The 52210-nt window shown below is 56.9% G+C and overlaps 3 protein-coding genes across 7 annotated transcripts; 2 read left to right on the top strand and 1 right to left on the bottom strand.

Moving 5' to 3' along the window:
- Positions 1 to 10459: 10459 nt before the first annotated feature.
- On the top strand, positions 10460 to 30951 carry CAMSAP3 (calmodulin regulated spectrin associated protein family member 3). Of its 4 annotated transcripts, XM_038740453.1 has the most exons (19): positions 10460 to 10631; positions 20179 to 20432; positions 20678 to 20800; positions 20914 to 21000; positions 21314 to 21346; positions 22522 to 22569; positions 23226 to 23364; positions 23746 to 23885; positions 24165 to 24258; positions 24427 to 24478; positions 24688 to 24761; positions 25043 to 25112; positions 25222 to 26836; positions 26945 to 27084; positions 27289 to 27518; positions 27626 to 27722; positions 28254 to 28366; positions 28465 to 28583; positions 30461 to 30951. In XM_038740453.1, the coding sequence occupies exons 1-19, from the start codon at positions 10487 to 10489 to the stop codon at positions 30761 to 30763; spliced, it is 3876 nt and encodes a 1291-aa protein (XP_038596381.1). In that variant the 5' UTR covers positions 10460 to 10486; the 3' UTR covers positions 30764 to 30951. The 4 variants fall into 4 exon arrangements, with proteins under 4 accessions (XP_038596381.1, XP_038596382.1, XP_038596383.1 ...); XM_038740454.1 differs by lacking the exon at positions 21314 to 21346; XM_038740455.1 differs by lacking the exon at positions 22522 to 22569.
- A 916-nt stretch (positions 30952 to 31867) lies between these two features.
- XAB2 (XPA binding protein 2) lies at positions 31868 to 44551 on the bottom strand. The gene is made up of 19 exons (XM_038740457.1): positions 44361 to 44551; positions 39410 to 39558; positions 38832 to 38955; positions 38478 to 38675; positions 38072 to 38206; positions 35791 to 35955; positions 35525 to 35669; positions 35271 to 35422; positions 35019 to 35138; positions 34803 to 34934; positions 34585 to 34716; positions 34204 to 34317; positions 33711 to 33873; positions 33438 to 33628; positions 33115 to 33237; positions 32848 to 33019; positions 32569 to 32698; positions 32083 to 32198; positions 31868 to 31983 (listed from the first exon to the last, which is right to left on the bottom strand). The coding sequence occupies exons 1-19, from the start codon at positions 44454 to 44456 to the stop codon at positions 31922 to 31924; spliced, it is 2619 nt and encodes an 872-aa protein (XP_038596385.1). The 5' UTR covers positions 44457 to 44551; the 3' UTR covers positions 31868 to 31921.
- Positions 44552 to 44643: 92 nt separating this feature from the next.
- Positions 44644 to 51357, top strand: LOC119919798 (protein PET100 homolog, mitochondrial). 2 transcript variants are annotated; one of them, XM_038740499.1, is made up of 5 exons: positions 44693 to 44739; positions 47850 to 48066; positions 48348 to 48434; positions 49656 to 49688; positions 50854 to 51357. In XM_038740499.1, exons 2-5 carry the CDS (start codon positions 47989 to 47991, stop codon positions 50929 to 50931), a joined length of 276 nt encoding a protein of 91 aa, XP_038596427.1. In that variant the 5' UTR covers positions 44693 to 44739; positions 47850 to 47988; the 3' UTR covers positions 50932 to 51357. The 2 variants fall into 2 exon arrangements, with proteins under 2 accessions (XP_038596428.1, XP_038596427.1); XM_038740500.1 differs by lacking the exon at positions 47850 to 48066 and having other exon boundaries at positions 44644 to 44739.
- The last annotated feature ends 853 nt before the right edge of the window (positions 51358 to 52210 follow it).

Genomic DNA, 52210 nt, shown 5'->3' with positions numbered 1-52210 from the left:
AAGACCACCTAAAGCATTCCACGGTGGGGGGGACAGGCCCAGCAGGAATCCTGAAAAATAGCTAGCCAGAGTTGGCCGCAAAGACCGTGAGAACTACCAAGGCGTTTACGCCGGCAACCGCCCGCTGGTCCGTGGCACTATGGCACAGCACGGGCGCTATGCTGCAGTCGCTTTAGTCGTAAATGGGTTGCGGATATTATGTTCTCCCAAGCATCTTGGGACCTTGTTGCACCACCGCCAGCCCAATTGCTTGTTGCACCCACCATCCCAGCGGGAACCCGGCTGGCCGGGACCAGAGAGAGCAAGTGGCCCTGGGCAAACGACTAGCTCTATCCCTTCCTCCGGCCTGCAACTCCCACCCTGCTCCTATTCAACACGACACCGCTCTCCCCATCGTCAGAGCCCTACTCAAATCATAATCTCCTTCAAGAAACCTCTACCTAACCTCTTGTGATCCCATCCGATCCGCCCTCCTTTCTGCATCGTCTAGGCACTTGGCTCTGTACCTTTTAAGCACCTAACCCCACAGCACTTATATCCATATATCCCTATATCTTGCCGCTTCCCCTAACCGTAATTTATTTTAATGTCTGTCACTCCCACTAGCCTGTAAGCTCCTTGTGGGCGGGAATCAGGTCGCTGACTCTGTGTAGTCTACTCTCCTAAGCATTTATTACTGTGCTCTGCACACAGCAAACACTCCATCAATACCCTGGATTTGTTCTACAGTAATTGATTGCCCCTGCACAGGTTCTCAGTCCAAGAACCTCATGACTGGCCCGAGGCTTGCCTTTTTTCCAGCTTCAGATCCTCTCACGTCCCTTGCCATAGGCCCAAGGCTGCCCCTTTCCCATTCCCCCCCTCCTCCCGGCCCCTTCCCCGGCAGTCTTCCTCATCCTCAGCCCTTTTTTCCCCCTCCAACCCTGCCCCCAGGCTAGGCCCCATGAGGATGACGTCCTTCCCAGGGGCCGGGTCGGTTGGATAGCACCAGGTTGTGGAGTTGGCAGTGGGTGGTGCTGAGGCAGAGCTGGGGAGCTGGGCTGGGCTTCTGGGCAACAAGGTGGCACAGTCGGAATCCCAGACCCTGCCTGAGGCGGCCTGGCTCTCATTGGGAACAATGAACAAGGAGGAAGATGTGTGTGTGTGTGTGTGTGTGTGTGTGTGTGTACGCACAAGCGTGCAGAAATGTGTGTCTGCACATGGGTGTGAATGTGAGGGTAAACGTGTGCGTAAACATATGGGAAGCAGCATGACATAGTGGATAGAGCACGGGTTTGGGAGTCAGAAGGTCATGGGCTCTAATCCCGGTTCTGCCACTTGCTGCTCTGTGGCCCTGGGCAAGTCATTTCATTTCTCTGTGCCTCAGTTCCCTCATCTGTAAAATGGGGATTAAGACTGTGAGCTCTGGGCAGGACAGGGACTGCGTCCAACATGATTTGCATGTATCCACCCCAGAGCTTAGTGCATTCATTCACTCAGTTTCAGTTTCCCTTTGGGCCGAGGTGCCCCTGTCCCAAGGTGACCCGGGGGTACCGGCCATCTCAAGGTGCAAAGCTATCTCGTGACCACCTGAGCCATTCATTCATTCATTCAATCGTATTTATTGAGCGCTTACTGTGTGCAGAGCACTGTACTAAGCGCTTGGGAAGTACAAGTTGGCAACATATAGAGACGGTGCCTGGCACACAGTAAGTGCTTAACAAAAACCACAATTATTATTATTATTATTATATGTCTGGTGTGGAGTACTTGAAACGTTTGGAATACTTAGACTGTGTGAGCCCCATCTGGGGCAGGGACCATATCCGACCTGATCATCCTGTTTCTACCCCAGTGCTTGGCACACAGTAAGCACTTAACCGATACCACAGTTATTATTATTGGTATTACCATTTTTATTATCATTATTTGAATGAATGCGCCTTATGTGACTTTTGCAAGTGAATACGGGTACATGAACATGGATGTGAATGTAGGTCTGTACATCATGTGACCAAAAGGCTGAAAAACTGTGTTTGTGGGCAAGTGAGAGTGCGTGTTCTTGATTACATATGCATCTCCCATGGTTATGCCTATCTATGGAAATGTGTGCGAACGTGCAGGGACCCACATTTTGAACTTCACCGCCAGTGGTGCCTTCAAATACAAGGGCTAATTCACAGCTTGGCGCTTCTGAATATATTTGTATTTGCTATTGTAGTGTGTACGCATCCTCACCTATTTAGCTGTGGTCCTGGATGCGTCTGTGTGTCCTTTCCACGTTTGCATGTGACTATATGAGTGGTCACCACTTTATCCCATATCCGTGTTTAGGGTTTTGTCCTTTGTTGTTGAAAAAGATCATGGGAACTGTCAGCAGGCACTGCATGAAAATACACGTGTATCTGCAGGCAGCCACATGCCAACACCTACAGACTCCCATTCCTATCCTCCCCCCACCCCCTACACACTACATACACTGTGAGCCCACTGTTGGGTCGGGACCGTCTCTATATGTTGCCAACTTGTACTTCCCAAGCGCTTAGTACAGTGCTCTGCACACAGTAAGCGCTCAATAAATACGATTGAATGAATGAATATACGGAGAGCCCCGACCCAGCGGTGATATCCACCCTCCCCCGAGCATCTATGCAGCCCCAAAGACACAAACACACACCCTCATTCATCCACACCTAACAACAACACTACTACTAATCGTGGTATTTAATAAGGGCTTATTCTGTGCCAAGCACTGGACTAAGCACTGGGGTAGATACAAGAAAATCAGATCATTCATTCATTCCTTCAATCGCATTTATTGAGCGCTTACTGTGTGCAGAGCACTGTACTAAGCGCTTGGGAAGTACAAGTTGGATCAGACAGTCCTTGTCTCCCACGAGGCTCCCAGTCTAAAGAAGAGGGAGAACAGATATTTCCTTCACATTTTCCGGGTGGCCTGAGACGTGAAGTGACTTGTCCAGGGTCACACGGCAGACAAGTGGCGGGGCCAGGATTAGAACCCTGGTCCTCCGACTCCTAGGCCTACGCTCTTTCCACACCACATGAATACAGCCACTTCTTCCCTAGGACTTCCCGCGCACACATCCATTTCTAGCAAAATATAATCTGAATAAAGCCATGGGAGCACCGCGTGGCTGGAGAAGCAGCGTGGCTCAGTGGAAAGAGCCCGGGCTTTGGAGTCAGAGGTCACGGGTTCAAATCCCGGCTCCGCCAACTGTCAGCTGTGTGACTTTGGGCAAGTCACTTCACTTCTCTGGGCCTCAGTTACCTCATCTGGAAAATGGGGATTAAAACTGTGAGCCCCTGTGGGACAGCCTAATCACCTTGTAACCTCCCCAGCGCTTAGAACAGTGCTTTGCACATAGTAAGCGCTTAACAAATACCATCATTATTATTATTTTGCGCACACACGTGCAGAGCTTCCACGCCCAGCTGCCTTGGGGCCCCCACCGTTACAAAACCATAAGATCAATCAATCAATCAATTGTATTTATTGAGCGCTTACTGTGTGCAGAGCACTGTACTAAGCGCTTGGGAAGTACAAGTTGGCAACATCTAGAGACAGTCCCTACCCAACAGTGGGCTCACAGTCTAGAAGGGGGAGACAGAGAACAAAACAAAACATATTAACAAAATAAAATAAATAGAATAGATATGTACAAGTAGAATAAATAAATAGAGTAATAGTAATAGAGTAAGATCCAACTGGAGCCAGACCCAGAAGCCCAAGGCTACAGACATTTCCCTCTAGATCAATTAATCAAGCAATCGTATTTATTGAGCGCTTACTGTGTGCAGAGTACTGTACTAAGCGCTTGGGAAGTCCAAGTTGGCAACATCTAGAGACGGTCCCTACCCAACAGTGGGCTCACAGTCTAGAAGGGGGAGACAGAGAACAAAACAAAACATATTAACAAAATAAAATAAATAGAATAGATATGTACAAGTAAAATAAATAAATAAATAGAGTAATAGAGTAATAGTAATAGAGTAAGATCCAACTGGAGCCAGACCCAGAAGCCCAAGGCTACAGACATTTCCCTCTAGATCAATCAATCAATGGTATTTATTGAGCGCTTACTGTGTGCAGAGCACTGTACTAAGCACTTGGGAATTACAAGTTGGCAACATATAGAGACGGTCCCTACCCAACAGTGGGCTCACAGTCTAGAAGGGGGAGACAGAGAACAAAACAAAACATATTAACAAAATAAAATAAATAGAATAGATATGTACAAGTAGAATAAATAAATAGAGTAATAGTAATAGAGTAAGATCCAACTGGAGCCAGACCCAAAAGCCCAAGGCTACAGACATTTCCCTCTAGATCAATTAATCAATCAATCGTATTTATTGAGCGCTTACTGTGTGCAGAGTACTGTACTAAGCGCTTGGGAAGTCCAAGTTGGCAACATCTAGAGACGGTCCCTACCCAACAGTGGGCTCACAGTCTAGAAGGGGGAGACAGAGAACAAAACAAAACATATTAACAAAATAAAATAAATAGAATAGATATGTACAAGTAAAATAAATAAATAAATAGAGTAATAGAGTAATAGTAATAGAGTAAGATCCAACTGGAGCCAGACCCAGAAGCCCAAGGCTACAGACATTTCCCTCTAGATCAATCAATCAATCGTATTTATTGAGCGCTTACTGTGTGCAGAGCACTGTACTAAGCACTTGGGAATTACAAGTTGGCAACATATAGAGACGGTCCCTACCCAACAGTGGGCTCACAGTCTAGAAGGGGGAGACAGAGAACAAAACAAAACATATTAACAAAATAAAATAAATAGAATAGATATGTACAAGTAAAATAAATAAATAAATAATAGAGTAATAGAGTAATAGTAATAGAGCGTGGCTCAGTGTAAAGAGCCCGGGCTTTGGAGTCAGAGGTCATGGGTTCAAATCCCGGCTCCGCCACTTGTCAGCTGTGTGAGCTTGGGCAAGTCACTTAACTTCTCTGTGCCTCAGTGACCTCATCTGTAAAATGAGGATTAAGACTGTAAGCCCCCCGTGGGACAACCTGATCACCTTGTAACCTCCCCAGCGCTTAGAACAGTGCTTTGCACATAGTAAGTGCTTAATAAATGCCATTATTATTATTATTATTATTATTATTATTATTATTATTATTGTTATTATTATCCAACTGGAGCCAGACCCAGAAGCCCAAGGCTACAGACATTTCCCTCTAGATCAATCAATATCAATCAATCGCTGTGTGCACAGCACTGTACTAAGCGCTTGGGAAGTCCAAGTTGGCAACATCTAGAGACGGTCCCTACCCAACAGTGGGCTCACAGTCTAGAAGGGGGAGACAGAGAACAAAACAAAACATATTAACAAAATAAAATAAATAGAATAGATATGTACAAGTAAAATAAATAAAGTAATAGAGTAAGATCCAACTGGAGCCAGACCCAGAAGCCCAAGGCTACAGACATTTCCCTCTAGATCAATCAATCATATTTATTGAGCGCTTACTGTGTGCAGAGCACTGTACTAATCAATCAATCGTATTTATTCAGCGCTTACTGTGTGCAGAGCACTGTACTAAGCACTTGGGAAGTACAAGTTGGCAACATATAGAGACATTCCCTACCCAACCAACAGTGGGCTTACAGTCTAAAAGGGGGAGACAGAGAACAAAACCAAACATACTAACAAAATAAAATAAATAGAATAGATATGTACAAGTAAAATAGAGTAATAAATATGTACAAACATATATACATATATACAGGTGCTGTGGGGAAGGGAAGGAGGTAAGATGGGGGGGATGGAGGAGAGGGGGATGAGGGGGAGAGGAAGGAAGGGGCTCAGTCTGGGAAGGCCTCTTGGAGGAGGTGAGCTCTCAGTAGGGCCTTGAAGGGAGGAAGAGAGCTAGCTTGACGGATGGGCAGAGGCAGGGCATTCCAGGCCCAGGGGATGATGTGGGCCGGGGGTCGATGGCGGGACAGGCGAGAACGAGGTACGGTGAGGAGATTAGCGGCAGAGGAGCGGAGGGTGCGGGCTGGGCTGGAGAAGGAGAGAAGGGAGGTGAGGTAGGAGGGGGCGAGGGGATGGACAGCCTTGAAGCCCAGGGTGAGGAGCTTCTGCCTGATGCGCAGGTTGATTGGTAGCCACTAGAGATTTTTGAGGAGGGGAGTAACATGCCCAGAGCGTTTCTGGACAAAGACAATCCGGGCAGCGGCGTGAAGTATGGATTGAAGTGGGGAGAGACAGGAGGATGGGAGATCGGAGAGGAGGCTGATACAGTAGTCCAGACGGGATAGGATGAGAGCTTGAACGAGCAGGGTAGCGGTTTGGATGGAGAGGAAAGGGTGGATCTTGGCAATGTTGCGGAGCTGAGAGTGGCAGGTTTTGGTGACGGCTTGGATGTGAGGGGTGAAAGAGAGCGGAGTCGAGGATGACACCAAGGTTGTGGGCTTGTGAGACGGGAAGGATGGTAGTGCCGTCAACAGTGATGGGAAAGTCAGGGAGAGGGCAGGGTTTGGGAGGGAAGACAAGGAGTTCTTGGACATGTTGAGTTTTAAGTAGCGGGCAGACATCCAGATGGAGATGCCCTGAAGGCAGGAGGAGATGCGAGCCTGGAGGGAGGGGGAGAGAGCAGGGGCAGAGATGTAGATTTGGGTGTCATCAGCGTAGAGATGATAGCTGAAGCCGTGGGAGCGAATTAGGTCACGAAGGGAGTGAGTGTAGATCGAGAACAGAAGGGGACCAACAACTGAACCTTGAGGAACCCCCACAGTAAGGGGATGGGAGGGGGAGGAGGAGCCTGCAAAAGCGACTGAGAATGAATGACCGGAGAGATAAGAGGAGAACCAAGAGAGGACGGAGTCTGCGAAGCCAAGGTCGGATAGCGTGTTGAGGAGAAGGGGGTGGTCCACAGTGTCCAAGGCAGCTGAGAGGTCGAGGAGGATTAGGATAGAAGGATTAGGCTACTAAGCGCTTGGGAAGTCCATGTTGGCAACATCTAGAGATGGTCCCTACCCAACAGTGGGCTCACAGTCTAGAAGGGGGAGACAGAGAACAAAACCAAACATATTAACAAAATAAAATAAATAGAATAGATATGTACAAGTAAAATAAATAGAGTAATAGAGTAAGATTCAACTGGAGCCAGACCCAGAAGCCCAAGGCTACAGACATTTCCCTCTAGATCAATCAATCGTATTTATTGAGCGCTTACTGTGTGCAGAGCACTGTACTAAGCACCTGGGAATTACAAGTTGGCAACATATAGAGATGGTCCCTACCCAACAGTGGGCTCACAGTCTAGAAGGGGGAGACAGAGAACAAAACATATTAACAAAATAAAATAAATAGAATAGATATGGACAAGTAAAATAAATAAATAGAGTAATAGAGTAAATAGTAATAGAGTAAGATCCAACTGGAGCCAGACCCAGAAGCCCAAGGCTACAGACATTTCCCTCTAGATCAATCAATCAATCGTATTTATTGAGTGCTTACTGTGTGCAGAGCACTGTACTAAGCGCTTGGGAAGTCCAAGTTGGCAACATCTAGAGACGGTCCCTACCCAACAGTGGGCTCACAGGAGTCAGAGGTCATGGGTTCAAATCCCGGCTCTGCCAATTGTCAGCAGTGTGACTTTGGGCAAGTCACTTCACTTCTCTGGGCCTCGGTTCCCTCATCTGTAAAATGGGGGTGAAGACTGTGAGCCCCCCGTGGGACAACCTGATCACCATGTAACCTCCCCAGTGCTTAGAACAGTGCTTTGCGCATAGTAAGCGCTTAATAAATGCTATCATTATTATTATTATAGAAGGGGGGACAGAGAACAAAACACATGAACAAAATAAAATAAATAGAATAGATATGTACAAGTAGAATAAACAAATAGAGTAATAGAGTAAGATCCAACTGGAGCCAGACCCAGAAGCCCAAGGCTACAAACATTTCCCTCTAGATCAATCAATCAATCGTATTTATTGAGCACTTACTGTGTGCAGAGCACTGTACTAAGCGCTTGGAAAGTCCATGTTGGCAACATCTGGAGACGGTCCCCACCCAACAGTGGGCTCACAGGAGTCAGAGGTCATGGGTTCAAATCCCAGCTCTGCCAATTTTCAGCGGTGTGACTTTGGGCAACTCACTTCACTTCTCTGGGCCTCGGTTCCCTCATCTGTAAAATGGGGGTTAAGACTGTGAGCCCCCCGTGGGACAACCTGGTCACCATGTAACCTCCCAGTGCTTAGAACAGTGCTTTGCACATAGTAAGACTTCACTTCTCTGGGCCTCGGTTCCCTCATCTGTAAAATGGGGGTGAAGACTGTGAGCCCCCCGTGGGACAACCTGGTCACCATGTAACCTCCCCAGTGCTTAGAACAGTGCTTTGCACATAGTAAGACTTCACTTCTCTGGGCCTCGGTTCCCTCATCTGTAAAATGGGGGTGAAGACTGTGAGCCCCCCGTGGGACAACCTGATCACCATGTAACCTCCCCAGTACTTAGAACACTGCTTTGCACATAGTAAGCGCTTAATAAATGCCATCATTATTATTATTATAGAAGGGGGGGGAAGAGAACAAAACAAAACACATGAGCAAAATAAATAGAATAGATATGTACAAGTAGAATAAACAAATAGAGTAATATCCAACTGGAGCCAGACCCAGAAGCCCAAGGCTACAGACATTTCCCTCTACTCATTCATTCATTCAATCGTATTTATTGAGCACTTACTGTGTGCAGAGCACTGTACTAAGCGCTTGGGAAGTATAAGTTGGCAACATATAGACAGTCCCTACCCAACAGCGGGCTCACAGTCTAGAAGGGGGAGACAGACAACAAAACAAAACATGTTAGCAAAATGAAATGTGCGGAGGGAGGGCATTCCAGGCGGGGGGGGAGGACATGAGACTTCCTGACTCCCAGTTCTGTGTCATCTGCTCTTCATTTTTCATCTTTGCTTTACTTGTAACCTGTTTCAACTGCTCAAATATCTATTAGCAGCAATAAAGCAAGAACGTTTTCAATCCAGAAAACGAAGCAATATCTGCATCCGCTGAAAGACCCGTCAACGGATAGCCTGGGACTTGGATAACCTTCTCAGTACCCGATCTCCACACCAGGCCCCGACAAACACACCGGGCAATGTGGTCCCGAATGCGGAAGCATCCACCTCCTCCAAGAATCAGATCAGCATCTCACCGCAAACCGTCCACCTGAAGCACACGCAGGGCAGGCCGTGTACACACTGATCAATCCAGCATCAATCCCGCTGTTGGGTAGGGACTGTCTCTATGTGTTGCCGACACACTGATCAATCCATCATCAATCCCGCTGTTGGGTAGGGACTGTCTCTATGTGTTGCCGACTTGTATTTCCCAAGCGCTTAGTCCAGTGCTCTGCACGCAGTAAGTGCTCAATCAATACGATTGATTGATTGATTGATCCTTTTAGACTGTGAGCCCACTGTTGGGTAGGTACTGTCTCTATATGTTGCCAATTTGTACTTCCCAAGCGCTTAGTCCAGTGTTCTGCACACAGTAAGTGCTCAATCAATACGATTGATTGATGGATTGATTGATTGATCCTTTTAGACTGTGAGCCCACTGTTGGGTAGGGACTGTCTCTATATGTTGCCAATTTGTACTTCCCAAGCGCTTAGTCCAGTGCTCTGCACGCAGTAAGCGCTCAATCAATACAATTGATTGATCCTTTTAGACTGTGAGCCCACTGTTGGGTAGGGACTGTCTCTGTATGTTGCCAATCTGTACTTCCCAAGCGCTTAGTCCAGTGTTCTGCACGCAGTAAGCGCTCAATCAATACGATTGATTGATTGATTGATCCTTTTAGACTGTGAGCCCCCTGTTGGGTAGGGACTGTCTCTATATGTTGCCAATCTGTACTTCCCAAGCGCTTAGTCCAGTGCTCTGCACGCAGTAAGCGCTCAATCAATACGATTGATTGATTGATTGATCCTTTTAGACTGTGAGCCCACTGTTGGGTAGGGACTGTCTCTATATGTTGCCAATCTGTACTTCCCAAGCGCTTAGTCCAGTGCTCTGCACGCAGTAAGCGCTCAATAAATACGATTGATGATGATTGATTATTGAGAGTTTAGGGTGTGCAGTGCACTGGACTAAGCGCTGCGGAAGTACATGCTCAATCCAGCGCGTTCTCCCAGACGCTCGGGCGGATCCACGACCTCGGCCGGAGGAAGGGGCGGCGGGTGCCCAGGCGCCTGGGTTCCTGGGTCAGGAAGGAAGGGGAATCAGGAGGGAAAGGAGCGGGGGGCCGAGGATTCCCGGGGCAGGGAGGAAAAGGAATCAGGAGGAGGGAAGGGAGTCCTGCTGGAGCTGGGCAGCGCCGGGGGCCGGCTCCGCCCCGGGGCGGGGCGGGGCCGGGCGGGCGGCGGAGGGAGGCGGCTGCACCTGGATCCCCGGCTCCCCGCTCCTTCCTTTTCCTTCCTTCTTCCTTCCTTCCTTCCTTCCCTCCCGGCCCCGGGATGGTGGAGGCGGCTCCCGGCCGCGGGCCGCTGCGGAAAACCTTCCTGGTGCCGGAGATCAAACCCCTGGACCAGTATGACTTCCCGCGGGCCAAGACGGCCGCCAGTCTGGCCTGGCTGCTCCGAGCCGCCTTCGGAGGCGCAGGTACCGGGCGGCTGGGGCGGGACTGCGGGCTGGGGAGCGGGGGGCGGGGAGCGGGGGGTCCCCCCGGGTTGGGCGGCTGGCGGGGCCGGGGGAGCCGCAGGTGCGGGGGCCGAGCCCCCTTGGCGCGGGGATGAAGGCAGAACGGGCCGCAGGTGTGTGTGTGTATGTGTGTGCGTGTGTGTGTGTGCGCGCGGTGGGGGGGGGGCAGAAAGAGCAAGGAGGGGGCTGCGGGCGACATGATCGGAACCGGGGGCTGCGGCTGCGAGAACGGGGGCCGAGGCCCGGGCCCCGCCGGGAACAATAGAAGCGGCGGCGGCGGCGGCGGGGAGGGGGTGATGGGGGTGACGGGGGCGGGGGGGCCCCCGCTTTGTGCCGCCTCCCTGCCCGGCCGACAGAGGCTGCCGGGCCGCCTGGGTGTCCAGAGGGCCGGGGTTGGGGGGCGCGGGGGGGCGGGCAGCGGAGGCCCAGCCTGGGTCCTCCTCTGCAGTCCCTCTCCCGGCTCTATGGGGCTGGACTTTGGCTCCCCCGAGGCCGACAGCGGGGGCTGGCAGGGCAGCTCGGTGGGGGAAACCTCGCCCTCCTCCCCCCCCCCCCGCCCCCTTGCCGGGGTTCGGCTGCCCTGACCCAGATACCTGCCGCCCCCCTCCCCCCCCCCCCCCCCCGGTCTTCATCCGCCCCTCCCCTCGGCCTCCTAGCCTTCCCAGCGGCCGCCCGCCCGCCCGCCCCTTGATCTTTCCCAGAGCGAGGACTTCCCCGGCTCCAGAACTGCCACTTGGCAAAGGCCGAGCACTCGGCCGAGGTGGAAGGGGCTGGAAGGCGGGGGTAGCCGGCTGCCCCTACCTACCCCCCCCCCCCCCCGCAGCTCACTCCTCCTCCTGTGCGAAGGGAGGTGCTGCGCAAACAGGACCACGCCTCGCTTCCTTCAACTCCCTCCTCTCCCACCCTCATTTATCTCATCCCTCCGTGGCTCTCTCCTCTTCCCCTTTCTACTCCCCTCTCTTCCAGTCAATCCCTCAGAGGTATTTACGGAGCGCCCACTGCGTGAAGAGCACTGTACTAAGCTCTGGAAAGAGTACGGTAGTCAGTGGATGCAATCCCAGCCCTCGAGTTTTTCCTTTTTCTTCCTAACCCTCCTCTCCCCTCCCTTTCCATCAGTGGTATTTATTCAGTGTTTGCTAGAGCGCTGTACATGCCCTCTCCCTTATTTTTCGTTTTTCCTCCTAACCCTCCTCTCCCCTCCCTTTCCATCAGTGGTATTCATTCAGCGTTTACTAGAGCGCTGTACTGAGTGCTTGAGAGAGTACAGTGAGTTAATAGACGTGATCCCTGCCCTCAAAGAGTTGACAATCTACTTTCCCCCATCTTACCTCCTCCCGCCTCCTTCCCTTCGCCATAAGGGCGGTCTCTGTATGTTGCCAACTTGGACTTCCCAAGCGCTTAGTACAGTGCTCTGCACACGTGATTGAATGAATGAATCCTCTCCTCTACCCCCACATCCTTAGGCTGTAGGAGGGGAAAGCTAGAGGCCATGACACTTAGGTCCGAGGAGCCCGGTGCTGCTTATGTGGGGGCCCAGAAGTTCGGGGTTTTATTACGGTGTTTGATATTATCACCCGTCTACATGTTTTGTTTTGTTGTCCGTCTCCCCCTTCTAGACTGTGAGCCCGTTGTTGGGCTGAGACCATCTCTGTGTGGTGCCGACTTGTACTTCCCAAGGGCTTAGTACGGTGCTCCGCACACAGCGAGCACTCAATAAATGTGATTGAATGAATGATAAGGACTTACTCTGTGCCAAGCCCTGTTCTAAGCCCTGGGGTAGAAACAAGTTAATCAGATCAGACCCAGCCCCTGTTCCGCATAGGGCTCACAAGCCAAATAGGGGGGAGAACAGGCTAATTGAATCCCCATTTTACAGATGAGGAGACTGAGGCATAGAGAAGTTTTTGTCTCTAGCTCCTCTTTAGCTTCAGCTGCCCTCCTGCTCTGGCCCCAGGGAACAGGGTGCCCCAGGTCCCGCCTCCCCACGTGGGTGTGCGGGGTTGGGCCGGTTTTGCGGGGGGGCAAGCCGTACCTGTGAGGCCGAATGGTATCTCAAGCCGGGCTGGGGAGTTGGCCAGAGAGAGAGATCTCGTTTGCGCAGAGAGGGGTGGAAAAGGGGCCCACCCTCTGCTCTCCACCTTGATCTCTGCACTTGGATTCTCTCCTCTCTCTGGTGGTTCCTCCTCTCAGAACCCAGGCGTCCTGCCTCCCAGTCCGCAGCTCAACAGCTGCTCCACCTGGTTGCTGGCTGGAGAGGGAGGGGAAGTTCTGAGTTAATTAAGCACCTCCACTTTAATGAGCTCTCTGGGGTGGGGATGGGGGAGGCCCTGGCCCTAACCTCTTCCCATTTCCCATTACGATAGAGGGACCTTGTTGACCTCCTTCCTTCTCTGAGCTCTGGTTGCTGTCCCCCTGATCCCCCTCCTTTCCTGAGGAGGGGGTCTAAAACCACCGAGTGGGGAATCTGGGGAATCTGACCTGTGGGATCTGCCCACGCCTCCCCGCCCCTCCCGACCGCCCAACCACAAACACACGAGTGTGCGCACACACACATACACACCCCTCTCGCTTCCCCCCCCCCCCCCCCCATCACCACCACCTCAGGGATCCGGTTCTCACCCAGATCAACCTGTTCCCTTGGGAGCCACAGAGTTACGTGGTGGCTGTCAGTTACTCGGTTCCGCCTTTCCGCCCAGGACCCAGGCGTCCTGTCCTCCAACTTTCCCCATCAGAACCTGGCTCCCCTCCCAGAGGCCGGGTGTCCTGTTTCCCAGCTCTTCCCACTGGACTGTCTTCCCCTCTCAGGACCCAGGTGTCCTGCCCCCGCACCCTCAGCCCCTGCTCCTGCGCTCTGGGGCCCTGGGAACTTCTGTCAGCCCTCCCCCCTCCCCCCAGGAGGGAGAGATCAAAGTTGACTGGGCAGCTGGCCAGCAGCTCCTGGACAAACTGGTTTCCCTGCCCACGTGAGGGCTGAAATCCCGGGCCCAGGACTTGTCACGGGCCAAAGGCTTCTGCCCTTCAACCACCCCTCACCCCCACCCTCTCCTCCCTTGAAGCAGGGTGGTTTGGGGTGGGCTGGGGAACAGGAAGAGAAGCAGAGGCTGGATGGGGAGTAGCTGGGAGTGGGCAAGATGGCTTGCATTTTCTTTGGGGAGATTCAGGACCTGCTCAGGAGCTGGTTTTCCAAAGTTGTTCCAGAGGTCATCATGTCCAGTCCCCTGCTTCCATATCACCCTGTTTGGGGGAACCCTTCCTCCTCAGCCCAACCTTTCCCTCCTCGTCCCCCCTCAGCTTCTCTGGGCTCTTCCCCAGAAGAGGAAACTGGAGCCAAGCTGGGCCAGGAACCGGGAATCACCTCGCTCCCCCCCGCCCCGAACTCCCATCGGGGTCACTAGGGTCCCTGCCCCAGGGCCGTGGAAGCTAGAGGAGCCCCTTTCGTTGGCAGTCCTTTGGAGACTCTGTTCCCCGAATCATGGGGTCCTGGGTCTGGCGAGGAGCTCCTGGCTTCCTGGGTCGGGACTCGGAGCCAGCTAAGCAGTGGGAGCTTAGGGCTCAACTGCGTCTGATGTCGGTGTTTTGGACCTACCCCAGCGCTTTGCGTAGTGCTTGGGATGTGATAAACGCTTAACAAATACTATTATTTTATTATTATTATTATTATTATTATTATTCTGTGCATAGTCTACTCTTGGGACTTTAAGCTCTCCTTCCTTCCCCTGCCACAACTCTCGGTTCAGTGATGTCAGCAAATGCGATTGGGGGTGGTGGGAGAGGGCAATGTGGAATCTTGCCCCCGGGCCTGTGTGATGCAAGACCTGCCCTGGCTGGAACCCAGGAATCCCGGCCCCCAGGCCAAAGCCCTGCCAATTTGACCCCAGCTGCTGACGGAGGGGCTGGTGGGGCCCTGCAGAGGGGCTTTTTGCCCCCAGGTTTCTTCCCCTCCAGGCAGACCCCACCCTCCTTCCCCAAGCTGGTGAGGGGGTTCATGCTGGGACTCCTGCCCAGGGGTTGGAAGCCAAGGGGGTTGAGGGCTGGGGATGGGAGGGAGAGCTGGGGGTGGGGGGGGAGGCAGGGTGAATAGGTCACCTGGGATCCAAAGCAAGCAAAACACTCTGGTCCCCCTTGACTTTCAGCTCTCTGACTTCCATTTCCCCTCCTCCACTGGAATCAACCAATCAGTCACATTTATTGAGCACCTGCTGTGTGTGAAGCACTGGACTGAGCAGTTGGGAGGGTACTGTAGTTAGTAGACGTGACCCTGCCCTCCAGGAGCTCACAATCTAATGGGGGGTGGGGGGGAGACAGCCACTTAAAGAAATCCAAAGAGGAAGAAGTAATAGCGTATATAAGATATGGTTCAGAAGGACTCAAGTGGCTCTTGGGGGGTGTCCTGTGGCCAGATGAGAGATCATTCAGGGAAGGCCTCCTAGACGAGATGTGATTTCAGAAGGGTTTTGAAGATGGGGAGAACGGTGGTCTGCTGGATGGGGAGAGGGGGGAGTAGTGGTCGGCAGCAGGAGAGACGAGAACGAGGCGAGGCACCGTGAGCAGGTTGGCCTGAGAGGAGCCAAGGGTGCGAGCTGGGGTGTCGGGGGAGAGAAGAGTGGCTAAGTAGGAGGGAGAGAGTGGATTGAGTGCCTCGAAGCCAGTTGTCAGGAGTAACAACCCTCCCTTTCTCAGGTCCCCAGGACGACCTCCTGGGTGAATCCAATAGCCTCTCCTCCGTCTTTGTCCTTCTGGATGCTGCCGTTGACCCCCACCTCCGAGACCTACCCTCCAACCCCAGCTTTAAGGATCCTTATCCTTCTGGTTTTCCCACCTCATCTGTCTTCTCCTCCTAGGCCTCCCCTTCCTCCCTTGACTGATTTGCTACGGGCTTCCGCCCAGGCCCCGGGGTGGGTCTCTGCAGTCCTCTCCCTTACTACCTTCATTCCCTCAGGGAGCTTTTGCTGTCCTGGGTGACTCTTGGAAGTCTTCCAAAGCCCCATCTTTCCAGCTCCCCTCCTATCTCCTCCTGCCTCTAGGGCATCTCCATTCAGATCTCCTGCCTTCTGTGAGAGAGCTCAGTTCATTCGTTCGTTCATTCTTATTTATTGAGCGCTTACTGTGTGCAGAGCACTGTACTAAGTGCTTGGAAAGTACAATTCGGCAACAGATAGAGACAATCCCTACCCAACAATGGGCTCACAGTCTAGAAGGGAACTAGAACTACACTACAGCTACAACTGTGCTTATCCCTTCCCCCATCCTCTGCATGCTCACAAGCACGCTCCTGCCCAGGTCTTCCCCTCTCTCCCCCGCTGTTCCTGTTCTCTCTGACCCTCACATTCACAGCCTTGGAGTCATCTTTGACTCCCCTCTCTCTTCCCCAGCTCCCCCAACTATTCAATGTGTTGCCAAATTCTGCTTCTTTTGTCCAGAACAAAATCTCCCGGGTCCATCCCTTCCTTTCTATCTCCGCAGCTACTCCCCCTAGTCTAAGGCCTGACTTCCTCGTGTCAGCATTACTGCAGGAGCCCCAGAGTGAAGTCCAGGCTGGGCAGCGGAGGATAGTTGAATGGCCCACAGCCATTTTCGGGTCAGCCCTGACTTTCCCTCTAGTGACCGACCCACTGTGGACCCCTCATTCATGAACCTCGCCAATACTCTCTTGAATCTCATGGTATTTTGGCTCAGTGACTTCCTGGGGTAACAGGTTCCATACGCTCCCGACCTGCTGGATGAAGAAGCTGCCTTTGGTTTCTTTGGAACCTTCCACCCTCAAGATCCGTTGGCTGCTCTTTCGTCCTGGGGGTGTGAGATTTGGGGAACAGCAATATTCTGTGTCCGCCCCGTCCACGCACCTCGTGATTCTGCCGGCTTCAGTTGCGTCCCTCTCTTGGCCTGTGTCTTTCCAAGATGAAGAATCCTAGTCTTTTCTGTCTGTTCTGAAATGGAATCAGTCAGTCGAGTGTATTTATTGGGGGCTTACTGTGTGCAGGGCAATGTACTAAGCTCTTAGCAGTGTATTGAAGCTGCCCTCAAAGAGTTGACGATCTACTTTCCTCCATCTTACCTCCTCCCCCCTCCTTCCCTTTGCCATAGGGACGGTCTCTGTATGTTGCCAACTTGTACTTCCCAAGCGCTTAGTACAGTGCTCTGCACACAGTAAGCGCTCAATAAATACGATTGAATGAATGAATGCTCCATCCCCTTGATCATCTGGGTCCGCCTCGTTCATTCATCCAATCGTATTTATTGAGCGATTACTGTGTGCAGAGCACTGTACCAAGTGCTCGGGAGAGTAGAATACAACAATAAGCAGGCACATTCCCTGCCCACAGCGAGCTGCTTCTCCAGCTCAGGCACATCTGGCACATGGACCCGGGCCACAGTTCCTAGTGACACTTGCGCATTGTAAAACGGGATGGGTGCTGTGGAAGTGGAGCCCTCCCCATCCCTTGGAGCCAACGTGGTGGCTCCGTTTCTTGCCTCTTCCAGGCTGGCCAGGGCCCTGGCTCCCCGCCACGCCCCTGACATTTCTAAGACCCAACCCTGGAGTCCAGTGAGGACGAGCTGGACACCTGCCTCACTCCCCAAGCCCCTTGGATCAGGCCTCCTGAGGCGCTAAGCAAGCTCAATAAGTGTGGTGCTGAGTGCCCGCGGGGGAGAGCGGGGCCTCCCGGGGTGGGGGTGGGAGAGTGCACTAGGGGTACCCAAGGTGGTGATGAAGACTATGAACCCCATGTGGGCCAGGGACTGCGTCCATCCTGATTTTCTTGTATCTGACCCAGCGCTTAGTACAGCGCCTGGCGCATTGTAAGCGCTTAACAAGTCCCAGTTAGCGATACAAGCTAATCAGACTGGACACCATCCAGGTCCCACGTGGGGTTCACAGTCTTAACCCCCATTTTACAGATGAGGCCCAGAGAAGTTGTCACTTGCCCAAGGTCACACAACAGACAAGTGGTGGAGCCAGGATTAGAACCCAGGTCCTCTGACTCCGAGGCCCAATATCTAGCCACTAGGCCACGCTGCTTCTCTGGCTGGGGCTGGGTGGGGTCTGAGCACCTGCTGACTGGAGTCCTGTCACAGATACAGCTTCCCGACCGACCCCAGTCCTATCGTGAGGTGCAGAGCGGGCCAGCTGTGGCTTCATCCCACCAGCCCCGATCCCTGTAGGGGCAGTGGCCCTCATTCATTCATTCAGTCGTATTTATTGAGCACTTACTGTGTGCAGAGCACTGTCCTAGGTGCTTGGAAAGTACAATTCGGTAACAGAGACAATCCCTATCTAACGATGGGCTCACAGTCCGGAAGGGAGAGATAGACAACAAAACAAAACAAGTAGACAGGCGTCAATACCGTCAAAATAGATAAATAGAATTATTGATCTATGTACATCATTAATAAAATAGAGTAATAAATATGTACAAGTATACACAAGTGCTGTGGGAGGGGAATGGTGTAGGGCAGAGGGAGGGAGTGGGGACGATGGGGAGGGTTGGAGGAGCAGAGGAAAAGGGGGGCTCAGTCTGGGAAGGTCTCCTGGAGGAGTTGAGCTCTCAGTAGGGCTTTGAAGGGGGGAAGAGAGCTAGTTTGGTGGATGTGAGGAGGGAGGGCATTCCAGGCCAGAGGTAGGACGTGGGCCAGGGGGTCGACGGCGGGACAGGCGAGAATGAGGTGCAGTGAGGAGGTTAGCGCCAGAGGAGCGGAGTGTGCGGGCCAGGATGGAGAAGGAGAGAAGGGAGGTGAGGTAGGAGGGGGCACGGTGATGGAGAGCTTTGAAGCCAATAGTGAGGAGATTTTGCTTCCTGTGAAGGTTGATAGGCAACCACTGGAGATTCCTGAGGAGGGAAATGACGTGCCCAGAGCGTTTCTGTAGAAAGATAATCCGGGCAGCGGAGTGAAGTATAGACTGAAGGGGGGAGAGGCAGCGCCAGTGTGGGAGTCGGCACTCGCGCAGCCAAACGACAGATCTCAGAGGTGCCCAAGGATGACCGTGAACGCACGACTCCTTCCCTCCGGGAGTGCAGAGAGGGCCTGGCCTGGCCTACCTCAGTTGGAGGTACCTCTGTTCCTGCAGCTTGGGGTGGGTTAGACTCTGTCGTTTTGTCCCAGGCAAGTCATGATGATAATGATGGCGATAACAGTGGCGTGTGTTAAGTGCTTGTTCTGGGCCGAGCACTGTCCTGAGGGCTGGGGTCGAGCCCGGACCGTCATGGAGAAGCTGTGTGGCTTAGTGAAAAGAGCAGAGGCCCTGGGCTGTAATCCCAGCTCCGCCATGTGCCTGCTGTGACCTTGAGCAAGTCACTTCACTTCCCTGTGCCTCAGTTACCTCATCTACAAAACAATAATAATAATGGCATTTGTTAAGCGCTTACTATGTGCCAAGCACTGTTCTAAGCCCTGGGGGGATACAAGGTCATCGGGTTGTCCCACGTGGGGCTCACAGTCTTCATCCCCATTTTACAGACGAGGGAACTGAGGCACAGAGAAGTTAAGTGACTTACCCGAAGTCACACAGCTGACAAGTGAGATTCAATACGCGTTCTCCCTCCTACTCCGATTGTGAGCCCTGTGAGGGACAGGGACCGTGTCTGACCTGATCATCCTGTATCTTTCCCGACGCTTAGTACAGTGCTTGACACATGTACTTAACAAATGCCACGGTTGTCATCATCAGGTGGCATGCAGTCCGTCGGACCAACTCCCACTGTGAATCCTGGGTCCCAGGTCAGGTCAAGTCAGGCTCAGACAAAAGGAAGATGGGTGTTGGGCTGGGATTGTGCCCCAGAACGTCACTCCCTTCTCCCTTGCTTCCAGCCGCTCCTCCCTACACCAAGCAGGGCGGAGGTCTTTTCTCCAGCACCAATGTGCTTACATCAATCCTGCTGCTCTGAAGCCTGCAGTGACTCCCAGTTGCCTCTTGATTTGATTAAAGCTCCCGACCAAGCCCTCTTTCTCCATCTCTATTCTGCTCTGACTCATGCCCTCCGCTCCAGCCACATTCAAGCGCTAGGCTGCGAAGTGGAGACCCGGGTTCTAGCTTGGGACCTTGTCCGAGGCCCCCATCTCCTCCCCGGCCCTTCGTTTTCACCTCGACAGATGGGGCTACTAGTACCCGCCTCTCCCTACCAACCGGGGGATGTCTTGAAGAGAAAATGAGATGATTGATAAGGAAAGCGCTTAGGCCGATGAAATGTTAGACAAATTATTATGCCCCCTCCACCCCCCAGCCAATTCTTCCGGTGCTGCCATTGAACAGATCGTTCCCCGCCCTGCTTCTCTCCGCCAATCTGTGTCATTCCCGTCTCAGCAAATTCTGCTCAAGTATTGCCTTTACCCCACCTCACCCTCACTACTCCTCTCCCCTACCCACGACTCGACTCCTGCCTTCTCAGTGACCGAGCCCCGATGTGTGTCCGCCTGGCCCGGGTAGCCGATCTATTCGTCCTGAGGTCCGTCCCCCCCCCCGGGCCCCGGGTGCTGACCACCTCTCTCCCCCTCGCCCCCATCCTCCCTCCAGAGCACGTGCCCACAGAACTGTGGGAGCCCTTCTACACGGACCAGTACGCCCAGGAGCACATGAAGCCACCGGTGACCCGGCTGCTGCTGTCAGCCGAGCTGTACTGTCGGGCCTGGCGCCACGCGCTGCCCAAGATGGAAGCCCCACCTGATCCCCCCGCCCTGCTGGCCCTGTTGGCGCGCCGGGGGCTAACGCCTGCCCTGCCCGAGCGGCCGGTCCGCGAGGCCGACCTGCGCCACCAGCCCATCCGCATGGTGAGAGAAGGAGAGGCGCCACACAAACACACACTCACACCCACCCCTCGCCCAAGTGCGTTCCCCTCTCCTCTCCCGTAGAGCCCGGCCCCACCCACAGCCTCCCTGGGTTCCCTCCCGGCCCCACCTCCCGAAGTCCTGCCCCTGTCCCCACCCCCGCCTCCCGCCCCGGATCCCGGCAGCTGCGCCGTGGCCTCCCCGGAGCCAGCAGCCTGAGCCCTTCCGCCCCGTCCCGCTCCTTTCAGGGTGCCCACCTAGCAGTGATCGATGCGCTGATGACAGCCTTCGCCATCGAGTGGACCCGGCCCCTCGCGGAGCCCGCAGCCCCCGGGGGCTGGGAGAACAAAATCCTCCTTTGGGTGGACACGGTAGGTGTGTTGGGGGGGCGGGTGAGCAGGGCCCTGACCCTGGGGTAGCAGGAGGAGTGACCCCCGCTCTCTCTGCCGCTCCTGTTGATCCCCCTCTCCGATTCCCGCTGCAGACCGTGCGGCGGCTCCAGGAGACCTCAGAGCGTGAGGCGGCGCAAAGGCCCTCAGGCCCCGTGCCCGATGGCCCGGCCCAACCCTCGGTGAGCCCGGGGTTGGGGTGGGGGGCCCTGCCTGCAGACTCCGGGGGTGGGAGTGGGGCTGGAACAAATAGGAAACACCCCCCAACACCACCACCTCTCACCTCCCAGGGTGCGGCCGGGAGCCTCCCATCCTTTCCCCCAGCGTCGGCGTTAGGACCTCCATTCCCACTATCCTTGAGGAGCCCCCCTGGGGTTCCCCCTCGCAGACATGGCTATGACTGCTGCTCTCTCTCTCCCTCTCTGTTTTTCCCCTCTCCCCCTCTCCTTTCCTCATCTCCTCTCCTCCCTTCCACCTCCTCTCTTCTGCCTTCAGTGTCCCACCCGGTGGTACTGGAAACTGGTTCCTGTAAGTGGGGGCTCGTCTACTCTTTTGTGCTTATCTGCACCCCAAAATCTCACTGCACCCCATTCCTTCTCACCCTTCCTGCATCGGTATTGGCTGCCTGCAGACCCCCGCCCTCCTCTCCCCTCCTTGAGCCAATGATGTGAAATTCTGGGGACACGCCTCGGATTTGGAGTCTGGAGGAAAACGGGGGTAGCTGGCTTGGGGGGGATAACTCTGTCCCGTGGTGAGAAGTCAGGGTGTCTCATCCTTTGCTCACCCACTCCTCCACTCTGTCCCTCCAGGGTTCCTCCTCCACCACCACTGTGGTCCCGCGGGGCCCCCGAGGGAGAAAGGTGAAGGTCCGGGGTGTCCTGATCCACTGAGGGGTGTCTCCTTCTGCATGCTCACGCCCTGCTTGCTTCTTCTTCTTCCACGCTCCCCCGCACCCCACTCCTCAGGTGGCCAGAGTGGGCCAGGTAGCTCCATTCCAGTTTGGGGGAATCAATCTGGGGTAGGCGTCCAGAGGCCCAGCAGAGGCCCACAGATGTGTTGTCCCTGTAGTAGGCTACCTTTGAGGGTTTGGAGTCAATCAGAGCCCAAACCCAGCCCCTCCTCCCTCCCCACTCTCTGGATATGAGGCCTGGGGAAGGAAGACGCTGGGGAGGCAGAGGCCCCGAGCTGGGTGTTGAGGGGAGATAGGTTTGAGAGCCAGAGCCTCTGGTGAGATCTCTGGGGTGCCTGGCCGGGTGGGAGTGGGGAGCAGAATCCCAAGGCTAACCCAGGAACAAGGAAAACGCCTCACGGCCTGGGCTGGTCCAGTGGCTGGGGGATGGATGAAGTGACCTCTAGAGGGGCTCCAAATGGAGGATGGAAGCTTTGTCCCCTCCAGCACCCACCCCCCAACCCCAAATCAGGTATTTGGGATTTGTTAGAGGATCGCCCTTCCAAGAGACTCTAGGGAGGGATGGGGTTACTTAGAGCACAGAAGAGGGGGACCCCCTCCAAAGAGTGGGGAGGGGCGCTTAGGATTGGAGAAGCAATAAAGTGAGCTCAGGATAAATCCCCTAAACCTGGACATGGGGTTGCCCCGCCCCCTTACTCTGGCCCCGTTGACCCCCTCTCCCTTTTCTGCCCGTCCCCCGGGCTGAGACTGATGTCCACTCTCCTCTCTCCTTTCCTCTCTCCTTTCACCCCAGCACGCCATCGCATTCTGTTTAAAGGAATCTGGGAGCAAACCCCCAGTGGTAAAGTATCCTTGTCCCTGGGCCCCCCTCCGTCCACCCCCAGGGCCCCCCCCCTCCCAGTTCTGTCTCCCACTCCTGCTGCTGCCGCTGCTGCTGCTGCTGCCGCTGCCACCCCCTCTCCCCCTCTCAGGGCCTGTGGCTTCTGCTTTCATCAGTGACCAGTGTGAGGGTCTCAGCCAGGACTGGGGGGTTCTGAGGTTAACTTGGGGAGGGCAGCAGGGGACTCTGAGCAGTAGCGACTCTGGGAGGGAATGGGACCGGGACTGTGGTGTTCTCCATCCCCCCCCGTCCTGTCGGGCTCATGGCTGCCAGGTCTTCCCGTGTCCCCTCCGCATGGCCCATCACCCCTCTTCCCCTTCAACTCTGCATCTCACTCTTGGGGCGGTTGCCTTGGAAACCTGAGTGGCAGGGTGAGGGAGGCCTCCCTCCCTCCCCTTTGCCCCCAGCCCCCCACCGAGAGAGATGGAGTAAGGGACCCAGGCACCCGGCCCTCCCCCCCGCCCCCCTTCCCTCCATCGCCTCCCCCTTCTGCGTGTACCCGGACGTCTGGTCCGTCCAGCCCTCCGACGGTGACTGTGGAACTGGTGGGTCCGGGAGAAAGTGTGACTCCGGGGTGGGGGGGGCCCGATCCCTGAGCTCTGCCCCCTCTCCCACAGATCCGTTACCGGAAAGACCGTGCCGTGGCCCGTCGGGCCCCCTGCTTCCCCGCTGTGTCTGGGCTGCAGGATCTGGCCAGTGGGGCGGCACTGGCAGCCACCATCCATTACTACTGCCCCCAGCTGCTGCGCCTCGAGGGTGAGCGAGAGCCCGGGTTGGGTGGGGGGAGCGGGGAAGGGAGGGCCCTTGGGACCCAGACTCTCGAGTCCTGCCGGAGCCCTGTCGGGTCAGGACTTTTAGACTGTGAGCCCACTGTTGGGTAGGGACTGTCTCTATACGTTGCCCATTTGTACTTCCCAAGCGCTTAGTCCAGTGCTCTGCACACAGTAAGCGCTCAATAAATACGATTGATGATGATGAGGATGATGACTTCCGCCCCCGCCGGCTCCTCCCACGAGGCCCTCTGGCCTAGGGTCAGTGCCGTCCCTGCCCCTTACGCCCTCGGCTCCCATAGGAGCCCTCCCTCCCGGCCCACAAGTGACAGGGTGTGGGGAACCCAGGCGTCTGGTCTCCCCGCAGATGTCTGCCTGAAGGACACCATGTCGGTGGCCGACAGTCTCTACAACCTGCAACTGCTCCAAGATTTCTGTGCCGCTCGCCTCGCCGGGGGCTGCCCGCTGGCCCTGGAGGACCTGCTTTATGTCCCCCCCATCCTCAAGGTGACCTTTCACCCCTCCCTTGGCCCCCAGCCTCCTTAGCCGGGGCAGGGGGAGGTGGTTCCGGGCCTTCTAGAGACCAGATATCCTGGCCTTAGGCCCCGCCCCAGAGCCTCTGCGGATCAGGCTGGTCCTCGATATGTCATTCCTGAGAGGGAGGGGACGGGAGAGTGGCTGGGAGAAGGACTCTGGCTGCCGGGAGACCCCTCTTTGCCCGGGAACGGGGAGGCCTCGAAGGGGCAGCTTGCTCCTCGGGTTCACTCTCCTCTTGACCTCCCCCAGATCAATATCGGGGTGCTCCTGGCAGAGCTGTTTTTCTGCTTCGAGGTCCTGAAGCCGGACTTCGTCCGCCCCAAGGAGTTACCTGATGGGCAAGGTGAGGAGCCAGGTGTCCGGGCTCCCAGACCCATCCGGCCTCCTGGGGGAGAGGGGAGGCTGGAGGACCGAGTGGGAGAGGGGAGGAGAGGGTAGAGTCCTCCCTGGGGCTCCCCGCTTGGGAGTAGCGGGGGAGTGTTGACTGGCTGCGTGTGTGTGTGTGTTGTAGGCTCCCCCCGCCTCAGCGACACGTCCACCCCACCGAGCGGCAATGGGAGCAGGTAGCGTTGTCTCTCCTTCCTCCCCCCGGCCCCCTTTGCCTTCCCTTCCCCAGATGGGTGACCCAGAACCCAGGCAGCCCATCCCCAGCCCTCCGCCAGGCCATGCCCTTCTGGAGCTGGGGCTAGAATCCAGGAGTGGCCACTCCCGTGCCAAAGGGAGTGGGGTCTGGGGATCATGGAGTCTCTCTCTCCCTCCCTCTCTCCCTCAGTTCTCCGGTCTTCAACTTCCGGCACCCACTCTTGTCCCCCGGGGGCCCTCAGTCCCCACTCCGGGGCTCTGCAGGTGAGAAGGATTCCTTCCTTGGGGAGGGGTGGGAGGGTCTCGACACCGCCACCAGATCTACCACTCCACCCCCAGCGCCCCTCGAGACCGCCACCGGCTCTCTAGCAGTCCCCACGATCGCCACTTCCTGCCCCGGCGATACTTGTGCCCTCCGATGCCCCAGCCCCTCTCCCACCGGCGGGACTGGGGTGGTGGTGGCGGGGGGGGGGGGGGGGACCCTGCGCGTTGCGGGGTGCCCGGAGCCCGTAGAGGCCATGCTCACCGGCTGGGGGTCCCCGCAGGCTCCCTGCACCACTCTCCTTCGCTGTCCCACGTGGAGGGATTTGGGAAGACCTGGAACCGCCAGCTTAGGTGAGCGTCGGCCGGGGTTGGCGGGGGGCTGGGGTGGAATCCCGCAGTGGGGATCCCTCCCCCCTCCCCGGCTCTCACCGCCCCCACCGCCTGCCCCTCCTTCCTCCAGCCGCCCCCTGTCGCAGGCCATCTCCTTCAGCATCCCCTTTGGGCTGGATAGTGACGTGGACATCGTGATGGGGAACCCGGTGCTCCTGCGCTCGGCCAGCTCGGACAGCCTGGGCCCCCCGAGCCGGGCCCCAGCCTTCGCCCCGCCGGCTCCCCGGCCCCCGCCGCACCCCGTGGAGCCGGCCCCGGAGCCCGGGGACCTGCCCACCATCGAAGAGGCCTTGCAGATCATCCACAGCGCCGAGCCCCGCCTGCTACCCGACGGAGCGGCCGACGGCGCCTTCTATCTCCACTCTCCCGAGGGGCCCCCGAAACTGCCGCCCGAGGGGCCTTCCAAAAGCGGCGGCCTGCCTGCCTACCACCCCCACCCGGAGGGCTCGCCGAAACCGGCCCCGGCGGCCCCGTGCCCGCCCGAGGCGTCCCCGAAAGCTCCCCCGGCCACGGCCCCCGAGGGCCCGGTGCGCATGACCAGTTTCGCCGAGCGCAAGAAGCACCTGCTGAAGCCGGAAGGGCGGGCCGAGGAGGAGGCGGCGGCGGCGGCGGCGACGACGGCGGCGGCGGGCGTGGGGGCGGCGGGGCCCGAGACCCTGACGTCGGAGATGAGTTCGGAGATGAGCCAGCTGGGGGCCCGGCTGGAGGAAAAGCGGCGGGCCATCGAGGCCCAGAAGCGGCGCATCGAGGCCATCTTCGCCAAGCACCGCCAGCGGCTGGGCAAGAGCGCCTTCCTGCAAGTGCAGCGGCGCGAGGCGGGCGAGGACGGTCCGGAGGAAGGCCTGGAGGAAGGCCCGGACGGCGGGGAAGGCGAGCAGCCAGCCGGGGAGGACCGGGGAGAGGCCCTCGAGCGGCCCCCCGAGCGGGCCAAGACGGTGACCTTCGGTCCGGAGGTGGGGCGCCCGGCGGAGGAGAACCTCGGGGACTACAACCGGGCGGTGAGCAAGCTGAGCGCGGCCCTCAGCTCCCTGCAGCGGGACATGCAGCGACTGACGGCCCAGCAGCAGCGGCTCCTGGGGGACAAACAGCCGCCGCCACCCCCGCTCCCGGGCCCGGCGGCCTGGGTCATCCCCGCCCCGGCCTCCCCCGCCCGGCCTCTGTCGCCGTCCCCCGCCCGCCGGGTGGCGCCCCCGCCTCGCTCGCCCCAGCCGGGCCCCCGCCGGGCAACCCCGCCGGCCGCGGCCCCCGCGGCCCCCAAGAGCCCCAAGCACGCGCGGCCGGCGGAGCTGAAGCTGCTGCCGCCGCTCACCCGAGTGCTGACCCCGCCGAACAACGTGGACACCCTCCCCCACCTGCGCAAGTTCTCGCCCTCCCAGGTGCCCGTCCAGACCCGCTCGTCCATCCTCTTTGACGAGGGCGGCGGGGCCCCCGGGGCCCGGTCCGAGCCTGGGGGCGACCCCCCCGGGAACCCCGTGGAGGCGGCGGGCGGCGGGGCCCGGCCGGGGCCGGACGGCGGGGCCCAGGCGGCCACGTCCTCAGCGGAGCGGCGCTCCACCCTCATCGAGATCCCCCTGGGCAGCCTGCGGCCCGAAGGCGGGGACGAGGACGCGAGCCCCCCCGGGGACGACTCGCTCGAGGAGGCCGCGGAGGCCGAGCAGAGAGCCGGGCTGGGCTTCTTTTATAAGGTGAGGGCCGGGGGCCGGGAGAACGGCAAAGAGGGGAAGGGCGCCGAGGGCCGGCGGCGGGGGCCGGCAACGGGGGCCGGCCCGCCAGCTCCGAGCTTCCTCCGGCAGGGCGAGGAAAAGCCGGAGGACGAGATGGCACAGAAGCGGGCCAGCCTTCTGGAGAGGCAGCAGCGCCGGGCCGATGAGGCCAAGCGGCGGAAGCAGTGGCTGGAGGCCGAGAAGGAGCAGAAGAAGGAGGCGGCGGCCCGGTGAGAGAACCGGCGGCCTGGCCCCCCGCCAGGCCCCAGCTCCCCTTCGTCCCTTCGGGGCGCTTGGCCCCGGCGGCCGTCCCGTCCCCCGCCCCTCTCCAGATGGCTCCTCGGCCTCTGAGTCGGGCCAGTGCTCCCCACTTCTTCCCAGCTGTGGGGCCCCCCCCCTCCCGTGACACCGCCTCTACCCCCCCCGGTGGGCAGGCTGGCGCAGGAGGAGAGGGGCCGGGTGGAGGAGGAAGGCGGGGCCCGGCGGGGCGACTTCACGCGCCAGGAGTATGAGCGGCGGGCGCAGCTGAAGCTGATGGAGGACCTGGACAAGGTGTTGAGGCCGCGAGCCGCCGGGCCCGGCCGGGGAAGGCGGGCGGCTCGGCCCCGCTCCGGCTGCTGTGATGACTCGGCCCTGGGGCGCAGCCCGGCCCGTGGCCTTCTGGGTAAGGGGAGCCGACCGCCCGTCGGGCAGGGAAGATGGGGGCGTTGGGGCGAACGGGAACGAGGCGGCGCCTTGACTCGTCCCCCACGCCCGTCGCCCTCCCCTCAGGCTCCCGGCTCAGCAAGGTCTACTCTCAGTCCACCCTGTCGCTCTCCACTGTCGCCAACGAGCCGGCCAACAGCCTTGGGGTCAAGAGATCGTCCCGGTGAGTCCCCGAGATCCAGAGGAGAAGTCGGGGCCGAGTCCCAGCCGAGGCCCGGGCCCGGCCCTCGGGGAGCGCCCAGTCTAGCAGCAGGGGCAGGCCTGCCGGTCCACATCTAACAGGTCGCAGGCGTGGGACTGTGAGCCCGCTCTTCCAGACTGTGAGCCCGCTGTTGGGTAGGGACCGTCTCTATCTGTTGCCAACTTGGACTTCCCAAGCGCTCAGTACAGCGCTCTGCACGCAGTAAGTGCTCAATAAATACGATTGAATGTGGGAGGAGGGGGCGGGAGGCGAGTTGGGTCACGGATGGTGCTGGTGGAGTGGGTGGGGTTCATCAGGGGCGGCCTCGTGGAGACGCTTGGGCCCCGGAACTCCGGTCCCCGTGAGCTGCAGCAGCAGCGGCTCTGCCCGACTGGTGATTTCTACTCCCGAACTGAGGCGGGGTGAACTGAGGCTGGAAGCAGCCTGCCTGGGCTTCGTCCCTGGGCTCCCCTTCGCGCCCTCGACTGGCAATGCTGCCCTTTTCCCCCTCAGGGCCCCATCTCCCTCTGGCCTCATGTCCCCCAGCCGTTTACTGGGCAGCCGAGAGAAAGACTGGGAGAATGGGAGCACGGCCTCGTCCCCGGCTTCGGTGCCGGAGTACACAGGTGAGGAGGGGGCGAGGGGGCTTGGAGAGAGGGTAGGTGGGCAGTTTCGGGGTGGGGGGTCAGCTGACTGCTCCGTTTCTCTCCGGCCCCCCGCCCAGGTCCCAAGCTGTACAAGGAGCCCAGTGCTAAATCTAACAAATATATCATCCACAACGCCCTCTCTCACTGCTGTCTGGCCGGCAAGGTCAATGAGCCTCACAAAAACCGCATCCTGGAGGTGAGTGGGGACTGGGGAGGACTCGGGTAAGAAAGGGTCTCGATCAGCCACGTCAGTCGTATTGATTGAGTGCTTATTACTGCGTGCAGGGCGCTGTACTGAGCGCTTGGGAGAGAACAGTATAACAGCCACGTTCCCTGCCCAGAACGAGCTTACAGTCTAGGGGGGAGGACGGACACCAATATAAATAAATAAAATTAGATACGTACAGAAGTCCTGTGGGGCTGGGAGCGGGGATGAATAAAGGGAGCGAGTCAAGGCGACGCAGAAGGGAGTGGGAGAAGAGGAAATCAATCAGTCGTATTTATTGAGCCCTTACTGTGTGCGGAGCACTGTGTGAAGCACTTGAAAGGAGGGCTTAGTCAGGGAAGGCCTCTTGGAGATGTGCTTTCAGTAAGGCTGTGAAGGAGGGGAGAGTAAATGTCTGTCGGGCACGAAGAGGGAGGGCATTCCAGGCCAGAGGCAGGACGTGGACGAGAGGCCGGCGGCGAGATAGACGGGATCGAGGCACAGTGAGAAGGCTGGCGTTAGAGGAGCCAGGTGTGCTGGCTGGGCTGTAGTAGGAGAGCAGTGAGCGCTTATAAGACTTGGTAGACACCTTACCTGCCCACAAGGACCTTCCAGATAGCGAAAGAAGTTTCAGACCTGTACGTGAGTGTTGTGGGGCTGAGGATAGGGTGAATAAAGGGTGCAAGCGCAAGGGTGATGCAGAAGGGAGAGGGAGGAGGGGAAATGAGGGCTTTGTCTGGGAAGGCCTCTTGGAGATGTGATTTTAAAAGGGCTTTGAAGGTGGGGAGGGTGGTGGTCTGTTGGCTGTCAAGGCGGGAGGGAGGTCCAGGCCAGAAGCAGGATGTGGGCAAGGAGCTGGCGGCGAGATAGATAACAATAATAACGATGGCATTTATTAAGCGCTTACTATGTGCAAAGCACTGTTCTGATGAGATTGAGGGGCAGCAGGTAGGATGGCGTTAGAGAAGTGAAGTGAGCATGCTGGGTTGTAGCAGGAAATCAGCGAGGTGAGATAGGAGGGGGCAAGGTGATTGAGGGCTTTAAAGCCGACACTAAGGAGTTTCTGTCTGATTTGGAGGTGGCTGGGCAACCACTGGAGACTCTTGAGGAGTCGGGTGATGGGGACTGAATGGTTTTGTAGTCATAATAATAATGATGGTATTTGTTAAGCGCTTACTATGTGCTGAGCACTGTCCTAAGCACTGAGGTAGATACAGGGTTATCAGGTTGTCCCACTTGGGGCTCACAGTAGAAAAATGATCTGAGCAGCAGAGCGAGGTATGGACTGGAGAGGCTGGAGGCAGGGAGGTCAATGAGGAGGCTCAGGGCGGGATGGGATAAGTGCTTGGATCAACATGGTAGCAGTTTGGATGGACAAGAAAGGCTAGATGACGTGCCTGGCATGTGTCGCTCTCCCCCGCTGGACTGGAAGCTCCTTAAGGGCCGGGATCGTGTCTGCCACCACCTGTTGTGTGCTCCCAAGCGCCGAGGACAGTGCTCGGTCCACAGCTGGTCTTCCGGTGACTGGCCTCCTTGCTCCCCTGGAAGCCAAGTTTGGTTCTGGCCCAGTCCCGGGGGCCTCCAGAGCTGGGTGGGATTGGCTCCCTGTGGTCGGGGGGCAGCGCCTGCTCATAGCCGGCCCTTCTGGGAACAGAGGGAAGAGGAAGCCGCGGCCCCCGAGAGCCACACCCGCTCCCCGAAAGCCCCAGCCAGGTGCCCAGCCTTCCTCCCGGGACTTTACGCAGAGGTGGGATGGTCCCGGCATCAGGCCAGCCCTGCCCCAGTCTGAGGAGCGGCCCGCAACCCACTGGGGGCGGGTCTCCCCTCTCCTCTCCTCCCACTCCGCCTTTCCTCCCCTCCTCCCGCAGGAGATCGAGAAGAGCAAATCCAACCACTTCCTGATCCTGTTCCGGGACTCGAGTTGCCAATTCCGAGCCCTGTACACGTTCTCCGGGGAGACGGAGGAGATGTCCCGCCTGGCCGGCTACGGGCCCCGCACCATCACCAAGTCCATGGTTGACGGCATCTACAAGTACAACTCGGACCGCAAGCGCTTCACCCAGATCCCGGCCAAGACCATGTCCATGAGCGTGGACGCCATCACCATCCAAGGTCACCTCTGGCAGTCCAAGAAGCCCAGCACCCCCAAGAAGCCCAGCACCCCTAAATAGAAGGGGCCGCTCTCCTTCCCTCTCCCATCCTTCATTTCTAGGCCCGGGGTCTCCCTTGGGGCTGTTGGAGGAGGGGGGAAACGTCCACCGCAGGGCTGCGGTTGGCAGAGGGAGCTGCCGGCCCCTGTTGCTCTCGCTCTCTCTGCCTCCCTCCCTGGCTTTTTCACAGGGGGTAGAGAACCACCAACGCCCCCCCCCCCCACCCCCACCCTGCCCACTTTCTCCCTGCTCCGGCCCAGGGAGCCGCTCCACAGAGGAGGGAGGAGTCTGGCCGCTCCCCTCCTGCATGTCCCCTTCTCCTGGGTACCCCTAGGAATCGGGGGGGAGGTTGGGTGGGGCCTCCCCCTTTCCCAGCCACCTCTTGCCTGGACGGATGTCTCGTGTACATGTTTTGGGTTTTTTTTTTTCTGGGGGGAGGGGGGCCGGGGGGGGGAGGCCCTTCCCTACCCCGGCTCTGTATTTATATTATATAGTGATATACATAGTGACATTATTTAAAATGATTTTGAAGCTGATTTGTATATAAAGATGCTGGAGTCATTCGGGGGTGGGGGTGGGATGGGGAAGAGGGTCTTCTGCCCTCCACTGCTTGGTGTGTCTCTCCTGGAATGGGGCCGGTGGGCCCCACCCACCACTTTGTGTTTTGTCCTGCTGTGGGGAGGGGGAAGCTGGGAGCTTCAGGGACTCAGGGCTCAGCTCGGCCCCCTTCCCTGCCCTCAAGTCTGTCTGTACCCCCCGCCTGGAATAAAGTCACTGAAAGAGCCGCGTGTGCCGCCCTCTGTTGTGGCCCGGGACGGGGAAGTGAGCGCAGAGGCCTGCTGCTTCCGCACTACGGTCAGCCCCACGGGGGAAGGGGAGGGCCAAGCCGGCTCTTGGGTGCTTTGGTCCCCTGCCTGCTTTTCTCGCCCACACCCCCACTTGGCGTGTCCCGGCTCTCATCCTGGCTCCCTGCCGTGAGGGAGAAGCAGAGAGCCCAGCCAAGGCTCGGGGAAGGGAGGAGGTACACAGTTGCTGCCCTCGTGCCTGGGCTCTCTGTTCCTTCCCAGCCAGAAGCGGGACAGGCGGAGTGGCCGTGGCCCGCCCCGCAGAGAAAGGGAGAGGAGGCAGAATTACAAACTCATTTTATTAGCAAGGGGGGGGGTGGGGGGTGAGGGCGGCTCAGTCTTCCTTGAGCCCCCCAAAGACGGCGGCCGGGATGCTCTGTTGCTCGAGCTGCACCTCTGTGAGAAGGGAAGACAGGAGTCGGAGGCCTGTGCCGCCAGCCCGTCCGCGCTACCTCGGACCCCCCCGCCCCCGTTACGTTGGGCTCCTTTACTCACCATTGGGCTGCAGCTCTTCTCCTTCCTCCTCCTCATCCTCCTCCTCCCCTAGTTGAATCTCCTCAGGGTTGGCTTGCTGGGCCAGCTCGGCCAGCTCGTGGCGGGAGGCGTCACTCCTAGCCCGTGATGATGATAATTGTGGTATCGGTTAAGCGCTTACCGTGTGCCAGGGGCCGTACTAAGCGCGAGGGTGGATACAAGTAAGTCGGCTTGGACACGGTCCCTGTCCCACCTGGGGCGCTCAGTCTCAATCCCCATTTTACAGATGAGGAAGTGAAGTGACTTGCCTAAGGTCACCCACCGGGCAAGCGGTGGAGCGGCCATTCGAAGCCAGGTCCTTCTGCTGCTCGGGCCTGTGCTCTATCTCCTAGGCCAAGCTGCTTCCCCAGAGACACGCCCGCACCCAGAGAAACGGTAGCAACGCCCCAACCTAACTCTCCCTTCCAAGGGCCCGGTGGGGTGGGGGTGAGGGGCCCGGCTGCTCACCTGACAAAGAGGATCTTGCCCTGGGTCCTGGGGGCTCGGTCCCGCTCAGCCTCGGCTGCTAGCTGCTCGGCCCTCTGCTCCAGCAGCTTCATGTCGTCTAGTCCGCTCTGACCCGGGGCCAGGTCAGACACTGGGCGAGCAAAGAGGAAGGTGAGGGGGGACCTGCCATTTGCTCCCAGCCACCCCCAGCCCACTCCTCATCACCACCATTGGTGGCTATGGGCCCGGCCCCTCGTCGGCAAGCCGGGGGGTGGGGGGCGCGAGTAGGCGGGCTCTCACCGGTGCCCGTGGCGTTGCTGTAAACCTTGAGCATCTGGGAGGCCATGAAGTTGACTTGGGTGTTGTACGTGGCCTGGACGCTGCGGCGGATCCGCAGCATCTCCCGGATCGTGTCTTCGTTCCCGTGCCGGATCTCAAAGTCCTTCCACGTCTGCCAGAACGCCCCTGTCGTCTGGAGGCGGGGAGGGGAGAGCGAGCCAGTGGGCCTTCCCCCTCCGGCCCCCTCCCCCCCGCTACCGCGCCCCCACCGCCCCCCCAGGCACCCACACGGGGGTCGCAGATCTGGGAACAGTAGCTGTAGATGGCGCGGGCTCGGTCGATCTCTCCCAGTTTGCACTCCATGTCGGCGAAGCGGAGGCACATCTCTCGGGCGTGCTCGTCTGAGAGCACCTGAGGCGGGGAGAGGGGCAGGGCCATGGGTGCCAGTCGGCCCGCCCAGCCCGTCCCGGGAGCAGATACCAACAACCCCCACCCACTCTCAACTCCACTGGCTCCCGAAAGGATCAGGGGGCGGTGGGGGGGAAGTGGCAGCTCGAAGCTGACTTCTCCCATCCCCCCTCCACCTCCCACCCCGAATCCAGGCCCCCCACCTCAATGGCTTTCTGGTAGATGCTGCGGGTATAGGTCACGCCGTAGATCTCGGCCGCCCGCTTGATGTAGATGTTGAACATGTCGTGCTGCTCGCCGGGCTCCACGGCCCGGGTGGCCCGCTCGTACACGGCCATGGCGTGCCGGGCCAGGCCCCACTCCTCCTCCAGCCGTGCATACAGCAGGTACAGGGCTGGGGGAGAGGGCGGGTCAGTGCTGCCCTGAGGGGAACCCCGGCCCTCCCCTTCCCCCCCGCCCCCCGCCCTGGCCCTCACTCTTGGCGTATTTGGGAGGGCAGCCGTCCAGCGCCTGCTCAAACAGGTCCCGCGCCCGCTCCAGCTTGCGGCCCCCGTAGCGGGCGATGAACTTGGTCAGGTACGTGCTCCAGATGTCCGACACGTTGGGCCACTTGAACAGCGAGATGCCGCGCTCGTAGGCCTAGGGCGGGGACGCACGGTGGACACTCAGGACCCGGCCCGGACCCGCTTGCCGCCCTCCGTCCGTCGACGCGCGGTACTGAGCGCTAGCTGAGTGCGGAGCCCTGGACTGAGTACCGCGGAGGGGGGCCCCACTGGTAGACCCTTCCCCTTGAGGGGCCTCATGGTCTAGTTGGGGAGACAGACGTTAAAAGAAATCGCATCTAGGGGAAGCTGCAGAACATAAGGAGGTGGACTAAAGTGCCTTGGGGCTGGGGTGAGAATCAACGCCCTTAGGGGGTAGGGACTCAAGTGCCTGGGCCATGCTCCCTTGAGCCCCGGGGCCCCTGACCTTGAAGCTCTCCTCGAAGTAGCTGTGCTCCTCCAGGAACATGGCATAGTTGATGACGATCTGGGGCGTGGCGATGCGCAGGTCCAGGATGCGGTCGTACACAGCCTTGGTGGACTGGGTGGGGTCAGGGTGAGCCAGGGGAGGCGAGGAGGCAGGCGGTTACAGAGGAGGGAGGCCGGGGAACCTCCGAGAGGGTCGTGGGAGGTGGGGGGTGAGGCAGGTCTGAGGAGCAGCCGGTGCTGGGCGCTCAATGACGGGGGAAGGGGTGGGGGGGTCCCCGCCGGGGCAGCTTGTGGCTGATTCAGGAGCCTAGGCGGTCCTGGAGAGGCGGAGGGAGGAGCGGCCCCCGGCAGCAGCGGGCTGGAGGTGGGAGCGCCTCACCTGGAAGGTGCCCAGGCTCTCCTCCAGGTCGGCCAGCATAGACCACACCTTCAGAGACTTGTAGACACGGTTCTGCACGGGCTCCGAGCTGTCAAAGTACTCGGCTCGGCGTGAGGGCAGGGCCGTCGCTTTCTGCGGGGGGACCAAAGGCGCCCTGACTGCCCGCCCCTCACTGCCACACCCGCTCGCCCGCCTGCCCGCCCCCGACGGGGCCTCACCCGCAACAGCCGCAGGGCCTGGTCGTAGTTCTCGTGCCTCAGCTCCATCTCCCCACACTCACACCACACGCTGGCCAGCTCATCCACCTGCTTGAAGTTCACCTTGGTGGCCTTCTCCAGGATGGTGCGGGCCTGGAGGGGAACGGGGGGCGGTGCTCGGCTCCTTCGCCTCCGGCCCCCTGGCCCCCAGCCCCAGGTTCCCGCCCCAGGCCTCACATCCTCCAGCTGCCCGTTGTCCTCGTAGAACTTGGCAAAGGCCACCCACAGCGTGTGGGGTTTGCCCGTGGCCTTGAAGGGATCCACCGTCTGCACGGCCTCGGTGTAGGTGTTGATGATCTGGAAAGAGAGGTGAGGCGACGCGGGGAATGACAGAGAGGAAAAGACCGGACTCGGGGGGGGTGAGGCCGACGGCTGGGGAAGAGGTTGGGGCTCCGGCTGTGGGAGGGAATTTGGGGGGTGCCCGCTCACCTCTCGGGGCTGACCCTCGTGCAGCTTGACGCGTTTGTGCCACTCGTGCACGTGGTGCGGGTTCTGGCGCAGCAGGACACTATTGAGCAGCAGGGGCCGCCGGCCGATGAGCTGCTCAAACCGGGCCAGCCGCAGCTCCAGGTCCACGTCGTCTGAGGGCCGGCAGAGGGGGGAGGGTGAAGCGGGGCGACGACTTGGAAACCCCCCCAACCCCGGCCTTCGCGGAGACACCCGCCCCTGGCCCCTGGTCTCACCCTCTTCCTCCCGCCCCAGCTCGGAGGTGGTCTCCATCTTGGCGGCGATCATGCTCTCCTCAAACTGGGCGTAGCTGTCGAACACCTGGGTGAAGTCCCGCACGGTCACCACCGTCTGGATCGCCTCTTCGTACACGTCCCGGGCCTGGAAACCAGTCATTGGCACGTTGGGAATGGGCCCCGCCCGCTCCCCTCCACCGTGTGGGAGCATGTGCGTGTGCGTGGCTTCGCCACCGCCCCTTCCCCCGCCAGCGGCCGCGCGGCACCTTCTCGAAGTGGCCGCTGCGGATGTAGTAGTCGGCCAGCGAGCACCACAGCTTGCCCAGTTGGTCGGTGAAGCGAGTGAGACCCCCGCGGATGATGGCACCGACATTCAGGGACTGGACCTTGTCTGGGTTCTGGGAGATCAGGTCACACAACTCGTGCCACAGCTGCGGGGCCAGGGAAAAAGGTCAGCAGAGTCCAGGCCTCTCGGGCCGTCCCGCTGGGAATCTGTTGAGGTCCTGGGTGCCATTTTGAGCTGAGCCCCCTCCTGCCTCTCCCGCTCCCCATCCCCCCCCCCCCCCCGGCCTTACCTCCTTCCCCTCCCCATAGCACCTGTATATATGTATATATGTTTGTACGTATTTATTACTCTATTTTACTTGTACACATTTATTCTATTTATCTTATTTTGTTAATATGTTTTGTTGTCTGTCTCCCTCTTCTAGACCATGAGCCCGCTGTTGGGTAGGGACCGTCTCTATAGGTTGCCAACTTGTACTTCATCATCATCATCATCAATCGTATTTATTGAGCGCTTACTATGTGCAGAGCACTGTACTAAGTGCTTGGGAAGTACAAATTGGCAACATATACTTCCCAAGCGCTTACTTAGTACATCTCCATCTGGATGTCTGCCCACCACCTCAAACTCAACATGTCCAAGACTGAACTCCTTGTCTTCCCTCCCAAACCTTGCCCTCTCCCTGACTTTCCCATCTCTGTTGACGGCACTACCATCCTTCCCGTCTCACAAGCCCGCAACCTTGGTGTCATCCTCGACTCCGCTCTCTCGTTCACCCCTCACATCCAAGCCGTCACCAAAACCTGCCGGTCTCAGCTCCGCAACATTGCCAAGATCCGCCCTTTCCTCTCCATCCACACCACTACCCTGCTCGTTCAAGCTCTCATCCTATCCCGTCTGGACTACTGCATCAGCCTTCTCTCTGATCTCCCATCCTCCTGTCTCTCCCCACTTCAATCCATACTTCATGCTGCAGCCCAGATTGTCTTTGTCCAGAAACGCTCTGAGCATGTTACTCCCCTCCTCAAAAATCTCCAGTGGCTACCAATCAATCTGCGCATCAGGCAGAAACTCCTCACCCTGGGCTTCAAGGCTGTCCATCCCCTCGCCCCCTCCTACCTCACCTCCCTTCTCTCCTTCTACAGCCCAGCCCGCACCCTCTGCTCCTCTGCCGCTAATCTCCTCACCGTACCTCGTTCTCGCCTGTCCCGCCATCGACCCCCGGCCCACGTCACCCCCCGGGCCTGGAATGCCCTCCCTCTGCCCATCTGCCAAGCTAGCTCTCTTCCTCCCTTCAAGGCCCTACTGAGAGCTCACCTCCTCCAGGAGGCCTTCCCAGACTGAGCCCCTTCCTTCCTCTCCCCCTCGTCCCCCTCTCCATCCCCCCCCATCTTACCTCCTTCCCTTCCCCACAGCACCTGTATATATGTTTGTACATATTTGTTACTCTATTTATTTATTTTACTTGTACATATCTATTCTATTTTATTTTGTTAGTATGTTTGGTTTTGTTCTCTGTCTCCCCCTTTTAGACTGTGAGCCCACTGTTGGGTAGGGACTGTCTCTATATGTTGCCAACTTGTACTTCCCAAGCGCTTAGTACAGTGCTCTGCACACAGTAAGCGCTCAATAAATATGATTGATGATGATGATGATGATACAGTGCTCTGCACACAGTAAGCGCTCAAGAAATACGATTGAATGAATTTTGTGCTGATTTTGCATGAGTGCAGACCACTTCTCCAGGAGGACCTCTGACCCCGCCCGCCACGACCTCCCCAGCCCACGTGAAGCCTGGGGCCCCACCCGAGCCCCACCACCAAATAGGAAAAAAACCCCATACAACTCCCAGACCTGAAAGCGCCCGATTCTGCAAAGGGGCTGGCCAACCAACTCTCCACCCAGGACCTAGCCCGACTCCTGTCCTGCTCTTTCCCCAACTCACTGGCTTCCCTGTCTCCTCCCGTGCTCCTGAGGGTAAGAGTTTGGGGAAGCGGCACAGCCTAGTGAAAAGAACCCCCACCTGGGAGCCAGAGGACCCGGGTTCTCAGCCCAGCTCCTCCCCTTGGCTTCTGGATGACCTTGGGCAAGTCACAGAACTTCTCTGGGTCTCAGTTTCCCCATTAGCAAAATGGGGATTCAATGCCTGTTCTTCCACCCCGATCACCTTGCACCTACCCCAGTGCCGAGCACGGGGCTTGGCGGGGAGTAAGCGCTTAACAAATGCTACAGTTCTTATTCACCATCAGGTGGAACCTCACCTGGTAGTTGGATTTGCCCTCCTTTGAGATGAAGCGCTCATCATTGACGACGGTTGCCAGGCGCTGAGCAGCCTCGTCCAGCCGGTCGATGGAGCGTAGGTACTCGATGTATTCCTCTGCGCTTTCGGGGCTCAGCTGAGGACCCCACCAACCATCCATCAGCCTCAAGCCCCCCGCCCCGCCCGCCGATCCCTCTCCCTCACTAGGCCCAGGTTGGTCAGACAGAGAGGGAGGATGGCGAGAAAAAAGAATGCCAGGGGAAGCGGAGGATGGAGGGGGCGTGAATTTAAAGGCAGGGTCGGGTCGATGAGCAGGGCTCGGGGTGGTCCCCGTTGGGGAACGGGCAAGGGATGGAGCCTCTGGGCTGGAAGCAGGGGAGGGGGATCGGGCTGACCCGCGGGCTCACCTTGAGGAAGCGGCGGTACACTCGCACGGCCGTTTCCGGCAGCGGGTGCAGGCGCACGAAGCGCAAGTAGAGGGGCCAGATGCGTGGGTGCTGGGTGATGGGCAGGGCCCGCAGAGCCCGGTCGAAGGTGCGGCGGGTCCGGGTGATGAGGCCCTGCTCCATCAGGAACTGGCAGTAATCCAGCCACAGGCGTGGCATCTGGCGGGAAGGCACGAGGGGGGAGGGAGCTCGACCCCAGCTCGGAGCCAGCTGGAGGTGAGACCCCGGGGCTCCCTTCCGCCTTGGTCCCCCGTCCGGGTCTCCCCCGGCCCAAGCCCGGCACAACCCGCCCGTCCCGGTTCCCCACCTCCCGACCTTGTGCATAAACACCAGTGCTCGCTCGTGACAGTTGTTGACGTCTTCATAGGCTGGGTCGGTCACACAGCGGGACTTCACCTGGCCTCGCCGGGCCTTCAGGTAGTGATACCACAGCTTGTAACTGTGCCAGAACAGAGACAGTCACAACAACGGTAACAGCTGTATTTGGTAAGCACTCACTACGGGCCAGGCACCGTACTGAGTGTTGGGGCGCATACCAGCGGATCGGGTTGGGCGCGGTCCCTGTCCCGCACGGGGCTCACAGTCTTAATCCCCATTTTACAGATGAGGTAACGGGGGCTCAGGGAAGTGAAGTGACTTGCCCAAGGCCACACAGTAGGCAGGTGGCAGAGCTGGGATTAGAACCCATGACCTTCTGACTCCCGGGCCCGGGCTGTGGCCACTATGCCACACATACCAGGCCTGGAGGTGGGCCTCTGCCATCAGTTTCCCCAGTCAGACCCGGGGGGACCTTGGCTCCCCTTGGGGTCCCCTCCTGACCCAGAAGGGACAGGGGAGAGGGCCTCGGGCCCGAGACAGAGAGAGGAAAAGGCAGGCTGGGTGGGGACGCTCACCTGCCCGGCAGCTCCTTGAGGGCCCGCTCGTACAGCAGGTTCAGCACGTGGCGGGGGGCACTCTGCTTAAACTCGATGTAGCGGAACCAGCACTTGACGGAAAAGGGGTTCCGCAGGATCTCCTCCTCATACTGCAGATCCTCTTCTTCCTGGGGAGAGGGCGGGAAACCCCAGGGGTCACGGGCCGGAGCCGGGAAGGGCCCAGGCAGGGTCATCGCCATCATCGTCCCCTTCCCCCTGACCCCAAACCATGTAGGGGCCAGTGGAGGAAGGGGGTGTTGCTGCTCCCTTCACAGTTGTTCCAGGGCCAGGTCTGGGGGATAGTATTTGAGATCAGTCGCCGGGGGAGGGCTCTCATCGGAGGGCCGCCCATCTCCGGATGAAATCTACCAATCAACGGGATTTGTTGAGGGTGAGATCTTTTACTAAGCACCTGCACGTACCTGCCCTCAGCGGGGCTTAAGTAGCTGAGGATAACTCCCAAATCAACCTTCCCAGCCCTGACCTCTCTTCTTGTAACGGAAAGGACTTCTGCCCCCAGGCCATCTCTCTGCGGATGTCCCGCTGGAGCCCCAGGCTCAACGGTCAAAAATGGAACTCCTCATCTTCCCTCCCAACACCCCTCCTCCACCTCACTTTCCCACCACTGTCGAAAACACCACCATCCTCCCCATCTCTCTCAAGCCCGTAACTCTGGCGTTATCCGCGACTCCCTCCTCTTTTTTATTTCGACACCCCCCATCCAGTCTGTCACCGGATCCTGGCAATTCTTCCTCCATGATATCTCCGGGAGACGTCATCCGTCCCTTCTTCTCCATCCAAACTATGCTGGTCCAGCCATTTGCCATTTCCCATCTCCACTAGTGGATCCGGCCCCTCCCCTCGCCAGTCAGTACTTCACTCTGCTGCCTGGTCATTTTTTCTAAAAAACTGTTCTGCACCCATCTCCCCACTCTGCATCACACAAAAACTCCTGACCGTAGGCTGTAAGGCAATCATCTCTCTTCCTCCTACCTAGCCTTGTTCATTCATTCATTCAATCGTATTTATTGAGCGCTTACTGTGTGCAGAGCACTGTACTAAGCGCTTGGGAAGTACAAGTTGGCAACATATAGAGACGGTCCCTACCCAACGGTGGGCTCACAGTCTAGAAGGGGGAGACAGACAACAAAACAAAACATATTAACAAAATAAAATAAATAGAATAGTAAATATGTACAAGTAAAATAGAGTAATAAATATGTACAAACATATATACAGGTGCTGTGGGGAGGGGAAGGAGGTAAGGTGGGGGGGGATGGGGAGAGGAAGGAGGGGGCTCAGTCTGGGAAGGCCTCTTGGAGGAGATGAGCTCTCAGTAGGGCTTTGAAGGGAGGAAGAGAGCTAGCTTGGCGGATGGGCAGAGGAAGGGCGTTCCAGGCCAGGGGGATGACGTGGGCCGGGGGTCGACAGCGGGACAGGCGAGAATGAGGCAAGGTGAGGAGACTAGCAGCAGAGGAGTGGAGGGTGCGGGCTGGGCTGTAGAAGGAGAGAAGGGAGGTGAGGTAGGAGGGGGCAAGGTGATGGAGAGCCTTGAAGCCGAGTGAGGAGTTTTTGCCTGATGTGTAGGTTGATTGGTAGCCACTGGAGATTTTTGAGGAGGGGAGTAACACGCCCAGAGCGTTTCTGCACAAAGACGATCCGGGCAACAGCGTGAAGTATAGATTGAAGTGGGGCGAGACAGGAGGATGGGAGATCAGAGAGAAGGCTGACACAGTAATCCAGTCGGGATAGGATGAGAGCTTGAATGAGAAGGGTAGCTGTGTGGATGGAGAGGAAAGGGCGGATCTTGGTGATGTTGCGGAGGTGAGATCGGCAGGTTTTGGTGACGGACTGGATGTGAGGGGTGAACGAGAGAGCAAAGTCGAGGATGACACCAAGGTTGCGGGCTTGTGAGACGGGAAGGATGGTAGTGCCGTCAACAGTGGTGGGAAAGTCAGGGAGAGCGCAGGGTTTGGGAGGGAAGATAAGGAGTTTAGTCTTGGACATATTGAGTTTTAGATGGCGGGCAGACATCCAGATGGAGATGTCTTGAAGGCAGAAGGAGACGCGAGCCTGAAGGGAGGGAGAGAGAGCAGGGGCTTCTCCCACTATAACCCAGCCTGCACACTTTGCTCCCGTCACTGTTGACAACACCATGACCCACCCCATCTCACATGCCTGTACGTTACTCTCGACTTTATCGCTCTCATTCGACTAGTGCTTAGAACAATGCCTGGCACATAGTAAGCTCTTAGACACCATGATTATTATTTCATATTCAGTGTGTCGCCAAATCCTGTCCATTCTACCTTCACAACACCTCTAGAACCTACCTCTTCTTCATCCAAACGGCTATCATGAGAATCCAAAACTCCTATCATCAACCTCCTCATTGACCTCCCCTGCCTCCTGTCTCTCCCCTTTCCAGTCCTTACTTTGCTCTGCTGCCCAGTTCATTTTCCTAAAAAATCACTGGGTCCACATCTCCCCACTCTTCGAAAACCTTCAACGGCTGCCCATCCACCTCTGTGACACCAACCTACTCCCTGAACTTCCATCTTTTCTGTCTTGCTGCTGCCCTCTTACCCACACCCCGCTTCTGGCCTGGAAGTCTCCCCCCCTCCGCCCCCATCCAACAGACCATTACTCTCCCCACCTTCAAAGCCTTATTAAAATCGCATCTCCTCCAAGAGGTCTTACCTAAGTCCTCATTTCTCCTATTCGCCCTTCCTTCTACGTTGCCCATACATTTGGATCTGTACCCTTTAAGGACTTGAAACTCATCCCACCCTGACAGCATTTAAGTCCATACTTTACACTCTGCCCCTTCCCCTATTGGCAGTTTACTTTAATGTCTGTCTCCCCTTCTAGACTCTAAGTTCCTTATGGACAGGGAACGTGTCTACCAAACTCTGGCCTAATGTCTAATACAGTGCTCTTCACACAAGCACTTAATAAATGCCACTGATCTTCAAAACCCTACTACTACCACCATCACATCTCCTCCGGGAAGCTTTCCCTGATTAATCTCATCTCTCCAACTATCACTTTAGCCTCTTAATAACCCGGGCACTTAAACTACCACAACCCCCGGGGGCACTTACGCATGTATCTCATATACTGTTATTCCCCGCCTCCAATCTGTAATTTAAATCTCTCTCGTGATGCGTCGCTAGATTGAAAGATCCTCGGGGGCAGGGATGTTCACTAACTTTACGGGACCCTCCCAAGTATTTAGTAACAATAATAATAATAATAATAATGATGGTATTTGTTAAGCGCTTATTATGTGCCAAGCATCCTCCCACCCCTCCCCACTTCAGTCTATACTTCACTCTGCTGCCCGGATTATCTTTCTACAGAAACACTCTGGGTATGTCACCCTCCCTCCTCAAAAATCTCCAGTGGTTACCTATCAACCTTCGCAGGAAACAAAATCTCCTCACTATTGGCTTCAAAGCTCTCCATCACCTTGCCCCCTCGTACCCCACGTCCCTTCTCTCCTCCACCCTGGCCGGCACCCTCCGCTCCTCTGCCGCTAACCTCCTCACTGGGCCTCGTCTCTCCTGTCCCACGTCCCACCTCTGGCCCGGAATGTCCTCCCTCCTCAAATCCGCCAAACTAGCTCTCTTCCCCCCTTCAAAGCCCTACTGGGAGCTCACCTACTCCAGGAGGCCTTTCCAGACTGGGTCCCCCTTTTCCTCTGCTTCTCCTCCCCTCCCCATCGCCCCTACTCCCTCCCTCTGCTCTATCCCCTTCCCCGCCCCGCAGCACTTGTGTATTTTTGTACATACTTATTACTCTATTTACTTTATTAATGATGTGCACGTGTCTATAATTCTATTCATCTATTTGATGCTATTGATGCCTGTCCACTTGTTTTGTTTTGTTGTCTGTCTCCCCCTTCTCCCCCTCGCCTTACCTCCTTCCCTTCCCCACAGCACCTGTATATATGTATATTTTTACATAGTTATTACTCTGTTTACTTATTTTACTTGTACATCTTCTTTACTTTATTTTGTTAATATGTTTTGTTTTGTTCCCTGTCTCCCCCTTCTTGACTGTGAGCCCACTGTTGGGTAGGGACCGTCTCTATATGTTGCCAGCTTGCACTTCCCAAGCGCTTAGCACAGTGCTCTGCACACAGTAAGCGCTCAATCAAATCGTATTTATTGAGCACTTACTGTGTTCAGGGCACTGTACTAAGCGCTTGGGAAGTACAATTTGGCAACATCTAGAGAGGGTCCCTACGCAACAGTGGGCTCACACGATTGAATGAATAGTAACAATAATAATGATGGCATTTGTTAAGCGCTTACTAAGCGCTGAGCACTGTTGAATGAGCCCGTTGTTGGGGAGGGATGGGGTAGGCTCTGTTGCCGAATTGGACTTCCCAAGCGCTTAGTACGGTGCTCTGCGCACAGTAAGCGCTCAATAAATACGACGGAATGAATGAAACACTGTTCTAAGCGCTGGGATTGATACGAGGTAATCGGGTTGCCTCACGCGGGGCTCAGTCTTCATCCCCATTTTACGGATGAGGTCACTGAGGCCCAGAGAAGTGAAGTGGCTTGCCCAAAGTCACACTTTTGTTCTGTTGTCTGTCTCCCCCTTCTCCCCCTCGCCTTACCTCCTTCCCTTCCCCACAGCACCTGTATATACGTATACATATTTTTACGTAGTTATTACTCTATTTATTTACTTATTTTACTTCTACATATTCTTGTTTATTTTATTATTTTGTTAATATGTTTTGTTCCCTGTCTCCCCCCTTTTAGACTGTGAGCCCACTGTTGGGTGGGGACCGTCTCTAGATGTTGCCAACTTGGGACTTCCCAAGCGCTTAGCACACAGTAAGCGCTCAATCAATCAATCTCCCCACATGGCACCGACGACGCCGAGCATGTGCCGCCCACCCGCCCGGACTCACGAAGAAGATGTCGGTCCGCTCGGGGCGAGGGGCAGCTCCGACCTTGACCCTGGCTTTGACTCCGCCTTCCGGCTCGGAGGCCGGGATCTCCGGCATGTTCGCCTCGTTCAGTCCGTCGGTGATCCCGTCACGCGCCCTCGCCCCGGCTGAGGAGGCCGGGCCCACGGGACGTCACCGCTCGGCCGCCATCTTGGGCGGGCCCGGCCTGAGGAGGGAGACCGGAAGTGCTCGAGGCAGCCAATGAAATCCAGGCTCCGGACGGAGGCCCACCAATGGGAAGCCGGGTTATTGCGAGGTGGCGGGAAGGCTCGCTGAGGCGAAGGGCTCCCCCTCCCTCGACCGACGGCCCAAGATGGGGGTGAAGCTGGAAGTGTTTCGGGTCAGTGGGAGAACTTGCGCCTTAACCGCCCAAATCCCTGCGGTGCCTTGACTAAACACTTGCCCGTTGGGATCCAGTTCGTCGGGGGCGGGGAGAGGGGAGCTGGTTTCCCCCGGGAGAGGGGCCAGGTGTGGGATGCAATAACAAGAATAATGATGGCGTTTGTTAAGCGCCTACTCTGTGCCAAGCACTGTTCTAAGCGCTGAGGGGGTACAAGGTGACCAGGTTGTCCCGCGTGGGGCTCACAGGCATCATCCCCATTTTCCAGATGAGGGAACTGAGGCTCCGAGAAGTTAATCAATCAATCAATCGTATTTAGTGAGCGCTTACGGTGTGCAGAGCACTGTACTAAGCGCTTGGGAGGTACAAGCTGGCAACACGTAGAGACAGTCCCTACCCAACAGCGGGCTCACAGGCTAGAATGTTAAGTGACTTGCCCAAGGTCCCACAGCAGACATAACTCTTCACAACCTCTCCTTCCCTTCCCCACAGCACCTGTGTATATGCATGTATGTTTGTACGTATTTATTACTCTATTTTATTTGTACATATTCTATTTTATTTTGTTAATATGTTTTGTTGTCTGTCTCCCCCTTCTAGACTGTAAGCCCACTGTTGGGTAGGGACCGTCTCCAAATGTTGCCAACTTGTACTTCCCAAGCGCTTAGTACAGTGCTCTGCACACAGTAAATGCTCAATAGATACGATTGATTACCAAGCGTTTAGTACAGTGCTCTGCACACAGTAAGCACTCAATAAATACGACTGAATGTGGCGGAGGCGGGATTTGAACCCATGACCTCTGGCTCCAAAGCCCGTGCTTTTTCCACTGAGCCACGCTGCTTCTCTTAATGCCAAGTGGTGTTCCAAGTGCTGGGGTAGATACAAGGTAAACGGGTTGTCCCACGTGGGGGCTCACGGTCTTCATCCCCATTTGACAGTTGAGGGAACTGAGGCACAGAGAAGTGGCTTGCCCAAGGTCACACAGCAGGCAAATGGCAGAGGCCAGATTAGAACCCGTGTCTTCTGGCTCCCAAGCCCTTACTCTCTCCACTAAGCCACGCCGTCTTTGAGCAAGAGGCCAATCTTGTGAGGCAGTCGTATTTCTTGAGCACCTACTGTGTGCAGAGCACTGTGCTAGGCATGTGGGAGAGTACCGTAGCATTAGTACGACTAATAATAATTATGGCATTTATGAAGCACTTTATTGTGGGGTCAGTCAATCGTATTGAGCGCTTACTGTGTGCAGAGCATTGTACTAAGCCCTTGGGAAGTACAAGTTGGCAACATGTAGAGACAGTCCCTACCCAACAGTGGGCTCACAGTCTAGAAGGGGGAGACAGAGAACAAAACCAAACACATTAACAAAATAAAATAAATAGAATAGATATGTACACGTAAAATAAATAAATAAATAGAGTAATAAATATGTACAAACATATATACATATATACAGCTGCTGTGGGGAAGGGAAGGAGGTAAGACAGTGGGGATGGAGAGGGGGACGAGGGGGAGTGGGGAGAGCACTGTTCTAAGTGCTGGGGGTGGATAGTGACTAATCAGGTCGGCCGCGGACCCTGCCCCACATGGGGCTCACAGTTTTAAGTAGCACGAATAATAATAATTATGGTATTTGTTAAGTGTTTACTATGTGCAAGATACTACTAATGCGATTAGATCCCCGCCCTCAAGGACTCTAGAATCTAGCCAGGGAGACAGACACTGCAGAAGTAGTGGAGTATAAGGAGATGGACGTAGTGGGTTGGTGTTAAGAGCTTAGGTGACAGGCACAGAGGGGGATTAGAAAGTGAAGAGAGCACCAGGATGGCCATTACGATATTTAACTGTGAAACACTTGCCAAGTGCCAGGAGGAGATGTGAATTTGCAGAGAGAGATCCAGGCTAGTGACATAAACTTGGGAGTCGCATAATTATAGTATCGAGGCGGTAGTTAAAGCCACGGGAGGACCCGAGCTCCCCAAGGGTGACAGTGCGGGTAGAGAAGAGAAGGAGATCCAGAACTGAGCCTTGAGGGATACCTGCAGCTAGGGAGTGAAAGGCAGCAGAGGAAACAGAGGGGGATCAGCCAGAGAGGTTGGAAGGGAACCAAAAGAGGATGGTGTCAGAAAAACCTGGAGAAGGGGCTGGTCCACATTGCCAAAGGTAGCTAAGCAGTTGAGAAGGATTGGGGTAGAGTCTGTTAGATCTGGCAAAAAGGAGGTTATTAGTAACTGGAGAAAGTCATTGCAAAAGAGCAAAGAGGGGGAAAACTGGATTGTAGAGGGTCAAGAAAGGAGTTCCCCTTTAGACTGTAAGCCTTTTATGGGCAGGGAACATGTACTGTACCCTCCCAAGTGTTTAGTATAGTGTTCTGCACATAAGCGCTCAATAAATACCATTGATTGACCAGTTGAGTTGGAAGAGAGGATGGGGTGGTCGTGGAGTTTGAAGAGTTTGGACAGGAGTGGGAGAAGGGAGTGCTTTGTACAATGCGTTGCACCCAGTGGGTGCTCAGTCAGTGATACCCATTGAACACTTACTGTATGCAGAGCACGGTACTAAGAACTTGGGAAAGTACAATCTAATAGAGTTGGAAGACGCGATCCCTGCCCATAAGGAGCTTACAGTCTACAGGGGGAGACGGACATTAAAATAAATTAGAAATAGGAGATGGACATAAGTAGAAGCACAGAAGAAGAGAAGCAGCGTGGCTTAGTGGAAAGAGCACAGGGTCGGGAGTCAGAGGTCGGGAGTTCTAATCCCGGCTCTGCCACTTCTCAGCTGGGTGACTTCAGGCAGGTCACTTACCTTCTCTGTGCCTCAGTTACCTCATCTGTAAAATGGGGATTAAGACTGTGAGCCCCACGTGGGACAACCTGTTTACTTTGTATCTACCCAGCGCTTAGAACAGTGCTTGGCGCATAGTAAGCGGTTAACAAATACCATCATTATTATTTATTATTATTAGTTTTGTGGGGCTGGACTGAGTATCAAGTGCATAGTCGACTGAGAGAAAGATGGATATGGGAAATGAGGGCTTCGTTAGGGAAGGCTCAATGGAGGAGATGTGATAATAATAATAATACATTTTCTGTCACTACTGCTACTAGGGAGCTGGGGCGATAACTGGATGATGCCGTGGGATCTGGAGAAGGACTTTTTAGGATGGGGAGACGTGGGCACGTTTGAAGGCAGAGAGGAAGGAGACATCAGAAAGTGAGCACATGAAGGTGGCTGTTGGCTTTTTACATGTGCTCAGTTCTGTGCCCTCGTAGCCTTTTTTTTCTTCGCACACGCTCAGTCCTTTGGGATGTGATGGCTTACAAGGTAAAACACTTGCTCTTTATGCCCGTAATGATATCCAAACTGGCTAATAGTGATGAGATAAAAGGAAGGCAAGGGAGAGGAAAGGAATGGCAATGTCCAGAGCCTCAATCAATGGTATTTATTGAGCCGTTACCGTGCAGAGCATTGTACTTAGTTCTTGAGAGACTGCGGTACAATAGAGTTGATAGACACGTTTCCTGCTCCCAAGCAGGTCACAGTCCCCGTCCCCAAACCCCCAAGCACTTCTCCCTGTAACCTGCCCGTTTCTCCTTTTCCCCTAGATGGTGTTATACTTGTCCTTCCCTGTTGCCATGTTCTGGATCTCCAACCAGGCCGACTACTTTGAGGAATATGTTATCAAGCGCAAGGTGTGGGCTGCCGGGGGAGCAGAGCACCTGGGTCCCACTCCAGTTCGTCAGTCCCGGCCAGCTGCTGGGAGGGGAACAAGGGTTAGAGCTGAGGCTGACTTCACTGGCTTCAGTGGTTTCAGGGGTTAAGGCTCTCCTCATTTTTGGGACTCTGACTTATTCAGGCCCAGCTAGTCAGCAGCTGGTCGGATCAGTGTAATAATAATAATAATGGCATTTATTAAGCGCTTACTATGTGCAAAGCACTGTTCTAAGCGCTGGGGAGGTTACAGGGTGATCAGGTTGTCCCACGCGGGGCTCACAGTCTTAATCCCCATTTTACAGATGAGGTAACTGAAGCACAGAGAAGTGAAGTGACTTGCCCAAAGTCACACAGCTGACAATTGGCGGAGTGGGGATTTGAACCCACGACCTCTGACTCCAAAGCCCGGGCTCTTTCCACTGAGCCACGCTGCAGTGTAGGAGTGCCCACTTGGCATTTGGAGCTTATGGGTTAACTCGGGGCTTGGCATCGGAGCGTGGGACTTCGGGGGCCCGAGAGGCGATGAGAGGGGAAAGGAAAAGAAGAGAGGAGAGACCAGTAACAGCACTCACCCTTCCCGCCGAGCTGTTTGCTCTCCATCTTCTTCCTCCAGTGCTTTTCAAGCCCTGTGAGACCAAGGGTTCAGCCCGAGCCGCCCGGGGCTGAGGGGTGGGTGGCGGGCACCCCGTGGGACGGGCTGGTCTCCCTACCAGTTTCGGGATGCCTGGGCCAACCGGCAGGACTGAGGCATGCAGACCGATGTCTCTCATGGGGTTCTGAGGCCAAGGGCAGGAGGAATCCCTCGTGCCAGCCACAGAGCCGCGAGAGGACAAAGGAGAAGGTGGTGGAGGCTGACAGTTGGCCAGCCAGGCACGGGAGTGGAGCCAAAATCCCGGCTCTCCCTCCGGTCCTCTGGCTCAGCGGGGCAGGGAGGGTTACCTACCGCTGTCTGCCCTGGCCAAAACGCCATTGGCTTTGCCCCCTCGGCGCCAATCTCACGGGGCTGACGGTCGCCCCGTCCCTGCGGGCCCACAGGCTCTCCAGGTGAGATTGGCCACAGGGGCTGTGTTCCACCAAAACACTGGCCTTCCCCCTCCCTGCTTCTCCATCCAGGCCACACTCCGTCAGGTGGGGAATGGTGGGGTCTGTCCATTTCTCTGACCTTCCTGATTGATGGTTTCTTTCTCTCTCCTCCACAGAGGGAGATTTACCCCCCTGAGCGGGAGGACCAGGTGAGTCCCAGGACCCCGGTGGTGGTGGGGTGGGGGTGGGGGGGGGGGGCGCGGTGGTGGTGTCAGGTGATGTCAATCAATCAATGGTATTTATTGAGCACTTACTGTGGGCAGAGCACTGTACTAAGCTCCTGGGAGAAGACAATTGAGTCGTGGGGGCCACAGACCTTAGACCAAACCCAGAGAGGTCCTGGGCCCCATCCCGAGGCCCTTTCAGTTTGAGTCTTTTGCCTCAGGAGGGGAACTGTTCCCCATCGAGGAGGGGTTCCTGGGGCCAGAGCAGGTTGGGTTCTAGTCCCAGCTCTTCCCCTTGTCTGCTGTGACCTTGGGGAAGTCACTTCACTTCTCTGGTCCCAAGTTTCCTCATCAAATAGAATGGGGATTTGATACCTGTTCTCCCTCCTACTTAGATTGTGAGCCTCACGTGGGACAGAGATAGGGACCTGATGATCTTGTATCTTTCCCAGTGCTTAGGACAGTGCATGGCATATAGTAACCGCGTCATTCATTCAGTCGTATTTATTGAGCGCGTACTGTGTACAGAGCACTGTAGTAAGTGCTTGGAAAGTACAAATCGGCAACATGTAGAGACGGTCCCTACCCAACAACGGGCTCGCATTCTTCTTCCACAGAAGGACTGGTGGGGCCTGTCCCCCTCCCTGCCTTTCCTTGCCCCCCCCCCCCCCCCCCCCCCGGTCAATCGAGTACTCATTTCTAGAGCTGGGATGGATCTAGGTCACCGCGAGGCGGGGTGAGCGTGAGCAGTTAGGGAGGGAAAAGCTAGGAAATAACCTTCAGGGATTGGAATTTTAATTTGAATGCGAAAAATGCCCGAGAATAGATGGCCCTGTCCCACAGGCATTCTGCAAATTCCCAGGTGGCCCTCTGACCCCTGGCCTGCCCCAACCTGGGAAGCCCCAGGAGGGCCTGACAGGAAGTCCTACTCTGGGTCAAGGTCTCTCTCGGTCTCTGAGGCTGTTTGAAGAATAAGAAGTCCAATTCCCCCCACCCCCCCCCCACCTCAGATCCCTGTCCCCAAAGTGTGGGTTTGGGCTCCAGGGCTGGTTGTGGGGGGTGGGGGTAATTAAGCTGGGGGAGGTGGCTACTCTCAGCCTCTCCCTCCTGCGAGGTCCCTACCCCCTCACGCCTGACTCCTCTTCCTCAGCGCAAAGAGCTGGAAGATTTCAAGGAGCGGATGCGGAAGCAGCGAGAGGAGAAACGGTTGCAAGCCATTCAGCATTGACCCCCGACTGGGCGGAGTTGGGGAACGGCCTCCTGAAGACTCCAGAGAGGGTCCCCGGCCTCTGATGTTAAAGGTGGGCAGGCCAAGCCTCTCCCAAAGAGAGCCAGGAAGTAGAACTCCTGGGTTCCAGTCTCAGCTCTCTCGTGAAGCTCTGCTTCCAGGCCCATGGCACCCTCTCCCCCGTCACTGTAGGTAGGGCAGGGCCTGGCTTCCCAGCTCCACGGGCTAAAAGTGATTGGAGATCTTTGCTCTCATTGGCCTCGGGAGGGGCCCCCCTGTCTGGGGCCAGAGCCCTCCCGGGGGCTGAGCTGAGCTTGCCAGTGAGAGGACCTGTACTGGCCTTGGCAAAACTGGAGGGAGTTCTCCGGTTATTCCCAGACGCCCCCTTCACCCCACCCCCTCATAACAATGTGCAGAACCTCCCGAGCTGGTGTAAAAGTAATTTATTGGCGCCTCGGCAGAGGGGGAGGGAGGGGCCGGGGGCCAGAGGCCTCTGGACTTCAGGGCCCAGGGGCTTGGGGGCCGGAGTTGCTGTTCCTCTTGGAGGCGCAGGTAGAAGGGTCCCTGTGGTCTGTTGGGGGCCCCACTGTCCTGCAGGGACAGAGTGGGAGCATCAGCTGTGGGGAGGGCTTGGGGTGGGTTGCAGGGCCACACGGGAGACTTCCAGCAGGGATGTCCCAGGGCCGTGGCAGGAGGAGAGGGCTTGACTGGAGACGTAGACTGGGGCTGTTGTCTCCTCCCCCCAAATCCTCCTCTCCCTCTTTCTCACTCTGTCCTTTGCGTGGAGAGCCATTGACTCTCGCGGGAGGGTTGGAGGGGTTCCGTTGAGCTCCAGCTTTCCCCCACGTCTGTCTGAACTTTGGAATCACGGCCTGACCTCCAGGATGGCCCAGTGGCCGTCTGGCTCCTCCTGTCCCTCAGAGGGGAGTCGAGGGGACTGGTTTAGGATCTCAGAGGTGGTGGAGAGCGTCGGATGACACCCCGGGGGTTGGTGTGGCCGGCGAGGGCAGGGCTCAGCTCCCTGTCATTCAGGGTCCTGTTCCACTGGTGGAATTTTGGCCAACACTGCTCTCCCCTCCTTCTCCTCTCCCTGCCAACCTCCCCGTCGCCACTTAAAGGGGAAACCATCTCAGGGTCAAACTTGGGGAGCAGAAGGGAGCCTCTCTCTGGTTCTGGGTTTTCGCTTGGGGCCAGGAACATCTCGGAGAGGGGCCCCAGGGAGGAGACAGAAACGCAGGCCGGGGAGCGAACGGGCAGGGGACTGGGCCACACTGACAAG

Source organism: Tachyglossus aculeatus, chromosome X1 (genome assembly GCF_015852505.1).
Source record: "Tachyglossus aculeatus isolate mTacAcu1 chromosome X1, mTacAcu1.pri, whole genome shotgun sequence".
Lineage (NCBI taxonomy): Eukaryota > Metazoa > Chordata > Mammalia > Monotremata > Tachyglossidae > Tachyglossus > Tachyglossus aculeatus.
The sequence above is the reverse complement of the archived record's forward strand: the minus strand, read 5'-3'. Positions and strand labels throughout refer to the sequence as shown.

Coding starts and splice junctions, on each gene's coding strand:
- CAMSAP3 (XM_038740453.1), top strand. CDS start 10,487: ATGGTGGAGGCGGCTCCCGGCCGCGGGCCGCTGCGGAAAACCTTCCTG. Junction 20,433..20,677: donor GCCACCAGCCCATCCGCATG/GTGAGAGAAGGA, acceptor CGCTCCTTTCAG/GGTGCCCACCTAGCAGTGAT. Junction 25,113..25,221: donor ACCTGGAACCGCCAGCTTAG/GTGAGCGTCGGC, acceptor TCCTTCCTCCAG/CCGCCCCCTGTCGCAGGCCA.
- XAB2 (XM_038740457.1), bottom strand. CDS start 44,456: ATGCCGGAGATCCCGGCCTCCGAGCCGGAAGGCGGAGTCAAAGCCAGG. Junction 33,629..33,710: donor CCCTCCCAAATACGCCAAGA/GTGAGGGCCAGG, acceptor CCTCTCCCCCAG/CCCTGTACCTGCTGTATGCA. Junction 31,984..32,082: donor AGAAGAGCTGCAGCCCAATG/GTGAGTAAAGGA, acceptor CCCTTCTCACAG/AGGTGCAGCTCGAGCAACAG.
- LOC119919798 (XM_038740499.1), top strand. CDS start 47,989: ATGTGCTCAGTTCTGTGCCCTCGTAGCCTTTTTTTTCTTCGCACACGC. Junction 48,067..48,347: donor GGGATGTGATGGCTTACAAG/GTAAAACACTTG, acceptor CTTTTCCCCTAG/ATGGTGTTATACTTGTCCTT. Junction 49,689..50,853: donor CCCCTGAGCGGGAGGACCAG/GTGAGTCCCAGG, acceptor CCTCTTCCTCAG/CGCAAAGAGCTGGAAGATTT.